The 72,089-nt window shown below is 35.3% G+C and overlaps 3 protein-coding genes across 4 annotated transcripts in view; 1 reads left to right on the plus strand and 2 right to left on the minus strand.

Annotated features, from left to right (window-relative positions):
• The first annotated feature begins 30,647 nt into the window (after positions 1-30,647).
• On the plus strand, positions 30,648-38,489 carry LOC107613026 (O-methyltransferase family protein). The gene is made up of 4 exons (XM_016314852.3): positions 30,648-31,159; positions 31,556-31,892; positions 35,087-35,151; positions 38,008-38,489. The coding sequence occupies exons 1-4, from the start codon at positions 30,788-30,790 to the stop codon at positions 38,305-38,307; spliced, it is 1,074 nt and encodes a 357-aa protein (XP_016170338.1). The 5' UTR covers positions 30,648-30,787; the 3' UTR covers positions 38,308-38,489.
• LOC107613027 (uncharacterized) lies at positions 38,436-45,865 on the minus strand. Of its 2 annotated transcripts, XM_016314853.3 has the most exons (5): positions 45,299-45,846; positions 42,905-43,042; positions 39,437-40,416; positions 39,151-39,285; positions 38,436-39,010 (listed from the first exon to the last, which is right to left on the minus strand). In XM_016314853.3, the coding sequence occupies exons 3-5, from the start codon at positions 39,584-39,586 to the stop codon at positions 38,711-38,713; spliced, it is 585 nt and encodes a 194-aa protein (XP_016170339.1). In that variant the 5' UTR covers positions 39,587-40,416; positions 42,905-43,042; positions 45,299-45,846; the 3' UTR covers positions 38,436-38,710. The 2 variants fall into 2 exon arrangements, with proteins under 2 accessions (XP_016170339.1, XP_088352756.1); XM_088496630.1 differs by lacking the exon at positions 42,905-43,042 and having other exon boundaries at positions 38,436-38,986; positions 45,299-45,865.
• Positions 45,866-71,328: 25,463 nt separating this feature from the next.
• Positions 71,329-72,089, minus strand: part of LOC107612148 (F-box/FBD/LRR-repeat protein At3g14710-like) — a 3,166-nt gene continuing 2,405 nt past the window's right edge. Inside the window, exons 3-4 of the mRNA XM_088497470.1 lie at positions 72,038-72,089; positions 71,329-71,867 (exon numbers count right to left, since the gene is read on the minus strand). The exon at positions 72,038-72,089 is cut by the window's right edge and continues 83 nt beyond it. Of these exons, the coding sequence (XP_088353596.1) occupies positions 71,574-71,867; positions 72,038-72,089 (346 nt within the window). The 3' untranslated portion in view covers positions 71,329-71,573. The remainder of the gene's footprint in view (positions 71,868-72,037) is intronic.

A 72,089-nucleotide genomic window follows, 5' to 3' on the forward strand; every position in this document is an offset into this window, starting at 1 on the left:
TCACTGCATTAATAGAATTCAAAAATGAGAATATCCAAATATGAACACAAAGCAATTAAAGGAAAAAGAGTAATTGAGTTATTGAAAAAAGCAAATTATAGAGATGATGACTTCAATAGAAGGTAGTAGCAGCTCTCTCAATACCCAATCTAAAGCAAAAAAAACTAAGAATGCTCAGAACCCTAGGAGAAGTAGTAATTTTTCTCTCTAGAATTCAAAAATAAAACTAAAACTAAAGTGAAAGTGAAAGTGTGTTCAGTCTCAGCTCTACCCCTGCCTCTAGTCTATGTTTTCGGGCTTGAAACTGGGTCCAAATCAGCAAAAAAATTGCCCCCAGCGAGTTCTGATAAGTGCAGCACGTGACGCTCTATCACGCGTACGCGTCAGTCACGCGTACGCATCGATGTAAAACGCTCCAAATCACACGCACGCGTCAACGATGCGTGCGCGTTGCACCTCGCTTCTCAACTCCTTAGTTTCTTGTTGTTCCGAGGGTTACCTGAAACTGTAGGCCGATCTCGGATGAGATCTTCTGTACTGGTCGGAGATGACGTGTCCGGCTGGCTGGTGGCGGCCGGAGCTGTTGTGTCCGACTTGTTGGACTGGCTGTACTTCTGATCCTTAGTCACCGGAGGGTGAGGGGTACCTGCAAGAGACTCTGATGCTTAAGTTAGCACGGGTATTAAGCAAGTTTATTGTAGAATTAGAGTATAAGTTATACCAGGGTGCTCCAGTGTATTTATAGTGGTTGTAGAGTGACCTTTCTAGATAAGATAAGTTAGTTATCTTATCTTATCTTTATCTTTGAGTTGAGGTCAGCTTATCTTCAAGGGAACCGCCCTTATCTCTATAGGCTCGGACGGCCTTTGGATTTGGGTCGTGTTCCTCTATTTGGGCCCTTTATTAGGCTTTCCTATCGATTTGGCCGACTTCTTTGAGAAGAGGTCGGATAGCCTGACCTGAAGAGGTCGGTCGCTTTGTCACTGAACATCTCGGGTCGAATAGCTCGGCCCAGGGTGTGAACAGTGCCCCTGCTTGAGCTTGCTCTTTCTAGGTCGAGTCTTAGACTTCGATCCTTCTCTAGTGAAGCCGAACTCGAGCATTTGTCGACTTCTTTCTTTTTGTAGAATTTTTTAATGTGGGACGTTTTCCTCTGAAAGCGCGCGCCTTTGTAGTAGAGTTCTGTTCTTGGAAACGTGCGAGGGTTTAATACCTTCATTAATTGGTTTTAATTGCCTCGTTCCCTTGGCTTTTATTTTGAAATTTGCTCACAGAAAACGGTTTCTCTTCTTCATTTTTCTTTGTAACTTCTCTTTTACTCTCTCGCTTTTCTGTTTTCGCCTTTTGTATTTCTTGGGTTGCGGCATCATTTGGTAGTTTTTCTGGGCGATTCCGTCTCTCCGTCTTCAATCCCCTTTGAGGCTTCTTCGCTCAGGTTGGTTTTTCTTCCTTTATCTTTTTCGTGTCACTTTTTCATGTCTGATTTTGAGAAAGTTTTGGTTTTGTTTGGAGAAAGTTTGGATCTTTCTGTTTTTGTTGTGCCTGATTGCTGTTGTAATGTGTGTTCTGGGAGTTTCTTCGCCTTTCGCATGAACCTTTTCGCTTTTCCTCTTGTTTGATGCTTGCATGTTGTTCCGTTTCTGTTTGTGCTTTTGATTTTGAAGCTTTGGAATGATGATTTTGTTTGAATCACAAAAAGGTTGCATCTTTGACGATTTCCGCTTGGCATGTTTGATGTTGGCGATGCTCTTTTGCTGATAGACTGTAGGAAGATAGTAGCTTTTGATGACTTCGTGTTTTCCTTTTTCGAAACGTTTTGTTATTTGAGATCTTCTTTTCTCGTTTTGAGAAATGTCGGGATGTAAGCTGTAGATTTTTCCTGAAATCTTGCTTTGTTACTGCCTCCAAAGGATGCCCCAAGGCTTTGGTTTGAGTCTTGGGGTTTTCCTTTTCTGTTTATTCTTCTGTATCATATTAGTCGAGTTGTTTTGCCCCTCGTCCGAGATGTTTTTTAGTAATCCAATCTTCTTTTCTTATTGTAGTATTAGTTGGCCTCATGTCTTCTAGTCATAACATTATAGAGATGTCTTCTAAAGTTCCCGAGGGGATGTCCGATTGGCTGGACTCCCTTGTCTTAATGTGTGTCTCTGTTGTGCATGCTGAGTTTTGTGTAGAGCTGAGGAAACGTCATAGGGTTTGTGGTGGTGGTGCCCGAGAGAGAGATTATGAGCTTGTGGCGCCCGACTCTGACGAGAGGGTTTGCTTTCCTACTTCTGTCGAGGGGGAGCGTCTCTTTTTCTACGCCTATGAATATTTCTTCAGCCAGTTGGACATTACCTTTCCTTTTACTGCTTTCGAGACCAACTTGTTGTGGTCGTGTAATATTGCCCCATCCCAGCTTCATCCGAATTCCTGGGATTTTATCAAGATTTTTTAGCTGCTTTGCCAAGAGTTAGGCATAACACCTTCTCAGACTCTTTTCCTCTATCTTTTTGTTTCTGCCAAGCCCGAAGGGTGATAAACCACTATTTTATGGTTTGTCTTGTGCTCAATTGAGTGGATTTTATCAATTCTTTACCCACTTATTCATACTATTTGCATGGTTTTACATTTGCCTTCCTAATTATGTGCTTTAATCGAAAACATGCTTCTTTGGCCTTATATTTGCTAATATTAATCCTCTCTTATTACCATTAGATGCCTTGATATGTGTGTTAAGTAATTTCAGAGATCACAGGATAGGAATGGCTCAGAGGATGGAAAGGAAGCATGCAAAAGTGGAAGGAATACAAGAAGTTGGAGAAATTGCTAAGCTGTCCAGCCTGACCTCTTCACACTCAAACGGCTATAACTTTAGCTATAGATGTCCAAACGACGTGGTTCCAGTTGCGTTGGAAAGCTAACGTCTGGGGCTTCAATTTGATATATAATATGCTATAGTTGCCCTGACGCTAGACGACGCGATGGCGTGCTCCTGCGGCCGCGTCGCAGTGACGGAAATCAGCGTGTTTGAATTCTTCTCCAGCGAATTCTGGGCTATTTCTGACCCAGTTCTCGGCCCAGAAAATACATATTAGAGGCTATAAAGTAGAAGGAATATATCCATTCATAAGGAGGCTTTCACATTCACAATTTTAGGAGTAGATGTAGTTTTTAGAGAGAGAGGTTCTCTCCTCTCTCTTAGGATTAGGATTTAGGACTTCTCTTAGTTTTAGGAGTGACTCTCAATCCCAGGTTCAATGTTCTTTTATTTCTTTTCTCAATTTTGTTTATGACTCTCTATGTTTAGATTGATTTTCTATTTAATATATTTTGAGGTATTTCAAACTTATGATTGCTTTCTTTTATTTATATAAATAATTTGGATTTTTCCCTTTTGGCTTCGGTTGAGTCATTGGTAATTCTTGAGTTATCAAACTCATTGTTGATTGAAAATTGGAATTCTTCAAGAATTACTTCGAGATCCAATAACTCTAAATTTTCCCAAGGAAAGACTGGGACTTGAGGATTCGAATTAATTCGTCCACTTAACTTACCTTCATAGTTAGAGGTTAACAAAGTGGGAGAAAAATCCAACTCTCATCACAATCGATAAGGATAACTAGGACAGGACTTCCAGTTCTCATACTTTGCCAAGAGTTTATTTTACAATTATTATTATTTTATTTTACTTGTCATTCAACTAACTTTTTACCTTAATCCAAAACCCCAAAACACACTTTTTCATAACCAATAATAAGAACACCTCCCTGCAATTCCTTGAGAAGACGACCCGAGGTTTAAATACTCGGTTATCAATTTTAAGGGGTTTGTTACTTGTGACAACCAAAACGTTTGTATGAAAGAACTTTTGAAGGTTTAGAAACTATACTTGCAACGAGGATTTATCTGCAAATTTCTAGACCACGCAAAAGTTCCTCTCATCAAAATGGCGCCGTTGCCGGGGAATTGCAAATGTGTGCCTTATTATTAGTTATTGTAAATATTTTATTTTTGCTTGTTTATTTGTTTTTATTTTTGCTTTTTCATAAATTAAGAGGTTATTGGTTTTTATTTAGTTATTAAAAATTTTTCAAAAAAAATTTGTTCTTCGTGTTCATCTTGACCTTCAAGTTGTTCTTAGTCGTTTTCTTCGTTTTGATCTAAAAATTTTAAGTTTGGTGTCATTTTATTGTTTTTCTCTTTCCTCATTTAATTCAAAAATATCTTTTCTCTTTATTTTTATTGAATTTTCGAAATTTCCATTAAAAAAAATTCAGATTTTGATTTTAAAATTTTTATCTTATCTTATCTTAGTTTTAAATTTCAAAATTCAAATCTTTTTCAAAAGTCATATCTTTTTCAAAATCTTATCTTATCTTATTTCAAAAATCAAATCTCAAATTTTAATATTTAAATTCCAAAATTCAAAATCCAAATTAAAATTTTAAATTTTAAATTTTAAAAATCAAACCTTTTCAAAATTTAAATCTTTTTCAATTTCTTATCTTATATTGTTGACTTTTTCAAAATTCAAATTTCAAAATTTAAAAATTTTCAAATTTCAAAATTTCAAAATTCAAATTTCAATTTTCAAAATTCAAATTTCAAATTTCAAATTTCAAATTTCAAATTTCAAAATTCAAATTTCAAAATTTAATTTTCAAATTCAAAAATTTAAATTTCAATAACCTTTTAGTTTAAATTATTTTTATTTTTGTTTTTAATTTTTATTTGCTACTATGAACTCTCACCCCTTTGGCTATGAGTCTGGTTACAATTATAGTGCAGGAAGAGGAAATTACAATGAGAACAGGCATCAAGGTTGGAACAATCAAAGATGGGAGGAGCCACAAGGATTTGATCAACCTTCTTGGCGACAACCACCTCCAATGGACTATCAACAGCCACCACCATATGCCTATGAACCCTTTCCTCAACACAACTTTGAACTACCACACTCACAAGCCAACTACCACCATTCACCTTCATATGATCCTAACCCTCAACCACCATACCAACCACCTTATGAGCCATATGAACCATATATAGAACCACCCCAATTCCAACCCAATTACTCTCAAGAACCACCACTTCAATACTCACCATCTCCATATCCATCAATCCAAGAGCACTATGATCCTACTTATGACAGTCGAGCGCATCAAGAGGCAAAGGATCGGTTCAAGGAAACAGTGGATCGATTTCATGCAACCATTCGTCAATTGGAGCAAGCGATAAATCAATTAGCTTCCCGACGTTCAAACACTCAAGGAACCCCCATAGCTTCATGTGGACAATCTAATGAAGAACGTAGCATGAAGGAGATACTAAAAACTCCAGTGAACAGTACGGAACATGACTTTGTACTGGAACAAGTGGAGGAAGCCGGAATTATTGAAGAAGAAGAAGTGGTTGAAGACTTAGGAGATGCAGAACTTCCATGGGAAAGTCCAGTCATAGAACTCCCTTTTAAGACGTTTGAAATTGATGCTGAGGAGGGTGTACAACCTCCAAGGCATATCACAGTTAAAGACTTGGAGAGGTTGATCAAGAGATGGAGATTCAAGAAGAAGAAGCACAACCTCCCATGCCCTTGGAAAGCAATGAAGAGAAGATTGAATTGGAAGAAAGCTACCAAGAGGAAGAGGTTGAAATTGAAGAAGCTTGCAAAGAGGTGGTAATTATCAGAGAAAAGCACAAGGGAGTGGAACTTGCAATTTCATTAAAAATACCTCCCCCTAAGTTGCCATCATCCTTCACAACATTCAAGTGGGTAAAATTCATATCCCTTAGCTTTCTAATTCCACTTGAATATGGGCTACTGGAGATGGATGGTCAACTTAGAGCTCTTTGTAACATTAAGAGTAAGAGGAAGATGGCCAGTGGTAAGAACTATCCTGCAAGGTTCATTATGGTTGGAAGCTTAAAGTTTAAATGCAAAGGTTGGTGTAAAGCTCAATTGAATGGGTCTAGGAAGTTGTTTGGACGCTTCAGTGAGAATTCTAAAGCTGAACCACCCAGATAGAATCATGATAATCAACTTGAAGACGGGTGCAAAAGCAAGATTTGGGACCCCGGAGGCCATTGGAATCACAAACATTGGTGGAGATTCCTGGATGAATACAAGCATAAGCCACCATAACAGGGAGCTCACCAAATGTCCAACTTAAGGACTCTAACTAAAAGTGCTAGGTGGGACAACCCACCATGGTATGATCATTTCTTTTTCAATTTTATTTCATGTTGTTTGTTTTTATTTTATTTTAATTTTCATTGAACCTGGAAGTTTTCATAGCATTCACATTAAGCATTGCATTCTGCATATTGCATTTAAAAAAAAAAAAAAAGAGAAGCACGCACGCGACGCGGCAGCGTCGCTAACGCGTCCGCGTCATATAGGAAAAATGGCTCCCACGCGGCCACGTGACCTGGAAATCGACGTAAGAAAGGGTGCACGACCGAAAGTTGTGCGAGAGTGGTGCTGGACTGGTGCTGATCACACAAGCCTTACCATGCGGACGCATGGCTCACGCGTCCGCATCATATCCCCATGATGGCAACTCACGCGATCGCGTGAACCACGCGACCACGTCACCCTGGATTTTGGCAAAACTAAGTTTTGAACAGAGAGTTGTGCGAGCGCGAGGCTGCACTCGCGCCAATCGCACAAATCAGGCCACGCGTCCGTGTGCCCCACGCGTCCGCGTCGCCTGACCTTATTGCGCACCACGCGACCGCGTGCCCTACGCGACCGCGTCGCTTGCGCCGCACAGCTTATCCTAATTTGCCAAATATCTTATCTTTTCTCCCCCAATCCTAATTTTTCCTCCCTCCTTTCTTACTTACTTCTTCTTCCCTTCTTTCCCTTCTCATTCTTCTTATCTTTTATTTTATTTTACTTATTTTATTTGCGTATTTCATTCATTGCATTTTAATTTTGTGCATATGTTTATTTTTCTTTTCTAAATTTATTGTTTTACCATTGGTGTTAAAATTTTCCTATTCAACTGTTACATCTTCTCTTGAATTATCCTGGTGCTTCATGACTTCTTTTATTCAGATTGGGTAATATTATTTAAATCAATGCTACTTTTTATAATACTGATATTCCTTTTGCATTGACATGAACTTACATTGTCTTTCATTACCCACTCTCTTCCCTATTGTTGCAAATTTTATACCACTGGTATGCCATGGCTTCTATTGTTTTCTCACATACATGTTGAAGCTTCCATGTAAATGAGACCCTTTTCATTTGGCATTAACCCACCCATACTTCATTTATTTTCTTATCTCTATTACTGGGTTACCTTTCTTCCCTTTTTCTTTCAGGATGGTGATAAACCCCATTTGTAGGGTTTATCTTGTATTGATTTTTGGGGATTTTATCAACTTTTACCCACATTTATTCAATGAAATAGCATGGTTTTATAACTTCTCCCTTAATTGTGCTTAAGAGTGAAAACATGCTTTTTAGGACTTAAAATAGCTAAATTTAATTCACCTTGATTCTATTAGATGCCTTGATATGTTTGTTAAGTGATTTCAGATTTAGGAGGCAAAGATTGGATTAAGGGAATGAAGAAAAAGCATGTAAAGTTTGAGAACTCATGAAGAAATGATGGAACCAAAAAGCTGTCAAGCCTGACCTCTTCGCACTTAATTGACCATAACTTGAGCTACAAAGATCCAAATGATGCGGTTCCAGTTGGGTTGGAAAGCTAACATCCGGGGCTTCGAAACGATATAAGATTTGCCATAGTTGCATCGCGCATAGGGGCGCGCACGCGCGCGGTACGCGGACGCGTCGTTGGTGGCACATGATTCACTTAATGCAACACGTGGCCAGCAATTTTAGAAGCCTTGTGGGCCCAATCCAACTCATTTCTGATGCTATTTAAGCCAAGAATTGAAGAGGAATCGATATACTTTAATCATTAGTCATAGTTTAGTTTTAGAAGTAGTTAGAGTTAGAGAGAGAAGCTCTCTCTTCTCTCTAGAATTAGGATTAGGAATTAGGGTTTGATTAGGATCTCATAGTTCTAGGTTTAATTCAAGTCTCCTTCTACTTCTACCTTCAATTGATGATTGCTACACTTTGGTTCTTCTATCTATCCCTATTCTCTTGTTGTAATTTCTCTTATTTTGTTTCTAGGTTTTGTAATTGAGATACTCTTGTTCTCTTTATTTTCTTTCAATAATGCAATTTGAGGTAATTCATGATAATTGTGATTTCCTTAATTGTTGTTGTTAATTCTTTACATTCAATTGTAGTTAGAATTCACTCTTGTTGTGATTGACTATAATTTTCTTTTGTGCCTTCCAAGTGTTTGATTAAATGCTTGGAAGAATGTTAGACTAGAATTTTATGTTCTTGGCTTGAGAAGGTAACTTAGGATTTCTTGAGTCACTAGTGTCCAATTGATTGATAGTTGATAGCCATTAACTCTAGCCTTCATTAATCCAATTAGTGGAAAGCTAGGACTTATGAACTAGGATTGATATAACTCACTTGACTTTCCTTTGTTAATCGATTTAAGGATGACTAAGTGGGAGTAATCCTTGCAACTACCATACTTGTGGCTAGTGATAATGATGAAGACCCTTGACAACCAAACCTTGCCAAGACCATTTTGTGAATAAAGTTTTCCTACCATTTACTATTCACATTCCTCATCCAAAACCCCAAAATAAACAAGTCCATAACCAATAATAAGAACACTACCCTGCAAGTCATTTGAGAGATGACTCGAGGTTTAAATACTTCGGTTTATAGATTTTAGGGGTTTGTACTTGTGACAAACAAATTTTTGCATGAAAGGATTATTGTTGGTTTAGAGACTATACTTCAACGAGATTTCATTTGTGAAATTCTAAACCGTCAAAAATCCAATCATCAGATGGCCACCCCGAAGGGAAGCGGAAGACGTTTATATGGGGAGACAGACAAGTCCATCTGCACAATCCTTCGAGAAAAGCAACAGTTGAAACAACCCATCCACCTGCAATTCTCAGCATGCACCGAGGACGGTGCAATCTTTAAGTGTGGGGAGGTTGATACCGATCTCCATGGGTTAGTACTTTCTTGTCTCAACACCAATGTTTAAATTTTCTTTGTAGATTAGTTGTTGCATTTGCATGTTTGTTTGATTTTTTTGCATATTTTACCACTTGGTTGAAGTAATATTTTCTTTTTCAAGAAACCGTTTTAAGAACATTTCACTAATAAAATTTTTTGTTACACTTGTTTGAAGAAATATTATATTGGAACATGGTCTAGAGCTCGAACACACGAAACCCGTGAGATTTTTAAGCCTAATTGATTGGTTGCATTTTATTAACCAATAATTTATTTTTTATGTGTGTTTTTCTCTCTAAAATTGTGATCTTTGTCTTGCTTGATTCTATATTTCCATGGTTTGATGTATGCATACACTTACATGATTGAGGCCCTTGTTTCACTGAGCTTACATACCCATATGGCCTTACCTTTTCATTATTCTTTGCAAACCAATGTTGAGCCTATTATACCCCTTTGTTCCTTACTTTAGCACATCATTAACTCTAAGCGGAAAACAATAATGTCCTTAATTTGAATAATTAGTTAGCTTAGACTAGTGAGAGTGCTCATCAATTAAGTATGGGGAAAGTTGAATTTCAAAACATTTGGTTTGAGAATTGGGTGTTATATATCTTTATGAAAATGTGAAAAAATGTTGAGAATATGTTCATGCATTCAATAAATTAATCATATGCATTGAGAAAATATATATATATATATATATATATATATATATATATATATTAAGAAAAAAAAAGAAGAAAAAGAGAAAAAGAAGAGAAAATGAGCAAATAAGTAAAAGGGGACAAAATGCCCCAAAGTAAGTGGTGAAAGCAATGCATATGTACTGTACTTGAAATTAGAATGCATGAATATGTGGAAAACATGGTTAATGGATAGTTAGATGTGGTATTATGATTACATGGATTGTCTAAGTTAGGTAAAAAATTTAAGTTAATTAAGGATTCAGATTTTAGTCCACTTGACCAAATACAATCCTACCTTGACCCTAATCCCATTACAACACTTAAAAGACCTCTTGATTTGTGTATCTGTGCATTAAATTTATGTTGATTGTTAGATGAAGAGCAAGCCTTAGAAAGCAAGGTTAGTGGAGAATTGAGAGAATCGAACCTAAAACACTTGAGTGATTATAGTGCATACACTTCCAGTGAGGGTTCGATGCTCAATTCCTTGTTCCCTGCTTTCATAAGCTATTTTCTTCTTGCAAGTCTATTTGTACTTCATTTTTATGATTTGAATTAGTGAAATCCAGTTCCTATTTCTTCTTGGAAGATTTATTTACTTTTAACTAAGTAGGTAGAAACATTTTGCATGTAGTTGCATTCATTCTTTATAGTTGCATTCATTCTTTATAGGTTGCATTTCATACATTCTATCATTTCTCTTCATTCTTTATAGCTTCTCTTGAGCTTAGCATGAGGACATGCTATTGTTTAAGTGTGGGGAGGTTGATAAACCACTATTTTATGGTTTATCTTGTGCTCAATTGAGTGGATTTTATCAATTCTTTACCCACTTATTCATACTATTTGCATGGTTTTACATTTGCCTTCCTAATTATATGCTTTAATCGAAAACATGCTTCTTTGGCCTTATATTTGATAATATTAATCCTCTCTTATTACCATTAGATTGCTTGATATGTGTGTTAAGTGATTTCAGAGATCACAGGGCAGGAATGGCTCAGAGGATGGAAAGGAAGCATGCAAAAGTGGAAGGAATACAAGAAGTTGGAGAAATTGCTAAGCTGTCCAGCCTGACCTCTTCACACTCAAACGGCTATAACTTTAGCTACAGAGATCCAAATGATGCGATTTTAATTGCGTTGGAAAGCTAACGTCCGGGGCTTCGATTTGATTTATAATATGCTATATTTGCCCTGACGCTAGGTGACGCGACCGCGTGCTCCACGCGGCCGCGTCGCAGTGACAGAAATCAGCGTGTTTGAATTCTTCTCCAGCGAATTCTGGGCTGTTTCTGACCCAGTTCTCGGCCCAGAAAATACAGATTAGAGGCTATAAACTAGAAGGAATGCATCCATTCATAAGGAGGCTTTCACATTCACAATTTTAGGAGTAGATGTAGTTTTTAGAGAGAGAGGTTCTCTCCTCTCTCTTAGGATTAGGATTTAGGACTTCTCTTAGTTTTAGGAGTGACTCTCAATCCCAGGTTCAATGTTCTTTTATTTCTTTTCTCAATTTTATTTATGACTCTCTATGTTTAGATTAATTTTCTATTTAATATATTTTGAGGTATTTCAGACTTATGATTGCTTTCTTTTATTTATATAAATAATTTGGATTTTTCCCTTTTGGCTTTGGTTGAGTCATTGGTAACTCTTGAGTTATCAAACTCATTGTTGATTGAAAATTGGAATTCTTCAAGAATTACTTCGAGATCCAATAACTCTAAATTTTCCCAAGAAAAGATTGGGACTTGAGGATTCGAATTAATTCGTCCACTTAACTTACCTTCATAGTTAGAGGTTAACAAAGTGGGAGAAAAATCCAACTCTCATCACAATCGATAAGGATAACTAGGACAGGACTTCTAGTTCTCATACTTTGCCAAGAGTTTATTTTACAGTTATTATTATTTTATTTTACTTGTCATTCAACTAACTTTTTACCTTAATCCAAAACCCCAAAACACACTTTTTCATAACCAATAATAAAAACACCTCCCTGCAATTCATTGAGAAGTCGACCCGAGGTTTAAATACTCGGTTATCAATTTTAAGGGGTTTGTTACTTGTGACAACCAAAACGTTTGTATGAAAGGACTTTTAAAGGTTTAGAAACTATACTTGCAACGAGGATTTATCCGTAAATTTCTAGACCACGCAAAAGTTCCTCTCATTAGAGGGTCTTCCAAAAAGAAAGCTTCCTGGGTTTCTTTCAGGTCGGCCCAGGGGCATAAAGTTTTTGCCATGTACGATGAGTCTTTTAAAGATTTTAAGAATTATTTCTTCCGAGTCCGTGCTGTTGAGGGGGCCCGCCCCTTTTTTCTTGATGAAAATGATGAGCCTGCCTTTCCTCTAGAGTGGCAAAAGAATGTGAGAGTGTCTCGCTATACCTGGGAGATGCTTGACAAGGTTGAGCGGGCTTTTGTAATTGTTCTTGAAGATTTATGGGGGGAACCACCCCATCTTGATACGAAAAGATTTTTGAGTGATCCATCTTTGATTCGAACTGCTTTGGGTACTATCTGACTTGTTTCTATACTTGCCTTTTAGTTTTGCTTCTTCTTTTTGTGACTGTAACCCATTGCTGTGGTCAATTCTGTATTTTCAGAGATGTCAAAAAATAACAATTCCATGAAGGCCTACAAGAAAGCAAAGAAGGCTGCAGCTGCTCAAAATATCTCAGCCAAGGTGGCGGGAGAAGGATCTTCCCAAGTTCCTGTGAAGCTGCCCGTGCCGAGTTCTCCTGGCCCGAGGAGGATAATTCCCACTCCTAGGGTTCACCTGGCCGAGCCTCCGCAGTCTTCCGCTGCTACTTCTGGTGCTCCTCCCAACAAGAAACAAAAAACAATTGAGCCTTTCAACCTTGATGCCCCTGATTTTGACGCGGTCGAGTTCGTAGATCAGCAGATCGGTCCATACGGTGTCCTCCCTATGGATGATGTATCACTTCTTTGTCATTTGGACTTTATAACTCGGAGTAGTGTAAAAATGGCACATATGGGAGCTGCCTTGTACCGAACGGCTCAAAATCTTCCTCTTCATGCCACCAAAGCCTTCATGGAGGAGGCAAAACAGGAATTCGACCGGATGAAGGGCTTGAAAGAGGAGCTTGAGGTGAAAGTAGCTAAACTGAAGAAGGATCTGGAGAACGAAAAGGCTAGCTCTCTTGCCCTGGCGGCTTCTGTGAGATTAGTCGAGGACATTGCGCTAACGCATAAAGATAGTTATGTCACATCTTATCGGGAGGTGATACGTCTGAGGGAGGAGTTGGAGTCTGCCCGAGTTGACTATTCCGAGCTCCAAGGTCACCTTGTCGGCAGCGTAAATGCTGCTTATGCTAATTTGAAGGAGCAGGTTCAAGTTCTCGCTCCTGAGGTTGATCTTACTCTTTTTAGCTTGGACAACATTGTGAGGGATGGCAAGATTGTCCCCGACGACCAAGATGATGATGATGTTGTACCTCCCTCTGCGCCTGCTACTAAAGTGTCGACCTCTATGGTTCCTCCTACTGGGATTGCTCGTCCAGAATTAGATCCTGATTGTCAAATTCTGAATAGGGACGACGGTACGGTGAATGCAGTGCTTCTCCAAGCTCGCCCTCCTTCACCCCACACTGATACTACCGAGAAGGATCCCGATCTCAGCTGATTTTTCTTGGATGTTTATGTAGATAGCCCGACTTGTGGGCTTTTTAAACTCTTTATTTTGTAGTCTTGAATATTATGCTGACTGTTGATACTCCTTTTGGTTGCTTGTTTAGCAACTTTTGATTTTGAAAAAACAACAAGTAGCTTTCAAGTTTTTTGGGCCTGACCCTAAAGCTTGTTATTTTATATTATGCTTGTTTGCACTTGTCTTAACACCTTTCTGGGTTTTGAGAGTGTTAGAGCCTTGCTGCTCGGCCTCTTTGGATTGCTTTGTACTTATTGCTTGTAGCTTGGATCCTTTGAGGTTGTGGATATGTGAGTCCAACTTGTATTTCGATTTTCTCGCTTTTACTTGTATTTATTTCTAGCACTCCATAACCGATTTCTTTACGTTGATCCGCTCTCCAGTTATTTTTGTAATCCTCTTTCTTGGACCTTTGGCGGGTCTCTTTCCGGGATTACTTTTTATAACTTGTTTTTTTGTAGGAGACCGACTTCGTCAGGTCGATCTCTTCTAAGTTCTTTTGTAATCCTCTTTCTTGGATTTCCGGAAGTAGGTCAAGCTCTTCTCTTTGAAGTTGAGAGTTGGCTTCTTCATTGTAGTGGACTACTCTAGGCGACCTTTCCTCGACCTCTACTGGGATCATTGCCTCCACTCCGTATGCTAGTCGAAATGGTGATTCGTTTGTGGTGGAATGTGGCGTTGTTCGATATGCCTATAGGACTTATGGAAGTTCTTCAGCTCAGGCTCCCTTTGCTTTTTGCAGTCTCCGTTTCAACCCAGCCAATATGACTTTGTTGGCCGCTTCGGCTTGTCCATTGGCTTGGGGATGTTCAACGGAGGTGAACTGGTGTTTTATGTTTAGGTCGGCTACTAACTTTCTGAAGCCTGCATCTGTGAATTGAGTGCCATTGTCTGTGGTGATGGAGTATGGAACCCCGAACCTCGTGGCAATGTTCCTATATAGGAATTTCCGGCTTCTTTGGGCAGTGGCGTTGGCTAGGGGCTCTGCCTCAATCCACTTTGTGAAATAGTCTACTCCGACTATGAGGAATTTGACTTGTCCTGATCCCTGGGGAAAGGATCCGAGAAGATCGAGTCCCCATTTTGCAAATGGCCAGGGCAAAGTTACGCTAATGAGCTCTTCTGGCGGGGCGATGTGAAAGTTGGCATGTTTCTGGCATGGGAGACATGTCTTTACAAATTCTGTAGCTTCTTTTTGTAGAGTTGGCCAGTAAAATCCCGCCCGAAGTACCTTTTTGGTGAGAGCTTGTGCCCCGAGATGATTTCCACAAATGCCACTGTGTACTTCCTCTAAAACTTCCCTTGTGTTGGAGGTCGGCACACATTTTAGTAGTGGTATCGAAATCCCTCTTTTATATAGGGTGTTGTTTATGATTGTATAGTACTGAACCTCCCGTTTTAACCTCTTTACCTCCTTCTCATTTGTGGGGAGTGTTTCTGTTTTGAGGTAATTAATTATGGGGGTCATCCATCCTTGATCCTGACTTGTTATGGCTAGGACTTTTTCCTCTTCCGAGATTGATGGATTCTGTAGCATTTCCTGGATGAGGCTTCTATTGTTGCCCCCTGGTTTGGTGCTGGCTAGTTTTGAGAGTGTGTCAGCTCGGGCATTTTGTTCGCGGGATATGTGGCAGATCTTATATTCCCCGAGTTATCCGAGCTAATCCTTGGTTTTATCCAAATACTTTTTCATGGTGGGATCTTTGGCTTGGTAGCTCCCTGTTATTTGTGAGGTGACTACTTACGAATCGCTGAAGATGTTGAGTTTTTGAGCTCCAACCTCCTTAGCCAGCTTCAAACTAGCTAGTAACGCTTCATATTCTGCCTGGTTGTTTGAGGCCGGAAACCCAAATTTGAGGGAAAGCTCAACTTGGGTTCCTTGGTTACTTTCTATTATCACACCTGCGCCGCTTCCAGTCTTATTCAAGGACCCGTCCACGTAGAGATTCCATTCTGTGGGGGTTTCCAGGGTATCTGTGAATTCTGCAATGAAGTCGGCCAAGTACTGCGATTTGATGGCTGTCCGAGCTTCATATTGGAGGTCGAACTCGGATAACTCGACTGCCCATTGTAAAATTCTGCCTGCTAAATCTATTTTCTGCAATATCCTTTTTATGGGCTGGTCGGTTCGAACCTTAATGATGTGAGCATGGAAGTACGGGCGAAGTCGTTGAGATGTCAGTATGAGAGCATAGGCAAACTTTTCTATTTTTTGGTAGTTCAGCTCGGATCCCTGCAGCACTTTACTAATGAAGTATACAGGTTGTTGCCCTTTGTCGTCCTCTCGAACTAGTGCTGAGGCTACTGCCCGACTTCCTACCGCAAGGTACAATACGAGTGGTTCTTCCTTTCGTGGTCGAGTTAGGATAGGTGGTCGTCCCAGGAAACTTTTGAAATCCTAGAAGGCTTGCTCGCATTCCATTGTCCATTCAAAGTTCTTTCCTTTCCTTAGAGTGGCAAAGAAAGGAAGGGATCTTATCGTTAATCCCGCTAGGAACCTGGATAAGGCTGCCAACCTCCCGTTGAGTTGTTGTACTTCTTTGACACAAGTTGGGCTCTTCATGTTGAGTATGGCCTGGCATTTATCCGGATTTACCTCAATTCCTCTTTGTGTGAGCATAAAACCCAAGAACTTGCCTGCTTCTACTGCAAAAGTGCATTTTGCGGGATTGAGGCGCATGTCATGCTTCCTTATAGTGTCGAACACTTGGGCCAGGTCAGACAATAATGTCTCTTCACTTTGTGTCTTTATTAACATGTCGTCCACGTAGACTTCCATGATTTTTCCGATATGATCTGAAAAGACTTTGTTCATTAGCCTTTGATACGTAGCTCCCGCATTCTTGAGACTGAAAGGCATTACAATGTAACAGTAATTTGCTTTTGGCATTAAAAACGATGTCTTTTCTTGATCTGGTGGATACATGGGGATTTGGTTGTATCCGGAATATGCATCCATAAATGAGAGGTATCTATATCCGGATGAAGCATCTACCAGAGCGTCGATACTTGGGAGTGGGTAAGGATCTTTTGGGCAGGCTTTGTTGAGATCGGTGTAATCGGTGCACATTCGCCATTTCCCATTTGATTTTTTCACCAAGACGACGTTAGCTAGCCATAGTGGGTACTTGACTTCTCTTATGAATCCTGCCTCCAGTAGTGCTTGTACCTGATCTTCCACAACTTGGGATCGTTCTGGCCCGAGTTTTCTTCGTCTCTGCTGTACCGGCCGAGATCCTAGATAGACCGCTAACTTGTGACTCATTAGCTTGGGGTCTATGCCTGGCATGTCTGCGGCTTTCCATGCGAAAAGATCGACATTATCTCGTAAGAACTGTACTAGTAATTCTTTTGCATCTCCCTTCAGGATCGTGCCAATATTAGTTGTTTTGTCCGAGGTATCTCCGATCTGAACTTTCTCTATTTCTCCTTCGGGCTAAGGACGGAGTTCTTCTTGTCTCTGAACTCCACCAAGCTCAATTGTATGGAACTCTTCTCCTCTGCCTCTAAGGTTTAGACTTTCGTTATAACAGCGGCGTGCCATCTTTTGATCTGCTTTTATTGTAGCTATCCCTTTTGTAGTTAGGAATTTCATGCATAGATGTGGAGTTGAGACTATTGCGCCGGGTTGATTTAGTGTTGTCCGACCTATGAGGGCATTGTAGGCTGAACTTACGTCAATCACGATGTAGTCTATCTTGAGTGTTCTGGATTGGTTCCCTTTTCCGAAAGTTGTATGTAGTGACACATATCCCAGCGGTTGTACTGGGGTATCTCCCAGTCCGAACAGGCTGTTAGGGTATGCTCTAAGCTCCTTTTCTTCTAAGCCGAGCTTGTCGAAGGCAGTTTTGAATAAGATGTCGGTGGAGCTCCCTTGGTCTATTAATGTGCGGTGGAGATTGGCGTTTGCCAGTATGATGGTGATGACCATGGGGTCGTCGTGTCCTGAGATGATACCGGATGCATCTTCTTTGGTGAATGTGATTGTAGGGATGTTGGGAGCTTCCTCCTTTCCTTCAACATGATATACTTCTTTGAGATATCTTTTACGGGATGATTTGGAGATTCCTCCTCCTGAAAATCCTCCGTGTATCATATGGACATGTCTTTCTGGCGTACGAGGTGATCGCTCGATTCGTCCGACATCTTCATCCCTTCTTCTCTTTCTTTGATCATCATCTCGGGTGGCCAGAAACCGATCTAGTTTTCCTTCTCTTACTAATTTTTCTATGATGTTTTTTAAGTCGAAGCATTCGTTGGTGGAATGCCCTCGGACTCGGCGATATTCACAGTATTCATTCCGATTTTCTCCTCCTCTTTTGCCTTTGAGTGGTCGAGCTGGGGGTATCTTTTCCATATGGCAGACTTCTTTGTAGACATCTACCAGGGATACCCTAAGAGGGGTGTAATTATGATATTTTTTAATTTTCTCCCCTTGTCGATCTTCCTTCTTTTTAGATTCTTTATCTTTGTCTCGGTAGGAGAATCCGGATTTTGAGGTTTCTCCCAACTGAAAGTTTTCTTCTATGTTGATGTATTTTTCTGCTCGCTCCTGCACCTCATCCAGAGATGTGGGATATTTCTTCGATATAGATTGGCTGAAAGGTCCCTCTCATAGGCCATTGATGAGGCCCATGATGGCGGCCTCTGTTGGCAAGCTTTGTATGTCTAGGCATATTTTGTTGAATCTCTCCATGTAGTTGCGAAGACTTTCCCGATCTCCTTGCCTGATTCCTAGTAGACTAGGGGCGTGCTTGGGCTTGTCTTTTGGATGGAGAATCTGGCCAGGAATTTTTTGGCTAGGTCGTCAAAGCTTGAGATGGACTTAGGAGGTAAGTTGTCGAACCATCTAATTGCTGTCTTCATGAGGGTCATTGGAAAAGCTTTGCAGCGAACAGCGTCCGAGGCGTCGATGAGGTACATTCTGCTTCTGAAGTTGCTGAGGTGATGGTTAGGATCTGTAGTGCCATCATACAGAGTCATATCCGGGAGTTTGAAGTCCTTAGGAATTTTAGTTTTCATGATGTCCCTAGTGAATGGATCTTGATCTTTGCGTGAATTGTCCTCAGAGGTGGTCCGGGTAGCCTTTGCTTTGAACGGCTTCGAGTTGTAGGATTTTATCTTCTAGCTCTCGACGTCGCCTTACCTCTCTTTGTAGATCCTTGCCAACTTCTCGTTGATGCTGGCTTTCTTTTTCAAGTTACTTTAAACGACTTTGAAGTGCTTCTATTACTCCTGGATTTGATGAGTTTTTGTCTCCGTTAGATTCTGGGGTATCTTTTGGTGTAGCGTCCGCATTTTTGTGCGGCGTTCTGTCCTCTAGATCTGAATCGTGGTCGTTGTCATGATCGTCCGCCATGGCGATGGGATGATTTCCAGGTTCCCCGGCAACGGCGCCAATGTTCCAAGGGTTATCTGAAACTGTAAGTCGATCTTGGATGAGATCTTCTGTACTGGTCGGAGATGACGTGTCTGGCTGGCTGGTGACGGTCGGAGCTGTTGTGTCCGACTTGTTGGATTGGCTGCACTTCTGATCCTTGGTCACCGGAGGGTGGGGGGTACCTGCAAGAGACTCCGATGCTTAAGTTAGCACGGGTATTAAGCAGGTTTATTGTAGAATCAGAGTATGAGTTATACCTGGGTGCTCCAGTGTATTTATAGTGGTTGTAGAGTGACCTTTCCAGATAAGATAAGTTAGTTATCTTATCTTATCTTTATCTTTGAGTTGAGGTCAGTTTATCTTCAAGGAAACCGCCCTTATCTCTATAGGCTCGGACGGCCTTTGGATTTGGGTCGTGTTCCTCTATTTGGGCCCTTTATTGGGCTTTCCTGTTGATTTGGCTGACTTCTTTGAGAAGAGGTCGGATAGCCTAACCTGAAGAGGTCGATCGCTTTGTCACTGAACATCTCGGGTCGAATAGCTTGGCCCAGGGTGTGAACACTTGTTTTCCTTCCACTTTAACATGCTTCATCCTCATCCTTTGAGCCATTCGTGCCCTGTAAACCTGAAAACACTTAACAAACACATCACGGCATCGAATGGTAACAGAGAAGAATTAAAAATTAACATTTTTAAGGCTTAGGAAGCAAGTTTTCAATCATAATACAAAATTAGGAAGGAAATAAAAAACATGCAATTTACATGAATAAGTGAATGAATGATTGATAAAATCCACTCCAATTAGTACAAGATAAACCATAAAATAGTGGTTTATCAATCTCCCCACACTTAAACATTAGCATGTCATCATGCTAAGCTCAAGGAAACCAAAAGAGTAAAGGGGAAAAAGGTGAGACTTATGCAACCCAATGTAACTATAGGGATGCAACTATATGCTAAATGCTTCTACCTACTTGGTTAAAAATAAACAAATTCTCCAAGACAAACATAAACCAAATTCTACTAATTCAAATTCAAAAAATAAAGTACAAGTAAACTTGCAAGAAGAAAGCTCATGAAAGCTGGGAACACATAATCGAGCATCGAATCCTCACTGGAAGTGTATACACTCTAATCACTCAAGTGTTTAAGGGTTGATTCTCTCGGTTCTCTACTAATCTTGCTTTCCAAGGCTTGCTTATCTTCAACCAATCAACACAATCTAATGCACAAGTACACATATCAAGAGGGCTTTTCAAGGGTTGTAATGGGGTTAGGGCCAAGGTAGGAATGTATTTAGTTAAGTGGATTAAAATCTGAATCCTTGATTAACCTAAACTTTTCACCTAACTCAATACATTCCATGTTATCACGATGTAAAGCCTATCCATCCATTAACAATTTTTTCCACAAATTCATGCACCTTGATATCTTTTAAGTACAAGTCATATGCATTAGTTCACTTATTAGCCTTGGGGCATTTTGTCCCCTCTTTCTTTATTTGCTCTTTTTCTTTTCTTTTTTTTTTCTCATTATATATATATATATATATATATATATATGTGTGTTTGTGTGTGTGTGTGTGTGTGTGAGTTAATGCATATGATTAATGTGCTAGGTGCATGAACAAGTGCTAAGACTGTTTTCATATTTCCATATATAAAATACCCAATTTCCTAAACATGTATTCCCCAATTTAGTTTCCCCATACTTAATTCATGTACACCTCACTAGTCTAAGCTAATCAAGGATTCAAATTAGGGACATTTATTATTTTTCTCTTAGAGTTAGTGATGTGCTTATATAAAGAATAAATGGGGTAAAATAGGCTCAACATGGGGTTGCAAAGGGAAATGATAGGGTAAGGCCATATGGATATGTGAGTTAAGTGAAACAGGGCCTCAATCATATAAGTGTATGCATATATCAAACCATGGAAATATAAAATTAAGCAAGATATAGATCACAATTTTAGAGAGAACAACACACACCAAAATAAAACATTGGTTGATAAAATGCAACCAATCAAATAGGTTCAAAACTCACTGGTTTTGTATGTTCGAGCTCTAAAACCATGTTCCAAATTAAATATCTTCAAACAAGTTTAACAAAAATTTTAATTCAAATTAGTGAAATACTATAAAATAGTGTCTTGAAAAAGAATTTATCATGTCAACCAAGTAGTACCTAAATGCAAGCAACTACTACTCATGCAAGTTATTCTATCTAACAAAAGAAAAATAAAATATTGCTGTTGAAAGAGAGATGTTACCTTCGGAAGTCAGTTACCGACCTCCCCACACTTAAGGCTTGGCACGGTCCTCCATGCCATCAGTGATGAGCAAAGTGGGGTTGGGAGCATGACTTCCACTGTCCGACTCGTCATGGCTCTCCATGCTGTCATGTGAAGTGGAGTCTAGGGTATCGGTCTCTTTCGGAGGTGGTTGAGTACTAATAACGAGCTCCTTCAAGTAGTTGTATCGGCGCTTGTTGCAGTGCTCTATTTGCTCTATCCACTAGCCTTGCTGGTCTAACTTCTCAAGGATCTCAAGTAGCAACTGATTGGTGGGTGGTGCCTGTGGGGTGGATGATGGTGGAGCGGAAGATGAAGGGGTGTCGAAGGACGGGCCTTCATTCCGACTCGCGGAAGGTATTGGAGGTCTGATATACTTCCCATTCGGGACAAACTCATCATCCCTAGGAATCATGGCCTTCGTATCCCCAGCCCGATAGGAGACTTCTACTGCAGAAACCAAGTCTGTAACCAATGCAGGAAAAGGTACGTTGCCCGCGATCTGCACTCAGCCCATAGCCTGTCGGATGAGTCGTGGTAAGTTGAGAGGTCGCTCTGTGAGAATGCACCAGACGAGAACAGCCATGTCAGGAGTGAAAGTGGACTCATAAGTGTTCGAAAGATATAGTGGGACATGATCTGTGCCCACACGTGAGCCTCCAAGGTGAGTGCTTGGGGGGAGATGCCCTTGGGTCGAGTCCGGTGTTGGCCATAGATCCAGTTACTGTTAGGTTGGGCGATGACTCTAAGGACGCTGTCCCAGTCAAACTGGTATGTCTGGCGCTCAAGCTGGGCCTCTTGATAGGCATCCAACCCCTCCATGCTAGGTAAGAGATCAAGTACTCTCTGAATGGCACCTTCGGAGACAGGGACTTGCCTTTGGCGAATATAGACAGACTGCAATGTAGGCGAGTGATAGTTGGAGTAGAATTCAACTACCCAAGAGAGATTAGCTTCTCGCAGCTGCCTTCTTAAGAATCCCCACTTTCTCCTTTCAATGCGGGGCACCAAAGTCAATGAAATGCGCTGGAAGAATGAGGAGGTGCTCATTATTGTAGTTTCTCTCTGCTAAGACGGGGAACATCCGCTCACAGTAACGGTTAGTGAACCGTGCGGAGTCCCGTGCGGAAAATGCCTTCTCCGCTTCATCAACTCGGAATGTCCTCTTCACACGCTTAGTACGTAGCTTGACCCTTGTGGAGGGTTGCGCCTTAGCTAGTGCTCTTTTAGTTCCCTTGTTCGCCAGTGTCTTGTCAGTAGCCTTCTCTTTTCCTTTCTTGGTGGCCATCTTGAGAAAGGAAGAAAGAGAAGAAATGTCAAATATAGAGAGCTAAACACCAGAAGTAAGAGAGTCTAAGTAATAATAAATGCCAAAGGGAAAGAAAATGTCTTAAATACATGGTAGCTATAACATGCAAGTAAGACATCAAGTAAAATCATGAAGGCATATCATAACAACTAGATGCAAGAGGGATAAAAGCATGCAAGTAACAAGTATGAGAAGAGTAGCTCAAGCATCAATATCAATACTAATAGTCACATGTAACAAAATTATGAGCACTTTTATGATGACAATTAATGAATAATAAACTCAATACACATGGATTGCAAGGGTTGTGAAAAAAGGCATTAAAGTGCAAGAATAAAATAGAAATTAAATCAAAATATCATGAGATCTTTTCCACAAACACTTGGGGTGCGAATTAAAAATAGGAAGTAAGGTAATCAATCCATGTGTATATGAGAGGCAAAATAAAATATCAATTGTCAAATCACACCTCATAATACCCACAAGCTAAGAAATAGGAAAATAATCACCCAAATAAAATTCCAACACCAACATAAAAATGCAAGATGCAAGAATAAAAAAGAAATTACAAATAACAAAGCTAATATAGAATTAAAAATAAATAAAATAATTAAGTGCAAGAAATAAAAGAAGAGTGAAAGAGTAGAAGAGAGAAAGAAAAGAAACCTTAAGAAGAAAATGAAAATAGGGATTTAAATGGGAGTAAGAGTGAGAGAGGAGGGGTAGGATGAGAAGAAGAAAAAGAACGAAAATTATAGCTGCCGGAGTTGGTGTTCGCCGAAGGTGGTGAGAGAAGGGAAGAAAAAATAAGTTAGAAGGAAGAAAGAAAGAAGAAGAATGAAGAGGAAAGAAGAATAATTAGGATTAGAGAGGGAAGAGAAGAATAAGAGAAAAGGGGTCTAGGCGGTGCACTGAGTTAAGTGATGCGGCGCTTATGACGCACACGCGTCACCCACGCGTACGCGTGGTTGAGCAGAAGTTCAAGTGATGCGTAAGCGTCGGTCACGCATACGCGTGACCGCTCGTCGTGCCAGACGCACGGTTCCAGCATCATACCCACATAACTCTCTGTTTAATTCACCCATTTACGCCGATTTTCATACCACGCGTACGCGTCGCTGACGTACACGCATGGATTGACAAAATTGCAAGTGACGCGTACGCGTGGATCATACGTACGCATGGGATGGATTGTGTGCCAGGCACCCCTCCCGCACAGTTCCAGCGTAACTCTCTGTTCATTTTAATAGAGAGCGAACCTCCACATGGCGCGTGCGCGTCATATACACTTTTTTCTTTTTTCTTTTTTTTTCTTTTTTTTTAGAAAAAGCAAAATGAAGGTAAACATGCAGAATTAGAAATTGACACTGACATAAATAAAATAGAACTAATAAAAAAGGAAGATCATACCATGGTGGGTTGCCTCCCACCTAGCACTTTTCTTTAACGTCCTTAAGTTGGACAGTCCATAGCTCAGTCCTCTTACCTTAAAGAATACATGAGTCGAAAAGAGAATTTTAAACAACAAAAGGCAGATATCCAAGAAATGTTAGCAGACATATGCAATTAAGATCAACGAGAACGCATATGAACAAAAGAATAGCGTTAGGAAAAAAATTCAAATTACGTCACAATAAATAAATCTCAATTAAGAACTTCAAGGCAATCCATGAAAGAACAGATACATAACTAATGAGTCCATATTTGTTAGTATATTTTGGTTTGAATTGAGTGGATTTCATCACATAAATCCACATTTATTCATCCAAATAGCATGCTTTTGAGTTTTCTCCCTAAATTGTGCTTAAATGTGAAAACATGCTCTTTTGTGCTTAGTTCTAGTTAATTTTATTCACTTTAATTCCATTTGGTGTCTTGATGTATTTGTTAAGTGATTTCGGATTTCCAAGGCAAGCATGGGTTGGATAAGTGAGGAGAAGAGCATGCAAAAGGGAAGAAACCATGAATAAATGAGATTTGAAAAGCTGTCCATCCTGACCTCTCAGTACTAAATTGGTCATAACTTGAGCTACAAAGGTCCAAATGAGGCGGTTTTAGTGGCATTGGAAAGCTAACGTCCGGGGCTTCGATTTGATATATAATTTGCTATAGTGAACATAAGTCTACCTGTGCGGATGCACACAACTTGTGCGTACGCACAGGTTAGAAAACAGCAAGTGTGCGGACGCACTTCTGCACAGGTCCCTGTACGTGAGCTCATTAATTGGAAACCGCTGAGGGCAATTTCTGGGCCCCCAAAACCCATTCCAACTCAGTTTTTGAAGCTATTTAAGGCCAAAGTGAAGAGGAATGAAGGGGGGCAATTAGGTTTAGTTTTTATTATATTTTCTCTTAGTTTCTAGAGAGAGAAGCTCCCCCCTCTCTCTAGAATTAGGGTTTCTTAGTTTATTTTCTTGTAATTTCTATGTTTAATTCTTGTTTCTATTTACTTTTTCTTGTCATTTATTGTTATTGCTTCTTTACTCTTCTTCATTTCTCTTGTTATTTCATTTATTTTGTCACTTTTATGTTTTATGACACTTTTGTTATTTTAATTCTAATTAATACAAATTTATGTTTCCTTGTCATTTATTGCTTTCTTTAGTTGTTATTTTCACTTTCTTGCTTTGGTAGTTTTAGAATTTATTTTATTACAATTTAATATTATTTTATTCTCATGCACACCAAGTGTTTGATAAAATGCTTGCCTTAGTTTTTACTTAGTTTTTCTCTACTTTTGGCTTGAAATTGTTGTCTTTGGTGATCCTTGAGTCATTGATGTCCATTCTTGTTTGATATATTAGAGTGAGTTAGTTGATTTGGTCTCCCTTGACTCTATGTGACCCCTTAGTGTTGACATAGGACTTAGGGATTGGAATTAACTATGCCTATTTGACTTATCTTCGATGTATGGTTGACTAAGTAGGATTAACTCTTCATAATCATCATATGTTTGTGGTTAATGACTAGGATAGGTAGCCTTAGCCTTCAATTACTTGCCAAGAGGTTTCTTGCATTTTAAGTTTCCTTTCCTTGCATTTAATTGCTTTGACTTTTATTGCTTTGATTTTTATTTGCTTTGATGTTTAATTTCTTGCATATTTAGTTTTCACACTCTTAGTTGAGAAATTGGATGTTTGGGTGGAATTGAATTGTGGATGTCCATTCTGCATTGTGTGAGATTAGTTAATTGGTTTGGTTTTCATTGACGCTAGTCTTTCACTAAGTAATTAGTGAGTTGACTAGGACTTATGGATTGAGATTAATTATGGCTTTTTGACTAATTCTCAAGGAGGATTGATTGATTTGGATTGATTCCACACAATTGCCATGCTTGTGGTCCATAACTAGGATAGGAATCCTAAACTCCCCAATTCTTACCAAGAGTCCTTTAATTGCTTTCCTTTAATTTCTTGCATGATCGTTTACTTCCTTGTTATTTACATTTCTCGCCTTCCTTGCTTTCCATTCAATTTTTTGCTATTTACATTTCTTGCTTGCTCTTGCTTTCATTCCCAATCCCCCATGCTCTCTCTCTCATAATCAATAATTGTACATTTCATTGCAACTCCTAGGAAAGACGACTCAGGAGCTAAATACTCTCAGTTATTTTGTATTGTGACATTTATTATTTGATGTTGAGAATTTGTTGTTGGTTTGGACTATGCTACCAACGAATTGATTCTTGTTTTGATTGATTCCAAACCATACGATAAATGCTCAATATCAGTAACCGAGCAACCTCGAGACACAACTTCTAACGTTTTCCAAATCCCGTGACATTCGTTACCTATTACTCATATTTTGTCTATGATAACTCGTTAATGCTCTCATATACATAAACCATTAGTGTTAAGCTGGCCAAACTTAATACCATGAGGTATGCAATGATAGACTAACGTCATTAATCAATAGACTGTCATATGCATAAAGCTCTAACTCTCGTCATCGAGACAAGACCTACAACATGATAGACACTCAGAGTATGCAACTGAAGCATAGTCAGTCCATTCCTCAAGCTCTACAGGAAAGACTGCTCTGATACTATAATGTAACACCCTTACTATCAGAATGTAATGCTTCCGACTGCACCACTCTAATAGTGAGATGTATTATGACGACTTCATATACTTAATAATAAAATAGGAGCCTTTGACTCGAAACCGTATCGCTGTCTTCTTTGAAAAATAGGAAAAAATACTTTTTCTTGAAAACAAACAAGCATATACATATATACAAAACTTCTTACTCAAGCAACTTATAAATTATTATATACATACAGACAGTTACGACTCCTATCCCTCTTACAAGAATATAATAATATAGGGGAGGGAAATCTATAATATATGTATACAAACAGAAATAGCATCTTTAAGAACTTAGCAAAAACTTTATGAGCTTCCTCGTCCATCCTGAAAATAGAAGTTTGTAGGGGGTGAGAACTTCGTCCTCGCAGGTTCTCAGTAGAAGGTTTTTAAATTTTGGGTAAAACAAAAAATTGCAAAATAATGAAACTCACCTCAACCTCTAGTAATGCCTTACCGTTTTCCACCTACCAATTAACATACAAAAAAACGAACGAAAAATAAAAAATCAATAATATTAACGAATTAAAGAATAAAAAAAACATAAGTGATATGGAAGGAAAAGATGAAAAGGCAAATATGAGATCTTTAATGGTTACAGATTCAGCAAAGAGAAAGTGCATTGGATTTACTTTCATAGAATTTCTCACTTTTTACCACAGAAGCTTTTGAAAATTAAATGCATAAAAATATATCATTTAAAAATTTGACGGTAAACTATTGCAAGTCACCAAAACGTAACGTTTCAACAAGTGGGTTTACCGTTGGATTTTTGTGACAGTAAATCCGACCATAATGGATGCACCAATTTATTTTTGTTTTCCTCCAAATATTACCAGCAAATTTACTGTCAGAAACCAAAATTCGTCGGTAATTACTTAACCTTATAAATTTGACGTTGTTACCGCTGATAAATTCTACGGTAAATTTGTCGCTACTCTGTAATGCTAAATCCGATGGTACTTAGCGTTTTTCTTATAGTGGACATCTGCCTCCAATGTATCATCAGCTTCATCATCATTTCCATTTGGATCAATAACTTCATAGTTATTTTCGAACTCATCGCCATTATCACTATTGTAATATTTTCATTCGATGTTTCGATTGATTTCGGGTTGTTCAAACTCAATGTACAACTCAATAAACGACACTTGTGATCGAGTTTCACAATAGATTGAAAATATCTCTTGCATGCTCGTCTCACAGGTAACATACTTCGTTACCCACCAAACATTATACAGGATGTCGATACAAAATACTCTATACCTCTTTGACATATGTGGATCTATCATTTCACAAATAACACATTTTAGTTCTACAAATAACAATGTAAAAAGAAAAATAATATCACACAAATTTTTACATATAAATCTCACTCCTTCAAGTGTTTGTAATAAAATCTGAACATGATAGTATAATTTTAACATAACTCTATCTTCCATTTTTTTAAAAATAATGTTACTCTTTCTTTACTGGTTCATATTAACAAAATTGAAGAAGAACAAACTAAAAACAAAAAACAACAAAAGAGAAGAAGAAAGTAAGTCGAACCTTTAGAATTGCATTTTCGAATTTTTACATTTTTTAATTTACAATTCTGATCCACTAATTTGGGCTTTCTAAATTTTTTAATTTTTTTATCCACAAAATTGACCCACCAATTTTCTTACATTTAAAATAAATAAAAAAGAGCCCAACAAAAATTGGAGGTTCCGATTTGAGCCTCCCTAAATTTGAATTCTTTGTTCTACAAATCGGACTCTAAGCTTTCTTTGCCAAGCCAAATATGTGCCTCTGATTTGTAATTTGTAATTTAAAAAAAATTCTTCTCCATATCCATAAAAAATACACAATTATCCCATAACTGAACATAACACAAACGGATGCTCCATTACTTAAAAAAAAGAGCCGCATAATAACATCTATGAAATTTGCAAATCAAATCTTATTAATTGAAGAACCATAGAAGAATGACAAAGCATACGAAAGATTGGAAAAGTGTTATTTTTGACACTGTTGTAACCTGACTTCCAGCAGCCGCACCCTCTGGTAGCCAAATCTGGAGTTGAATTCATCCCAAAGAAATGGCGATAAGCTTTCAAAATCAATTTTAACAATAATCAAATAATCAAGCCAGATTATGGTACTAATAACTCCAATAAAAAATTAAATATCTTTCAAAATCATCAAAGTGCCACTAATTACACCACCTAAAATAAGCTCAAAAAGCAACAACCTATTTTCTAACTCAACAAAAAGAAACAATCTCTTGCTTTGCTCTTTGGAACATCCTCTTACCCTTTAAATTCAACAATAAAGAGGTTCAGAACTGTTGTAGTTATAGTTATAATTATGGAGGCATTGTTGTTATTGATGGCTATAGGGTTATCGTAGTGAAAATTTGACTTGTATACTCAGAATCGGGGTGGTGTTCTTCCTCTTTCTAGCAATAATGAGAATGACGGTGAGAAGGAGCTATCAGGGATGCAGAATAGCAATAAAAAAGTGCAATTATTAAGATGAGACAACGGTTGGCAAGAAGATGCAGATTTGGCGGCGACGAAGTTGGCAAGGTGAAGGAGCTATCGGCGGCGTAGAATAGCAATCAAGAAACTCAGTGGTCAAGCCGAGACGACGATGTTGGCGAAAAGGAGTAGATCTGGCAGCGACGAAGCTGGTGGCGAAGAGCTTGGCGGCGATGAAGCTGGCCGTGAAGAGGCTGGCAGCGACGATCTAAGAGATAGAGGTGACCAAAGATAGTGTCACTCGAAGATGAGCTTGCCGCTATAATTGAGTGAGCGAGGCTAAGCAGCGCGAGAGTGTTGACTGGAAAGTAAAGAGGATGAACGAGGTGATTAGGTGAGAGTTTAAGTCAGGTGAGTGTGGAAGAATGAGGAAGGTAAGGGTGAAAGAGGTTGATTTTGGTTCTGAAAAGACTTAGGTTAAAAGGGCTGGGATTAAGTAAAAAAGATAATTTAAAAATTAAAAAAAATTAATAGAATCAACTTAAAATTTAACGAATGAATATTTTTTATAAATAAAATTAATTTTTTATGGGTAAAAATTTAGTTTAATTTTTGTATGATCAATTTTATTAGTGTTCGAATTTTTTGAAATGACTATTATTTTTTTTTTTTTTTGTCAGAAATCACATTGTCATTTTAAAAAAAAGGTAGGCATCAAATTAATATTTTACTCGAAAAAAAAAATAGAGCAATATGGGAAGATCATAGACAAATCTAAAAGGTTATTGACATAAAATAAATATACCAATCTTTTCGTTTCTTTTATTAGCACATAAATGTACAAACTCGTGTAATTTACAAAGGATAGAATACTATTTTATTCTCTAAAATTTGGGACAAATCTTTATTTAATTTGTAACATTTAAAACATTATATTTTAATCTAAAAAATAGATTTAATATTGTTCTATAATTAAATTTGACATAAATAATTAGCATATTTAAAAATAGGACAATATTCAATCCGTTTGAAATATTTTAAACTAAAATAGAATATTTAAAACATTAAAGACCAAACTATAAATTGACTCAAATATTAAAGACCAAAATAATATTTTACCATATAAAAAATTTTAAATGTATACAAAAAATTAAATAAATTATTTATATAAAATATGTTAAACTAAAAAATTAACACTTTCAAAGCGACATTTTTTTCTTTTTTATTTCTAAAATGTGCATTCACTTCTTTTATAAGAGTTAAATAACATGTATTTTAATATATTTGACTAAAATACTCTTTAATAATCATTATAATGGAATATATCAGTAATAATAATATAAAAATTTTACTTATTTTTAATATTTTAATTTGTTATAAATATATTTAATTTAAAAATTTGTGTATATTTCATGATTAATAATAAAATATTAAAAATTTAGTTTATTTTTTTAAATATAAAATATATATTAAAAATATATAAAATATAAAAATATTATTTATACATTAAAATTCATTACTAAAATTAGTTTATATATTTATATATAAATATATGTATTATTTAATTTATTTTAAATATATATTTTATATTTTAATATATATTTTATATTAATAATTAATTTTAATATAAATGTAATATGGTCATATGAAATAACATATATATGTATACATACATAAAAATTAATTTGGTTAATAGGGTCAGTGGACATACACCTTACACTAATACTTTTATGCTTCTATAGTTCTATATACCCCACTATGCAGGAAGATTTCAACTACCCAAAAAGAAAAACAAACGAAAAAAAAAAGGGAGAGAGAAAAAGCAAGAGTGATGGAGGATGAGTCCAGCGAGAACCGGAAACAAGCGAGGCTCACGATTCTTGAGCTCGCAAACATGATAAGCGTTCCGATGTCGCTGAACGCCGTCGTACGCCTCAACGTCGCCGACGCCATCTGGCAGGGCGGCGCCAACAATCCCCTTTCCGCCATCGAGATCCTGAAGCGAGTCCTCCCCGCCGGCAACGGCGACTCCGAAAACCTCCAGCGCGTGCTCCGCATGCTAGCCAGCTACGGCGTCTTCAATGAGCATGCGCCTTCCGGCGCCGGTGGAGAGAGGAAGTACTCGCTAACCGATGTAGGCAAAACGCTTGTGACGGATTCGGAAGGGTTATCTTTTGCGCCGTATGTACTGCAGCACCACCAGGTCATTCATAAAATAATGATAAGTAATTATAATTATAAATCACATTTTTTCCCTTATTATTCTTGTTGTTAGCTACAATTGCCAATAAATTTGAAAATGAAAGAAATGCATATATATCGAATGAACCAAGGAAGTAATTAATTTTTTAACTATTACATGAATATTAAAAAAGTCAGTCAAACAAAGATATATATTTTATATTTATACAAAAAGATTTGATTAATTTAACATAAAAAAAATAAAAATATTTTATACACGTTAAAAATTAGTTATATATATTATTTTATTTATTTTTAATAAATATTTTATATTTTATATTTTAATATATATTTTATATTAAGAGTTGATTTCTAATGTATAACATGGTTAGTAAAAAAATTGTTTTATTTTTTACAGGATGCGTTGATGAGAGCATGGCCGTTGGTGCACGAGGCAGTGGTTGATCCTTCAAAGGAGCCCTTCGAGAGGGCCAACGGGGAGGCAGCATACAGTTACTACCTCAAACAAGGGGATATGAATGAGCTGATGGTCAAGGCCATGTCTGGGGTCTCAGTGCCTTTCATGAGGGCCATGCTTCAGGCCTACGACGGCTTCCGCGGGGTCCAGAGGCTTGTGGATGTTGGTGGCAGCGGCGGCGACTGCCTCCGGATGATCCTCCAGAAACACCCCAATGTCAAGGAAGGCATCAACTTTGACCTGCCTCAAGTGGTGGCCAAAGCATCACAAATTCCAGGTACATAACATATATGCGTACATGTATTTTAAGAAAAATAATAGTGACTAATAATTTATAGAGTTTATTGTCACATTGGTATTTTATCAATTGTTCATATTAGTCAAACTTTTAAATCTGTTAAAATTAACTTAAAACACTCTTATTCAAATGATATTTCGTTACATGAAATAAGCATGTTTAAGCAAGGTTCTGAAAACCGAACCGGTCATCTTCATTAGTTTATAAGTTCAATCAGTTTGACCGTGGTTGAACCGTAAAAATCGTTTTATAATAAAATAATAATTAAAATGTAAATAAGCACATGAAAATATAATTATAATCTAATCTAAACTTTAAAATATCATTCAAATTAAAAGTACTACATAAACCAAATGTTATAATCTCATTCAAATACAAATTCAAAGTTCAAAAGTCCTCAAACAACCAATCAAACCCAACATAGCATCATCAAAATGATCCAAGTTTGTCATCAATCATCAAAATCCAACCCAATAATCTCAACTCTCAATTTCACAATAAATGAACAAACAACATCCAAAATCCAAAATCAGAGTATACAAACAAGTACAACATCTCAGGTTCAATAAAATTCTTTGTTCACAAAATCAGAATTCAGTTCATCAGAGTTCAGTTCATCAGAATCAATGAAATCCCAAAATTATTTCATAACAGTTTCAGAGAGTAGAGACTCAGAGTTCAGTTCATCATAGCACAGTTCATCAGAAATAATGAAATCAAAAAATAAATTCATAACAGTTTACTCAGAGTTCAGTTCATCAGAGCACAGTTCATCAGAATTAATGAAATCAAAAAATAGATTCATAACAGTTTACTCAGAGTTCAGTTCATCAGAGCACAGTTCATCAGAATCAATGAAATCAAAAAATAAATTCAAAACAGTTTCAGAGAGTAGAGACCCAGAGTTCAGTTCATCAGTTCAGTTCATCAGAATCAATGAAATCACAAAATGAACTCATAACAGTTCCAGTTTTTAGAGAGTAGAGACTCAGACTTCAGTTCATCAGAGCACAGTTTTATCAGAATCGGATTGCATCACAAAATCATGTTGATAACCTAATTAAAAATTACCTGGAAATGAGGAAATCTGTTGCTTTCTCTCAGAGCTTGAAGGACAACGCTTCAACGCTTCAACGCTTCTCTACTGCTTTCTCAGAGGCAGAGCTCGACGGAGGTGACATGCGAAGTGGCTGAGGGCGTGAGTGCGACGGCGGTGAGGGCGTGACCGTGCTGAAGGCTGGAGTTGAGGGCGTGAGTGCGACGGCGGTGAGTGCGTTGAGGGCCTCCTGGAGTCTGGAGTTGACAACTGGGTGGTGAGTCCGGTGACTGCGGTGAGTGCGGTGAGTGCGGTGACTGGGTGGTGTTCTGTTCCTTGGAAGGCTGGAGGAACGAGGAAGTGGAGGGCTGGAGGCTGCGAACTTGCGAAGGAGAAAGAAAACTCAAGAATTAGGGTTCCCTCAGCAGCACAAAACGGCGGCGTTTTGCTGCAATGTTAAAAAACCGGCCGGGTCCCGGTTCGGTTCGACCGACCGGTAACTGGCCGATTCGTCGGTTCAAGTTCGGTTTTTAAATACTGCGGTTTTTACTATTGCCCGAACCGCTACAGCCACCGGTTCACGGTTCGACCGGTCCGACCGGCCGGTTCGAACCGGTTTTCAGAACATTGTGTAGTTAATAAAAAATATAGGTAGAAAATGAAAATTCTAAAAGATTTAAAGGATAATTTGAAGGTGTAGTGTATTTTTATTAGGAAGTGCTAGGGGAACAATAAAAATTTTAAACAATATGAACAACCACCAATCAAATAAAAATACACTACACTCTAATTTAATGCTACTAATTAAATTTACTCTTTTAATTTTATTAATTTACATTGTTTACATATTGTTCAAAAATTTTATTAGTTATCTGTACTTTTTTATTTTTATTTTATTTAGTCAATTTTAGAATTCATTGTTTAAATTGTTCACAAAAACTATTATCTACCTGTCCCTCAAGATAATTTACAAAAATTTATTGTTACATGAAAGGGTTACGTTTTTGTATTGACTTGTGCTATACAAAATTAAATAACATTTGTTACGTATTTATTGTTACATGAACGGGTTACGTTTTAATTTTTTTTTTCAGTTGAATAAGAATCAGCCCTATGGAATGTTTAATTTGTAAAATGATCTTATAGACTTGTTGAGATTCAACACCTATGGTTTGTGGTACAGAAAATTAAATTATGAGAAATTTTTTTATTAAAGCATTAGATAGTATAGTTGTATTGATCTGATATTTAAAGTAGTACCGAATGGATCCGATCGATGTAACTATCTTAGTGACTATCAATGGTAAAGCTTGAGGAAATTCTTTGATGAGGCCAAAAGTACGCAAAATATATAATAATAGCAAATTATATTAAAGTTTTGTTAAGAATATCTGTTAGTCTTTTTCGTTTAATAAATACATTTAAACTCAATTTTTAATTTTCTAATAAACAGTTTTTTCTTTAGAAGTATGATAGTTATTAATCAAATTCATCATGTTTTTTTATATATTATAAGATAAAATTTACAAAATAATATTAAAGTGATAAATTAATTGCAAAGGTTAGAAAAAATAGAATATTCAATATTATTTTATATTATTTTAAAATTTACATTAATAAATTAACACAACAGGTATTTTAAAAAATAATTTCTTAAAAGATTATGAAAACTAAGATAAGAGAAAGAGGAGATAAAATTATATTGTTTAAAAAAAAAACTAAAAAAGAGAATGAGAATATAAAATTATATATTTGAAAATTATTGAACCCACAAGCTCCAAAGAAAAAAAAAATTCTAATTTTAGTACGTTAACTAAAGGAAAAGTATAGGTAATTAACCAACCAAATTTTTAAATAATGTATAAATAATATGAATTAATAGAAAATTTTGTTCATGTTGTTCAAAATTTTTATTATTCCAGCACTACCCTTAACTAAATCAACTATAAGGAGTTTTGTACTTTGATTTAAATAGAGTTTTGGAGCGATGGTCCCGCTGTAACATAAAACTTCGCCACTAGAATCAGTCACGACTCACGAGTCACGACTACATGATATGACATTTTGTTTTGTTGACAGTGGTTGATTCATTCTGAACCTGTGTGTATCATAACTAATTAATTATTGTGATTTCTAGGTGTAACCCATGTGGGCGGTGACATGTTCAAATCCATTCCTCAAGGTGATGCGATCTTCATGAAGGTGCGTCATCCCATTATGCCATTTTCTTCTAGTCAGATCTTTGCTTATATATATATATATATTGGAACAATATTATTTTAATATATTTTAAATAGATTAATCTAAAAAAAATATTAATAAAATTTTTTAAAATAATAAATATAAATATATTATTTTTAAATTAGTCTTTATAATTAAATAAAAAATTTAAATTTAAATTAATTTATTCACATTTGACATCTTAAACAATTTTATTAATATATTTTTTAAAAAATTAATATATCAAAAATATAAATTCTCAAAAATTTATTTATTATTTTTTTGTTGGCGATTATTTTTCGGAACATGTTTTGATAAATTGATAAAAGAAAATTACTTCAATAGAATCTTCGATTTTTATTGTATCTTAGGCATTAACGAACATGAAGGAGAAGGAATATAATTTTTGATTGAAAGATATCTTTGCTTGCTTTGTTCTCTCTACTTTTAACAAATCAAGAAACTAAAATGCAATAAAATAAAATAGATAATCTTATCTAGATTAGTAGATTAGGCTAACATATACAGTGCTACAGCTTGTTATGGGGTAATTTGTCTTGTTTTGATGGACGGATATCCCGTGAATGCAAACCATGAAACCAATTCAAAGAAGTCGTTAGAAACACCATGTAATCACATTCTAAAACAAACAAATTATAACTTTTTGTATTCATCATACAACTCAGTATTTCCCGTTGCCTTTGGTTGAGTAGATTATAGGTTTTTTCTTTTTTTTCTTTTTTATTCAATGAAAGGGTAGAATTTCATAGAATCGATTTTAAAAATAAGTAAACACTTAGAATGTTCTTTATTATTTTTTATTTCGGATAAACTAGTTCTCAATTAAAATTAAAGAAGTTGACAAATTAATTTCTAATCTTTTAAAATATTTGACAAGTTAATTCTTAAAGAAAGAAAAAAAAAATCTCTTATCTTTTAAAATTTTAGACACTTTAATATCTTTATCAAAACTATTTTTTACTGAATTAGGGATTAATTTTTCATATATAGAAAAATACTAGAGACCATTATGTCTTTCTTATTTTATTATAAATTAATGTCTGATATTTTAAACAATGTAAAACTTATTTGTCAATTTTATTTAAAAAGATTTGTCCCCAAGTAAATTAAAAATACAATTAACCTAAAAACGTTGACATCACTTAAAATAAAAAATTTCCTCCTCATGGACGAGTAGACATTTCACTTTCATTTGGTGTAATCTCAAAATAAATTGAACTCAGCAGAATTACCTTTCTGGTTTTTCCTTCCATGGAATATATGTCCATATACTGGCCTCAATAGAACCACCTTTAATTTCTGACTTTTTCTTCACTACGAACCAAATTACATAAGTGAATCATGCAAAGTTGTAAACATATCTTATTTGAGAAGTTGTTGCACACATAATATTTTTTTTTTGGTGACACACATAATATAATATAACGAGAGTTCAATTTGAAATATTATCTTTCAATTATGCTAAGTGTAAAAAAAAAATTAGTTATTAATGAGTTATTCGTATAAAATATATAATGAAATATAAAATATACATTGAAGATAAATTATACAACATATATATGTACACAGAAATATATAATAGCTAATTTAGTACTTAAATTTTTGTATGTATATAATATTTTTTTTTATTTGGCTGTTACTTAAAATACACTATTTACAGTATGTTTGGAAACTTTTAATGGTATATAATTAAATTGAATTTTAATGTTTAAAATGAAATAGTAAAATTATAGAGTTGAATTGAATTCCAATATTTGAAATGTTTATGAAATGAATTAAAATTTTATAATAAACAATTTTATCCTTTATTAATATAATATTAAATTTAAATAATAAATGTATTTATTTATTAAATTATATAAAATAATTTAAAAAATTATATTTTTTTACTATTTTTTTCAATTAGAATTTATTCATCTCTTTTAAAAAAGTAAAAATTAAATTAATCTAAAAATATTAAATTTTAAACATTATTATTAATTAAAAAAATAAATAGTTCTTTATGGTTGATTTCAATGACAAATTAATAACAAAAAATACACATAAACTATCAAAAACTAACTTGTTGAGTGGTCTAATAACATAGCAAAAAAAAAAGAAGCTAGTTATTAATGGTAAATTACAGCAACTAATTCATGTTATTAAAATAGAACAAAATTATGTTACTTTTTGCTGGTGTCATAATTGACACAACTTTACTTAAAATATTTAAAGGTATTGGCAAACACTTGGTGTTATTAATCTAAGTTAAACGCATAAAATCTATAGTGAATATTTTTTTTAGATATACATAGTAAGTCTTTCAAAAACAGATGTATATATTATATTGAGTCGAAGGAAAAAGAAGAGAAGAGAACGAAGGTGGTGAAAAAAGAGAAAATTGTGTTGAAATATGGGAGATATTAACAGGAAGTGAGTGAAAAAAAGTTAAGAAGAAATAATTAGATTATAATAACATTTTAGACATTTTAAGTTTTAAATAAAATCTAATGAAATAAAATTTCAAATCGAATATATTTGGATTGAAATTGATTTTGAGAGAAAATAATAGAATTGAATTGAATTCCATCTAAACTAATTTAAATATTGTAAACACTGAAATTTAATTCACTAAGGAATTTTCAAACCGCCTGTTAGAGAAATATAGACAATATTTTAAAATTGTCAAATATATATATGGACAATTTACCAAAGTAGCTAGCAATGAATGATTAAATATTCGCATCATTTTTTTTATACACTAATAGCGAATACAAAAATTGATCATATCTCTATTATATTTATACATCAAAATTTGTTTTATTTTGCAATGTGCAGTGGGTGCTTACAACATGGACAGACGATGAGATCAAGAAGATAATGCAAAACTGCTACAACTCACTCCCAGAAGGAGGGAAGCTTATTGCCTGCGAGCCAGTGCTGCCGGAGAACTCCGACGACAGCCACCGGACAAGGGCATTGCTTGAAGGCGACATATTTGTCATGACGATATACAGAGCCAAAGGGAAGCACAGGACTGAAGAGCAGTTCAGGCAGCTTGCAGTTTCTGTAGGCTTCCCCAGTTTCAGGGCATTCCATGTTGACCACTTCTACACCGTGCTTGAGTTTAAGAAATGAAAAAGCTTAATTGTTTCGCAGTGGTTTTTATGGGGAGCTTGTTAGTGATAATCATTCTACCATGGAATTCGGATACTACTTATTTTGGTAAAATTGACCTATATACAGTAACCCATGTCGGTATGAAATACTTTTCAAACCACTTGATACATATGGTGAAAAATTTGGTTATAGAAAACAAATGTGAAATCTTGAGTAAATAGACAAAAATATAAACCTTGAGTACACCCAAAAGATTAATTTTGATGGACAAAATTTGGTATTTTTTGTGGGTACATTATTTTTTACCATCACCCTTTACATAAAAACTAGAGTCTATTTTATAGGAGAAATGATTCCATGCTTATAGAACAATTTGGTGGGCTTTGCTCATAGAACTTCCTAAAATCTAAACCAAGAATTATCACCAGAAGTTGTAATAATCTTCCTTCACAACCTCAACAATAGTATAAGTCAAACATTTCTTGAGTCCAGATAGTTTCTCTTTAAGTTCTTCAATGGCCTCTGACTTGACAAACAAATGAGAAAGGGAGAAACTCATCCTCTTCAGCACTGAACCCTTTTCCATAAATAATTTAGCAAAACACAACTCATGCTCATCTCCACAAACATCTCTGAATTTCACCACTTGGAGAGTATGTCTCAAACAATCAGGCACATCAGCAGATTTCAAAAGTGCCTTGTAATATTCATATTTTAGTCTCTAGTAATCAACATATCATCAAACAAAATAACAAATTAAAATCCATGTACAAGTTTCTAAATCATAAGTACAAGGGTAACATCTTTAATATGTTATTTTCTCCATAATTGCATTAGAGGCAGAGTTTAACAGTTGCAAACCTCGACAACTAGTGTGTTGAGAATTGGAGTCTTTAAAAGTAAAGCTAACAAAAATTCGCCAGTAATTGAATCAAGTTCAAGATGGCGTAGCATTCCAAATTCAGGTAGAAGAATCACTACTTGTTGTGCCAAAACCTGCATCACAAATAAGAAGCCAATCCAATTTACATAGTATTATGTTACAAGAAGGAACTAATATGCTGATAACAAACTTATGAAGAAAATCATAACATGAAGAAAACTCAACACTATGTGATGTTCAGAAGGGTCTAAAAAGGAAGCTTACATCCAGCCCGCCAAATTTGAGGTATCTAACTTGACTAAATTGCTTGAGAAGCACAAGAGCACCGTATTGCATTGTCGAAGAAACTCTTCTCTCATATGGAGGCAAAATTAGAGTAGCAGAAGCATTCTGAGCAGATGATGGATCTATCATGGTATACCTTGAACGGTAAACATAGTCGCGTAAACAAAATTCTTTCAAGTGCAAAGCACGAAACTTGATCTCACAATTCCCTTCTAGCCTAGAACTGTTAGTGTGTTGTGTTATGTCAATAGTTTCAAGCAGAGGAACATTGAAAGTGACACACCTCACACCTAACCAAATGCAGTTTACTGTCTTGAGCCTTCAAAGCAACGGAAGGCTAAGCTCTGGATCCTTATCAGAGCAACTAAATTCAACTTCATGCAAAGTCAGAAATTTGAGCTGTCCCAAATGAACACGGCTTGTGGGAACTATGATATTAGCAGAACAATAACTCATATATATCTCTAATTCTTGTAAACTCTGAGAAGTGAAGAGGGAATGAGCGGTGGAAAACGAAAAGGAGAGTTTCCTCTCTGACTTAATACAGAGCTTTTTCGGAAACTTATTCAACGCGCCATAAATCCAATCATTAAGGTTAGACATCATGGTGGCCATGGATAGAGAGGGAGAAGTTGTCCAATCTTGGAGAGTTGGTAAGCAGAAGTGATCTATATATAAATCTTTCAAAGCATTCATGTTCAATATGCTTGGTTCTGCCATAAACCATGTCAATGTCATCTAAATGCAAACTAGTGATTGATCTCCAATGGTTTATCCATTCCTTTGACAGCACACTTGTTCGAACTGCTTCTTCGGTTGGGAGAAGAGACAATATCCTACTTATAATACACTCAGGTAGCTCGCTAATTCTGTCTTCTCCTTCATTGTTCTCTTTTTGCCTCTTTACAGGGTCATGCTCATGCGTGCTAGAGCCACTATCCATGATTTGTGATAACTTTCTACAATTCATTCAAGTATTCAGTTATTACCTAATTGTAGTACTGTCCGTCCTTAAGGCAGTGTATAAATTAAGTAGAGAAAAGCTAGATTTTATATAAAATTAGAAGAGTAAATTAAACACATAAAAGCATGAAATAGTAAATCAAAGATTCTAACTACTCTAGAGTCTAGAATGAGTATTTTTGTTTCTAAACAAATATAAAGATAATAAAATAAAAAATTTTTTGGTAATATATACACAAGCATGGGAAAGATATATTCTAACATTTTGTCTTAGAGAAAGAAAATTTATGTAATAAAAATTCTTAGAGAAAGAAAATTTGCATAAAAGTTATTTGTCAATGTTTTTATATAAATATTTATTTCTTATAAACAAAATTATAGCCATATAGATATGGACAATATCATATAGGAAAGGCTAAAAAATAGAAGATTTTTTTAAGGAAGGATCTCAATACATTAATTTATAGTATAGTTCAATAGGAAAAACTAAATACAAACACTATTTTAGACACTACAAAGTACAAACACAAATCAAATAAAACAAATCTACAAGGTTGTGCTTATTTTGAGGTTGCCAGTATTGTGTTTGGAAATTAAGAATGGAAGACTAAAATTCATTATTGTGTTTGATTACCAGACAGTCCAAAAAACAGGGGATACAGGGATTAAAATTTTGACGAAGACTGAAACCTTAATAATATTTCTTTTCTCAAATGCCCTAATTCAACTTTAATCATAACTACGCTAGGATTGGACTTGTATTAATCAGTCCAAATTCGAAAAGAAAATGCTTGAAAATTCAAATTAAGATTCCTATATTGTCATTTCAGTTTATACCAAAAAAGGAGGAGTGTGCTGCATACAAACTGAAACTGGTTTTAATAAATTCATCAATTTCCGCTAACGTTCCAAAATGATTGGGAGAGTCCATTTAGCATTTCAGATTAAAACCAAATATATTGAATAATTTTGTGATTTGGCATTTCACATTCCAAAATCAAACACGTTTTCCTCATGCAATTCTCAACGATGTTAACAATTCAATCAAGGAGAAAATCACACGATTTAGCACAAGGAAGAACAGGGAATGGTGAATGCAAGATGATTTTAACAATTTTTTTTTTTAAAAAAAAAAGAACAAAACCAGCAAATTCGCGAGAAGGAGAGAAGAAAATCTGTAGAAGCAGAAGCAGGACGGCGAATGAAGCGGTTCCGAATGGCAAGGGAGGAGGCAGTGCAAAGAGTGACGGGAACCAGGTGAGGGAGGTACTTGCGAGAGAGGAAGCAGTGCCAGAAGTGAGACCTCGTCTTCGATACAGGGAAGAATGGGAAAGGGGACGGGCTTTTATAGTTGTGATTTACTGATTTTATTTAAGGGTAAATTACACGGTTGGTCTCGGCTTCTATACTTTTAAGTGAAATTGTAAATTAGTCTTTAAACTTTAAAAGTTTATAATTGGCTTTTTAAAGAGAATTAAAATTTGCAATTTAATCTATACCATTCAAAAAGCGTTTGATTTAACAGAATATTCTCAATATATTCTCTATTTTAAACATGTGAGCTGTACATGTTTGACAATAAGAACTAATTTGCAATTTTAGTGAAAGTATGGAGACCAACCGTGTAATTCACCCATTTGAAAATGACCAAAAACTCCCTAGGCTATCAAAACTCACCCCGACCCTCCCCAATTCTCTTACTCTCACTTTCCCACTTTCCAAAATAGCACCCCAACCCAGCGCTCTCTGTCTCTCACCTCAGCTCACCATCGCCGTGCCTCTCACCTCCGTCGTTGCGCCAGATCTACTGATAAATTGAGCTGTTATTTTTATGTTGATTTGTTGCTATTTTCTTCTTAGACATTGAATTGTTCGCTTTGAGCATGTTTGGGATTGAAAATGTTCACTTCTATTTATCAGTGTTCAGTGTTGGAATTGAAAGAGAAGAAAAAGTCGCCAGATGAGAGAGGCGATATGGAGGAAGGAGGCGAGACCCAACTCGTGAGCACAAATACGGTGGATCCGGCGCGGCGATAGTGAACTGAGGTGAGAGACGGAGAGTGTAACGACCCAATTTTCAGGTCCGGAACACTGCCAGTCATTAGGTGTCACTTCCTAGTAATATTATAAAACTCTAGACTCGATAATATCTACATATGAGCCTTTCGTACTAACAAAATCGTATATGTTAGCTATTTTTATCATATGCTTTTCTTAATAAACCTGTTAGCAGCAACTAAAAGCATCATCAGAGATATACAACATAAAATAAATACCAAACTAACAGCAACATTAAATTGGCAACAAGATTACAGAAACTCTCATGCATATATACATCGCAAGTTAGTTCACACAAACTTGACATATATATATAGACGTATTTACAACTGACAACTTCCTAGATACCTGGTTCATATAGAAAAGCTACAAAAGTGAGGGAAAGAAGATTATAAGAAAACAAAGACCGTCTATCCTATATCATACCACTGCTGAAGCGCAAGTCTGCGGAACATCATCTCAGGACTAGTCTCGAGCACCTCCTGTAGGGTTTGGAATCATATGCTCCTCCGGAGCTTCTCTAAATATGACTCCGATTGCGGCAACCAAGTATGGATCTTCCATCTGTGGGGGAAAAAGAAAAGGAAGGGGTGAGAACCTATATGGTTCCCAGTAAGGTGACATCGTGAAAACACATCTCTCTCGTGAAACCTAGAGTTTCGGCTCTATCATAACAACTCGCTCGCTAAGTCTCTCGGCTACTTCCGTACCGCGGCTCTGACATAACTCTATCTTGGCATCTTCCGTTTGGGTTAATGCCGCTCCTTATGCTATTCTCTATGGCTATTATTCCTAGTTTTACTATCTTAATCTAAGTTTTGGAGAAATTGTAATTATACAACTTTGAAACACAAATAAGAATCAGAGAATAGAAAATTAACAAGAAGCAGATAGCATGTAGCAGAAAGAATGAACAGTAAACAATCACAATCAAATGCACAAACAATTTATGATGCATGTCTGTTCCTAGCGCAGGCCATGAGTTCATGCGTCGGTTGTCTACCCGCAACCCGACATTACTAAGAGTGAACCCCGAATATGGTTTCTTGCTGTGTCAGTCAGACACATCAATATTATCATGGACGAACCCATGTCAATTAGGATACATTGGCATCACGGTTACCCATGTCAGTTAGGCCTCTTCATAATAACATTTCAATGTGCATCACAATAAAAAACAGTGCTATCAGTTAGGCGAACATTCCCGCATTAGCAACCTTAGGCTATCAGTTAGGCGAGCACTCTCGCATTAGCAATTTGGTACAAAGGCCCATTCAAACATACAATTCTCATGAATAATTACCCTTTTCATTCCTTAGTTCTCATTTTCTTTCTTTTCATTGTGCCTCCGCATCACCATGTAACTAAACATACCTCCGCATCACCGTTTAACTAAACATACCTCCGCATCACCATGTAACTAAACATACCTCCACTTCACCGCTTAACTTTAAACTTTCTTAGGAATAACTTACATTCTGGTTCATTTCCTGACTTGTTTAGCCTAGTACCATTTTGGCGACCAGTCTTATATCTAATAATTAATATAACAAACAGACTTAGATTCGTGCAAACTTTATGTCCATGCGTTCGTATCAAACTTAAGTTTCTAAAGAAGTAAGAATCATATTTTTCTAAAGAACTTATGCACGGACTATCTCTCTTGGTAAGGTCATTCTAGAGATCCTAATCTTTAATTTGAGTTAGTTTTACTGCATTTAGATTAGAATTGAATTTTATACAAAGTTTTAAAATTCTGCTACTGCACTTATAAGGATTCAGAAAAACAACAAATAGCAGTGTTTTTATAAAATCCATAATAATTTCAATTCTAATCCGTTGCTTCTAAATTTTGGTGAGATTACACTCAACACCCCTAGGTTTCAGAATCAACAAGTTTCAGGTTCATATCACCTTGTTTGGTTAATTAAATGTCAATTGGAAGGGCTGCTCTTTTTCTTTAAATTGGTTCTGAAATTCTTGCAAACAGCCTAGATTCCAAGAGACATAACTAACGCTAAAAAATAGATATGGACATGAAATTTGTACTAATTTAAAAAGCTTACAGATCTTTAAAATTCCTTTAGAAGCAACTTAAAATATTAAGTAAAACAAAAGTTCCGGTGGTTTGAAATTGACACTGCAGAACCAGAAAACCAAAAAAATTCTGCAGTAGCTACTTTTTTCAAAAATTAATATCTTTTAAACCACTTGACCAAATTCCTTGAAATTTTTATGGAACATTCAAGACACACCGAGGTTTCACAGAAAAATAATTTCATCCAAAATGGTGGTCTGGACTGTTCCCAGAATTTATTTTAAGTCACTACCAAATATGCAGAAATTCTGCATCAAGTAATTCCAACAACCTCAAATACCAAATCTTATATTTAAGCCTAAAATTCCTCTAAAACCATAATTCCATCTTTCTTGTGACTAACCAAAGTTGCTAGAGTGATTAGCACGGCCCTAACAATCCAGAGTCAATATTTTCCAAGTTTTCAAGTGCTTATACATAAGTGAACATTCATTTTTCTGCATCATGTTAAAAATAGAATTTTCACATGCATTTTTTATCATTCAATCACATAATAAATCATCATTCATCATCATTCAAGTGGATTTAGTTATAACCAAATCCATCTCAAGCACAACAGCTCATACTACCAACTAATTCAATCATAAAACATGGCCTTTAGCCTTCAAGTAAATTCTGCACATAGCAACATAAAACCTCAAGTAACATTATCAAACCCACAATTCACCAACAGCACCATCAATCAGTCACAAACATATCCTTCTAGACATTCTAACCCTTACCTCTTTTGAAGTTCAAAATTTTATTTCTGCTTCTTCCTTGAATTAGGAACCCTAGACACACGAAAGTGAAGATTCGGTCACTCCTCCCAAGGACAAATGGCTGAATCAGGCTTGAGCAAGAGAAGAGTTCTCACTTCTCCTTTACTTACGGTTATAACTGTACTAGCAGAAATTGAATTTAGAATGGCAGAAATAGAACAAGGGGAAGAATTTCTTTCTTTGAATTTGAAGAAGAAGAAGGGAAAGAGTTGCTGGTTTTCACCCAGCAAGGAGGCTTCGAAGAATCAGAATGATGAAGAATAGTGCTTCTGTCTTCTGGATTCGGTTGGTACCTCTTTTCGCTTGCCCTTTCTTGTTTTTGATAACTCGTTTAGAGAAGATCATCAAAGTGAAGCAACTTCACTTCCCACTCCGTTACTCTCTCTCGGCCAGCTCCCTCTCTTGCATTCTTTCTTTTTGTTTTGCGTTGAAGTGTAGAGAACTAAGAGTAAAGGTCTGATAATTAGAAGAAGAATGGAGTGAGGTGGTGTGAAGATGATACGTTGATTGATATAAGGAGGGAGCAACACATGCTCTGTTAGTGATCATTAGGTATTAACCCAAGGGGTGTAACTATGGTTAAAGCTTAATGGTTTGGTTACAAGAAAATCAGTTCAGTTGAAAAACAAGAAATTGATTCGGTTCAAGGAGAGAAGAAAGGTGCCATCATGTGCTATAATGATGTATCTAAGCTCTTCTTTAATTAATTCAAATGAATAATTAAAGATATGGTAAAAGGAAAAAAAGAAAACCATGGCTTTATAATGGAGGAAGGAAAAATTAGTTTGTTTATGAAAGGGTGGAGTCTGTTTGGTACTGTTTTTAATTTAGGATACGTTTTTATTTTTTATGGCATATTTATTTTTTTTACTTATTAAGCCTAAATCTATTTTATTATTTTATGATGAGATGATTTTCTGATATTTATCGAATTTTATCATCACAGAATTTTTGAGAATAATTCTATGAAAAATTGGGGTGTTATAGAGAGCGCTGGAATTGGGGTGTCGTTTTGGAAATTGAGAAAGTGTGAGTGAGAGAGCTGGAGAAGGGTGGGGTGGGTTCGGATAGCCTAGAAGGTTTCTGGTCATTTTCAAATGGTTAAATTACACTGTTGATTCTCATACTTTCACTAAAATTGCAAATTGCTCCATATTGTCAAATATATGCAGTTCACATGTTTAAAATAAAAAATATGCTAAGAATATTCTGTTAAATCAAATATTTTTTAAATAGCAGAAACTAAATTACAAATTTTAATTCTCCTTAGGAATTTAATTATAAATTTTTAAAGTGTAAAAACTAATTTATAATTTCACTAAAAGTATAAAGACTAACTGTGTAATTTAATCTTTATTTTATTGGCTACAAAAGCAAATTAGGAAATTTCTTTCTTTCTGTATCCATGTTTACCACAAACAAAAGAAAATAGTGAAATATAATTAAATTTATGACAAATTCTGTGGTACTTATAATTTTAATGATAAAATTGTCGAATTTATTTTTTATGGTAAGTTTTAAATATTAAAAAATTATTTATTTTTATATTTTTTAATTTAAATATTAATTTTTATCTCTTTTTAATAAGTTAGGCAAGTATATATAAATAGTATAGTATGTACCTAAATTTATATACACTTTAGGGCACGGATTTGGTGGGCTTGTGGCACCGAAACGCCAAAATTATTTGGCTTGCAGCGTTTTTAATGAGAAACTTTTGGACTTTATATGTTTTTTAATCCAACGATAAATATCCTTATAAATTTAGTTTTATGTGATTGGCTACTTAATGATTTATGCGATTTTTGTGCTAATGGGACAACTTTATAAATAATAATTTTGTGATGGTTATTATTATTAAATTTGAAATATTTTGTAGTATTATATCAAAAAATTAAAAAATCAAATGTTTAAATTAATTCAAAACTGATTAAAAGTTTTTGGACAAGGTATTTTTTTTATGTATTATTTTGCACAGGAGGCAGAGATCGATGAACACCGGAGAAGGGGAGGAGGCATCAGGCCAGAGTGGGGAAGGAACAACAGCGAAATTGGCACGAGTGTAACGCTGCTGGGCAGGATGGCTTCTTTGCGACTATCTTCGTCGCCAATGCGCACGACCCCTCCTCACCAGCACAATCCTTCACCTCCAAGACATACAACCGTAAAAGAAACATAATCTCTTAGAGGACTTTCATCAAACACCATTCTTGCATCACCCAATTCACCAACTTTAGCATACATAGCAATAATTGAGGTGTGCACATGGCGATCAGATTGAAGGCCAAGCTTGATGACTTCCGAGTGGAGCTGTTTCTCTTCACGGGGAGCCTTGGATTTGAACCCCAGAAGCAATAATTTCGGAGAAGTTGTCGAGGGAATGAAGAGGGGAAGGGATATTGTGGTGGTAATGGTGATGAGGGAGATTCAGTATTAGTTTCTAGAAGTCCAGCATGGAAGACGACAGTGGGAGGAGCTGGTAGGAGCGGTGGCGTATCCAAAAATTTGATAAGAGGACCAAATTAAATATAAAATAAATTAAAATATAATATAATAAAAAATTAATAAAATATAATTTATAGTATATAAGTTAAAATTAATAATTATATTATATAAAAATTAATATTTAATTATATACTTTTAAGTTTTAGTATTTTTAAATTTGTTTTGCGATATTTCATATAACTAAAATTATCAATTTTCTATTTAGAATAAATTTTGAAGCATTCTCTTTTTCAATATATACAATCATATAATCTACTAAAAATTTATTTTTTTATTTTATTATAATAATTTTTATTATTTAAAAAGTCTATTCAATTATTATTGTTGTCATAGAAAAAATTAAAATAAATTTTTTTTATAGTTATTAATTTTTTACATTAATCTAAACCTATATATTTCAATAACTTTTCAATTATTTATATATTTATAAATTTTTATTGTTTTTTAAATTTATTTTTTATTTATTATTAATATGTTATAATACACATTATAATTTATACATATTAAATTACTAACATATATTTTTTTAGTGTGTAATATATTAAAATATATTTAATCTATAATTAATATATATATATATAATAATAATAATAAACTAATAATACTACTTTTTTTTTTTTTTAAATAGGGGACCATAATCACCTTAAGCCTCCTTAGATCCGCTATTGGATAGGAGTTAGAGAGCATGGAGACGAAGAAAGTTCTGAGTTAACATGGAATTGGAGACTACAATTAAAGTGAATAAAATAAAAAGATAAAAGATAAAGAAAATTATGAAAACATTCCTCTCTTAAAAATTATAACAAAAAAACCCTATTAAAATAAAATATTTTATTTTACTCAATCTAGCTTACCAGTGAGCAAAATCACTTTTTAGGAGTTTCAGTAACACAGAGATGCGGTTCATCGAATCCGTGTCCTACACCTTAAATCAAACTATATATATTTTAAATTAAACACAATAGTAAGATTTTTTTTTTGTTTTTCAGTCTCTCAATCTCTCTTTTCCAACTGACCAACTCTATAAATGTCATGTTTGGTATTGTCACCCATGACCTATAGAGTCCGTCCTTTGTCACCCTTGCAACTCGCAAAAAATTGGCAGGGTATATAAGGTACACATCACACATTATTAAAGCCATATATGAATCAATAAATAAAAGAAAAATAAAATAAAATAAAATTATAATAAAATTATTTAAATCGTAAAATCATTCTACTTAATAAAATTTTTTAAATTAATTAGTTCATTTAAAATTATAATATAAAAAAAATTTAATATTTAAAATAAAAGTCAAATTACTATAATATAAATATTTTTTATTTTTAAAATTAGAAAATAATAAATTTTTTTAAGTTCTTTCTATTTTTTGAGAGGGCACAACAGTTATTCGACTACATTAAAGAACCGCTACTTTTATATATAAATAAAAAACAAATATTCATTAAAAGAATAGATATAATTAGACAATCAATTATTAAATAAAAAAAAAGAATTACATGAAAAAAGTCTAAAAGAAGGGATGACACTCATCATATAAGAGTAGAAAGAAGGAGTTTTATAAAAAAAATTTGTTTAAATGAAGGAAACAACTTATTTCACCGGATTTCAATAGCTATACAATTCAATCGGTATTCTACTGTTCCTTAGAACGACAAGGAATGAAAATCAAAATTAGTTGTTATTCTCTTTTTTCACAAAGGTAAGAATTTTTTATTAACTGGTTAATAACGACGTGGATCCTCAAAAGGACAACAAAACAAAAAAAAAAAGTGACAAATGCCAAACATATAACATGTAACATCTAAAAGAAAAGAAAGAGAAAACATTGAGATGAGAAGAACCAGGGGAAACTATCTCAGGGCAGCTTGAGAGAGTTCTTCCATGGCGTTAGAAGCAGTTCACACTATTTTTGAACTTGAGGTGTCTTTATTTTCAAAAACTTCAAAGTTCTGGGCTAACCATATTTTTCAGAGTATTGCTTCAATCAAGCTTCTTCAGTGTTGCCACCATTACCAATACCTATTATCTTCGTATTTGAGGTCAGTGGCTTTCAGCAAAGGGTTTAAGAATTGTTAGAAAAACAACCGCAGTAATCAACCGTTCATTATCCAAATTTAAAATTCATATTTTTCTTATAAAAATTTCACGCAAAATAACATTCCACACATTTCACTGCTTACTAAGAAATCAGTTTAACCAAAACTTACCACTGATCCAACCAATCACGGCCTTCGGCCTAAATCAAATCAACTCAGCCTCCAGTCCAAATTCAAAACAAATCACCATCAAAATTCAATCCCAAAACAGAATCAATCACAGGCACAAATAATGCAAGGCAAACACAATCAAAGAGCAATTACAGCAAGTACAACAAATAACAATTAGACAAAAATTATCAGATAGGCAAACTAAAATATTTAAGCACACCCAGACAAAGCAAATAAATGCAGTATGATGCATGCCTGTCCTACTAGCTGTGAACTCACGTGTCAGAACCCAACACATCTGGTAGCTAACCCAGACATTATCTTTAGGTTGCGCATCCTTAGGAGGAACACAAACGAAGGAGAGTGTCTTTCCACCTTCTCCTAGACGAATTACGAAGGAGAGTACATTTTCACATCGAAGGAGTGTATCTTTCCACCTTACAACCAGAGAAAGATGTGGAGGGAAATAATACGAAAGAGAATGTCTTTCCACCTTCCACACATCCATACGACAAGAGAGGGAATCCCTCATCCTCAACTTGCCAAATCCATGAACAGGACAAAACCATCGTCCTCACAACATCTACCATACTCGCATTTCAATCTTAAACACGCAAGCGGGATAAGACCACCGTCCTTGCCAATCACATTTTAATAATGTTCAAAATCATAATCAAACTCAATTCATAATCATTTTATCAAAATTTCTCAATAGTCTCAAAACATAATTCTTTCCTTAAATAAATCAAATTCAAAACATAATACTTTTTCTTAATAAATAAAACTCCAAAACATACTTCATTTCTTTTCTTAATAATTTGAAATCAAATAATATAATTCTTGAATCCAAACTGTTTTTTAAATAACACTTCAAATCAAATCTCCAATTTTTATAGAAATTTCGACAGCATTTCCTCTAAAACTCGAACTTCTGCCAACTTTCAAGGGTCCCAACCAAACCATCTATCAACCTATTCTCAGCCATTTCCAGTATTAAAACATTTTAAAATCACAGCAATTCTAAAATCAAACCGCTTCTGAAATCAAATTATTTTCATATCTCAAATCATTTCCAATAAATCAACAAAACCAAGAAAACCACTTTTCATAATATTCAACCAAATCAATTTTACAAATCAATTTATTATCAACGACCGCACACCAACCCAACCAAATCAATAATTCAATCAAGCAAATAATTTCATTCATCCAAAACAACTCATTTCAATTCTTAAGGCTTACAAAAATCATAAAAAAATATCTTTTGCATTAATATCGACTTGTAACAATTCTTGAAAGTAAAATAAGTTTAAGAAAAGAGTCCCTACCTCAAATAGTCAAACTCATAAAACCAAACGTGTCTAAAAACCTTATTTCTCTTGTCCAGCAATAGCGGCAGAGAGTTTCGGCGACAACGCAACCATTTGTTGTCACACGCAGCAGTGCCACTATCACCTCCACTCTTCCGGTCAGCCTCAAACAGTAACGGCGGCAACTCCTGACGGCTTCGGTAGCTGCAACGGCGGTGAAGGAAACCACCACACCTTCCTCTCTTCTCCATCGCATCCTCTCTCTATCTCGTCTGACTCTTCTTGTGGCAACTCGACGGCGATGCTCCTTACAACTGCGAGTATGGAAGGTTTAGTAGCTCCCTCTGGCGACTTCTCCCGAACAAAAGAGACGTCAACGTGAATAGAGTAGGAAGATATAAACACTCTAATCAGATTAGATTTTTTATTAGAGTTACGGATCACAAGAAATCGAACGCCAAAATTCACGGTTTCATGGAGTTCACCCCCTCCCCCCTCCCTCCTCCCCCCCCAAACAATGAAGCATGCACGACTGATTGGTAATGATGATTAATGGTAAGTGATGATGTGTTTAACGAGGGGTTGGGTGTCACGTGTTAAGGTTGCTGAGTTAGCAATTCAAATTATAAATATCTTAAGAATAGCTACGAAAACTGGATATATTAAAACACAACTAATAATATATATATATATATATATATATATATATATATAATCATTAAATATAAATATAGAATATTCAAAATATTCTATCACATCTTTTTACTAATATATATAAATCCAATCACTAGGATTGGTAACTAGTAATAAGTTAATAAGGAATATATATATATATATATGAGTTACTAATATAAATGACATTAGTAACATAATAATGAAAGATATACAATGAAACATTAGCAAAACTAAGTTCACCGAAGAGTACCGATATTTACTCATATCGACAGATTTTAAACTCGATAATAGTAATAATATTAACTAAACTTCATTTTAATCAAAGCGGGTAAAATAATAATAATAATAATAATAATAATAATAATAATAATAATAATAATTTTATCCTTTTTTGAAGTATCTTATTATAATAAAAATTATATAAAAATCCTGATTAATTTAAACTCTAGTTGTCATAAAATCAATTAAGTAAAATATCTTATTATAAAAAATTATATAATAACTTTAATTTATCCAAATTCAAATGATAATAATAATTATAAAAATAATTTTTATTTTACTGAATTAAATTATTTTTAAGAAATAGTTTAAATTAATGAAATAAATCATAATTAAGTTAAATTTTAATAATCATAAAATCAATTTAATTATTCTTTGTAAATTAGTTTCTAAAAATAAGGAGTTTCAATTAATAAAATAAATTATAACTTATTTATGTTTAGATTTTTTGAAAATGCGGATCGTTATACACGCAACAATGAACAGTATTGTATTCGATTGAATTTTCTGCTTCGCCTTTGAGACATTTCACTTTTCGTGACAATAGTTATCTGCCAAAATGTATTACCTTGATAGATTCATCGTCAGCTCAGAAAGAGAATGGGTTTCTTCCTTTATGATCCATCTTTAAACTTGGAGGAAGAACTAAAGAGAAAGTGTGTTTGATTTTTCGTCTTTAGGAAGATAGATTAAAGAATGCTCGTCTTCTATTGTAGCTTTTATTCAATCATGGTTCAATGTAAATTTTGTAAGTATAGAGTAAATCTGGTTATATTTTGGTGTGATTAAGACCATGTTTTGTAGAGTAAATCTGAATAATGGTGTTAGACAAAATATAATTTTTATAAAAAAATTATAAAAAGAAATAATTAGATATATGGTGATGTCTCTATATATAATATTTATATTTTTTAATTAAATTAGGTCATTTGACAGTTTGATTATTTATTTGATTTTTGAAATTGATATTAAGCAAAAAGTGCGGGAACATTTACGGGGCAATTCAAATTTTTTGCAAGTGGTGTACAAAAGGTAACTGTCAGCTGATATTAGGTTAGTCTATAAATAGAGTTTTAGGAACACATTGTAGGGAGTTCAGTTCTTCTTGAAAAAGACTTAGAAACCTAAAACGCTCTCAACCCCTTGGCATCACAGAGTAAAATTGGGAATCTTAAGTAATTCCTCTAAACTTAAACACTTGTAATTTATTTCTTTCCAGTTTTTATTAATAAAATTTCTCTACTTTTGCTTGTTCTTCTCTTTTACGTTTATGTCTCTTTCTTCTTCTTCTCTTTAATTTCTCGTTTGTTTTAATTTCTGCAATTTACTTTGCCTCCGACACCTTGCGTTTCTTTGTTTATTTCTTACTCTCAATCCTTCTTAATTCTTATTGACGATACAATTGCGACATTGATTTACCCACATTTTCTTTTAAATATTAACAAAAATTTGAGTAAAATAAATTGGCACCCCCAGTGGGACATTGTCAATAGATTGTAGTTTGTTAAAAGAAAAAAATCAGAAGTTTTTAATTTGCATATTGTTACTCAGTGGGAAGATTTTGTTTCCAAAAACCAAGAAATCAACGTCAGTTGACATGTCAAATACATCTGCAGCATCTTCTTCTACTTCCAGCGATGAGACTAGAGAAAATGAGTCCGGAAATTCTCCCGTGATGTCAAACGCAGAGCTTGCCTTGCTGTCAGTGAGGCATGATGGCGTTGGCCATGCCCATCCAGGGTTAAATGCAACTCACATAAATACCGTGGGGTCGCCGCCTTATGGCTTGTCACCGGGGTAGATTGCTTGCGCCTCTCTACTCAACTTTTCAAAATCCTCTTTACCAGAATGCATATGACATGTCAAATGTACCTATTTCTGGGGTGTCAGGTTCATATACGTCACAACAAAATTTTTCACATGCTATTAACACCGGAAATAACAGCACATATAATCCTACTACACCCACTGTTACTAGGGTAGAAAACTCCAGGCATGTGTTTCCTGATATGTCAAAAGCAATGCCTATTAATCAATCTAGTCAAACCATTGGATCTTTAGCAAATATTAGACAACAGATGGATGAAAGCCACCATGATCTAGTAAACATATTAACTCATCAAATGGTGAAAGTTTTAAATTCTCTTTTAGAAAATACAAACACTAGAATTGAGCAATTAAATAGGCAAATCAATAGAATTGCTACTGTGATAAATTTAGAAGAAAATAATAACCATGGTTTAGGGCTTGATATCGTCAACCAAAATGGTAGAGCAATTCCTAATTATGACGTTCATATGCCTAGACATGGTCAAAATGCTGATGATATGTTAGAAAGACTTAGGCAAAACAACTTAGGGGGGCATTATAATCTAGCAAGAAATGTCGAACAAGTTTTAAACCGTTTAGAATTTAATGTTGGTTGCTTAAATAGACTATATTTTATGTCTGCTTTTTCTGAATGTGTTCAACAAGCAGAGCTTCCAAGAGGTTGAAAAATTCCAAAATCCCTTACAAAATTTTTTGGAGAAGAAAATGAGTCTACAGTAAAGTATATTGCACGAATACTGTTGAAATTGGGGAAGCAGCTTCTAATGAATATCTCAAGATGAGATATTTTCCTTCTTCTTTGACAAAAAATGCATTTACATGGTTCTCCAACTTCAGACCAAATTCTGTTCATTCTTGGGAGCAGTTAGAAAGAAATTTTCATGATCAATTTTTTCGAGGTGAATTGAAAGCTAGTCTTATGGATTTATTCTCTGTCAGACGTGCAGAGGAAAAATCCACTGACACTTATTTAGCACGGTTTAGAAACATGAGAAATAAATGTTTTACTCCGATTCCAGAATCTGAAGTTGTAAAAATGGCTACTAATGGGTTAGAATTTGGAGTTAAGAAGAAACTTGTTAATCAACATACTTTAGATCTTTCCCAATTAGCTGAGAGAGTAAGACAAATAGAGCAAATTAAGAAAGAAAAAGAATATTTTAAAAAAGGATCTAAAAAGGTTGCATATGTTGATTGTTTTTCTGATAGTAGTAATTCAGATGAGAAGGAGGTTTATATTGCCAAATTACATGGGGGTCCTCCTTATGTATGCAAATTGTTAAAGCCTGTTAAAGGAAAAGAAAAAGTTTATTCATATTCCAAAATTGAAAATAAGACTTATTCTTTTGATATTTCCAAGGCAGATTAAATATTTGAGGTTTTATTAAAAGATAAGTAGCTTATTTTACCAGAAGGAAAAAAGATGCCTTTAGCTGATGAAATAAAGAATAAGAAATTTTGTAAGTTTCATCAGGCATTTTCACACACCACTAATAATTGCATCTATTTCAGGGATTTGATATAAAAAGCCATTGAAGAAGGAAGGTTGAAGTTTGAGGATAAAACTACTATAAAGATAGACGCCGAATCATTTACTGCTGATTCAAATTATGTTGAGCCATTCAATTTGTCAGTCAACATGGTAGAAATTGACACCACAATGGTTAGTGCGCAAGATGAAAATAAAGGCCTGAGGATTTTTTAGCAAGACAAGAAGCCAGTTTATCCTCATCCTAGTGAGGATCTGTTAGATTTTTTGTTGAGAATTAAAGAATCTGACAGCACCATCGCTATGTGCCCAAAGTGCAGTGCTGTTTTTGACAAGGAAGCTGCAAAAGAATTTGAAAAGTACAAAGTTGAAGAGAAGGAAAAGGCTGAGTTGAGAAAGAAGATTGCTGAAAAAGAAAATGAAACTAACAAGCTAAACTGGAAAATAGTCGAGGGAAAACAAAAGTTGGACAGGCAGGCTCCTTTGAACAAGTGTGTCAACTACACTAGGATACAACCCGTCAACCAGAAGATGAAGACTGTAGTCATGATTGATGAAAAAACTGATGGATTTTCTCAAAAGACAAGAGTTCCTCCCACCAAAATTTCAAATAATAAATGGGTCCAGAATGTGAGAAATATGCAGAATCAACCTACTACTTTTTCAAGAGGAAAAAACAAATGGGTAAAGCCTTGACCTTTTAAGCCTATGAATCTCAGTTATGGAACATGAATCATGCATAAGATGGAGGTAGTATATATATTCTAAAAAATGTGCCTATTCCCTCAAAGCCAATTTATTCTTGTTATAATCCTAACATGCAGCAGGTTCCTAATTATTCTCCTTGGTTAAATTGTCAAAATATTCTAAAGTATTCTCCTTTTACAACTTTTGAGCAAACCATACAAGGGATACCTGAGTATGTTCCTTTGGACCCATACAAGGGATACCTCATTTGCCAACCATGGCCAAGTCTGCAGAAATAGGCAATTCTTCTAATGACCCTAAATGCAATAAAAATTTAAAAAAAAATCTTACTGGAAAGAAGGTAATAGTTGAAAACAAGGGAGAAAATGATGAAGATTTAATTACTGATAATTTTGACACTGGTTTTGATGACAGCTTAGAAGCAATATTTGGTGTTAAGCAACCTATAGCTGTGGTGTCAATACTACCTGAGGAGTATAGTCAAGTCTGGGAAGTGGAATCATTAGAAGGTGATTGCTATGGTGTCTTTCCTGGAAGCGAATGCTTATTGCTAGATGACAATATGTGTGGTGGAGGATTGTTTGAGAAGCCTACTGAAAATGACAAGGAACACTTGCGTCCACTGCATATCAAGGCTTGTGTTGATGGAAGGATAATCAATAAGATTTTGGTCGACGGGGAAGCTGCTGTCAATCTCATGCCTGAAAGAATGATGGGAAGGCTTGAAAATACTAAAAGAGATATGATTAAAAGTAGCATTGGGGTAACAAATTTTAATGGAAGGACTTCTTCTGTTAGAGGTGTGGTTCTGCTGTCAATTGAGGTTGGTTATGTCAATAGGCTAACTCTATTTGTTGTTGTTCCTTCTAAGGCTGGTTTTAACTTGCTTTTGGGACGTGATTGGATTCATGGAATGGGTGTTATTCCATCCACTCTACATCAAAAGTTGATTTTCTGGAATGAAGATGGAGGAGTGGAAGAAGTTCCTGCTGATAATAGTACATGTTACTATGATGAGATGCATGTGGAGTTCAGGATGTATAATCCTGGAGTCAAGCCACTTACGGTTGACATCAAGGCATTTAATCCTAAAAGTATTGGGATGTAAAAAATAGATATGAATGATTTTATTTTGGTCCCTAAGGTCGGGGCGGATATGGCCTCAAGAGAAACTTAGATGATGAGTTTGACAAGCCAACTGGCTTGGCTGTCAGCCTATATGGCAGACAGAGAAGGGTGTATTGACAGTGTACCTTATGATTGTATATATGATGATGGTCCTTTAGGTTTTGAAAAAAATAACATTGACACTGTAAAAAAGATTGAGGTGCAGGATCCCTTGGAGGAAGTAGATATTAGTAATGGTGATTGTCCTAAACCAACATTTGTGAGCAAGATGTTGCCTGATGATTTCAAAAAAGAAATGGTAGAGATTTTGAAGGAATATTGCGACTATTTTGCATGGGATTATGCAGAGATGCCAGGCTTGAATCATGAATTAGTAGAACATCAATTGCCATTAAAAGCCAATATCAAACCTATCAAGCAGCCACCAAGGAGATTTGCTCCTGAAGTCGTGCAGAAGATTAAAGAAGAGATTGAAAGACTTCTTAAGGCTAAGTTTATAAGAACAGCAAGGTATGTCAACTGGATTTCTAATATTGTTCCTGTCATGAAAAAGAATGAAAAATTAAGGATTTGCATTGATTTTAGAGATCTAAATTCTGCAACACGAAAAGATGAATATCCAATGCCTATAGCTGATATGTTGATAGATTCTATTGCTGGTCATGAAATGTTAAGTTTTATGGATGGATATTCATGTTATAATCAAATATACATAGTTGAGGAAGATGTGTCAAAAACTGCATTTAGGTGTCCAGGTGCTTTATGAACTTTTGAATGGGTTGTGATGCCATTTGGGCTCAAAAATGCTGATGCAACTTATCAAAGGGTGATGAATAAAATATTTCATGACTTTATTAGAAAATTTATGGAAATTTATGTTGACGATGTGGTTGTCAAATCAAATGCTAAAAAAGAGCATCTAGAAAATTTTAAAAAAGCATTTGAAAGAATGAAAAAGCATAAATTGAAAATGAATCCCTTAAAATGTGCTTTTGGTGTGAGTGCAGGAAATTTTCTTGGTTTCTTGGTGCAGAAAAGAGGGATTGAAATTGACAAAAATAAGGCAAAGGCTATCTTAGAGGCCCCTCCTCCAGCTAACAAAAAACAACTGCAAGCATTTTTAGGGAAGGTCAATTACCTTAAAAGGTTCATTTCCAATCTGTCAGGAAAAACTAAGGTTTTTGCACCTCTGATCAAGTTGAAAAAAGAGGAAGAGTTCCAATGAAAAACAGAGCATCAAGAAGCTTTTGACAACATCAAGCAGTACTTGACTAATCCTCCTATTATGACACCTCTAGGGTACGGAGCACCTCTAAAACATTACGTGTCAGCTTCTGAAGTAACAATTGGTAGAATGCTGGCTCAAGAAGATGAGAATGGCAACGAAAGAGTGATTTTATTACCTAAGTCGTGTGCTAAATGATGTTGAGAGCCGTTATTCTCCAATTGAGAAACTTTGTTTAGCTTTATATTTTTCTTATTTAAAACTTAAGTACTATTTAATTCCTAGGAATGTTTATGTAATTCCTAAGTTTGATGTTCTTAAATATATGTTGTTTTCTCCAATATTACATGGTAGACTAGGAAAATAGATGTTGGCCTTAACGGAATTTGTTTAACATTTTGTTCCTGCAAGAGCCGTTAAAGGTCAGGTTCTAGCTGATTTTCTGGTTGACCATCCTTGTATTGACATTGATGAGAGTTTACTGGGTTTTGTTGGTTTAGTCCCTTGAAAATTATATTTTGACAGTTCATGCCATAAGGGTGGTGTTGGTATAGGAATTTTGATTATTTCTCCAAGCGGCGAGCCAAGTAAATTCCTCTTTGAATTGAATTATTCATGTTCCAACAATGAGGCAGAGTATAAAGCGTTAATAATGGGACTAGAGTTATTATTAGAAAGTAGAGTTAAAAATGTGAAAATTTTTGGAGATTCACAGCTTGTGGTCCGTCAAGTATCACTTGAGTATAGGTGTGTTAGTGAAAATTTAAGAACGTATTTCAATGTAGCTACAAAGTTGTTGAGCGAGTTTGACAATGTCATTTTAAGGTATGTTCCAAGGGAGTTAAATCAAGAAGCAAATGAATTAGCTCAAATTACTTCAAGATATAAGATCAAGCCCCCAACACTGGAAAAATTGGTAAGGATAAAGGACATATTTATGCCTTTGAGAGAAAGAGAAGTGTTGTCATTAGAAAAACTAGACCCAGAAGATTGGAGAGTACCAATTGTGGAATATCTAGAAAATCCAAGTCTCAGTGTCGATAGAAAACTTAAATATAAAGTTCAAAGTTATCTTCTAATGAATAATATCTTGTTTAAAAAATATGTTGATGGAAACCTCTTAACATGTTTGGGAGATAAAGAAGCGTATTTGGCTCTTGCTGAAATGTACCAGGGAATTTGTGGTACCCATCAGTCAGGAAAAAATGAAATGGGTGATAAATAGGAGAAGATTGTATTGGCCAACTATTCAGAGATTGTATAAATTATGCTATGTCCTGTGAAGGATGCCAAAAACATGGAAGCCTTCAACATATTCCAGCATCAAAATTGCATGTTACAGTTAAGCCATGGTCGTTTAGAGGTTGGGCTTTAGATCTGATCGGTCAAATTCACCCACCTTCTTCTAAAGGTCATAAGTTCATTTTGGTTAGTGTTGATTATTTTTCTAAATGGGTAGAGGCTATCCCTTTAAGGGAGGTGACTCACAATGAAATAATTGATTTTATTGAGGAGCATATTGTGCATAGATTTGGAATCCCTCAGTCTATTACCATTGATCAAGGAACCATGTTTATTAAGAAAAAGGTAATTGAATATGGCAAGTCTAGGGATATAAAAATACTTTCTTCTACATCGTATTATGCCCAAGCCAATGGACAAGTGGAGGCAGCGAATAAAATTTTGATTGCATTAATTAAAAAACACATTGGAAGGAAGTCAATAAATTGGCACCAAACTCTCAGTCGAGTTCTTTGGGCTTACCGAAATTCTCGAAGAGGTTCTACTAGAATCACCCTGTATAAGTTATTTTACGGTCATGATGCGGTGTTGCCAATTGATATTAATCTACAAAGTATAAGGGTGGCTAGACAAGATGAGATACCAGTAGTAGATTATTGGAATTCTTTGTATGATGAGCTCAATGAACTAGATGACGAAAGGTTGAGAGCTTTAGAGAAGGTGATTCGACAAAAAGAGATTATGTCAAAATCATACAACTGCCGTGTTAAAGCAAAGACATTTGCAGTTGGAGATTTAGTATGGAAAATAATTTTGCCTATAGAAAAAAAGTCAAAAACTTATGGTAAGTGGTCTCCAACTTGGGAAGGACCTTATGCAGTTGACAAGATTTATTCTAAAAATGCCTATAAGATTATTGAAATCGGATCAGGAAGAAGAATTTCTTCAATAAATGGCAAATATTTAAAAATATATAGGCCAGGCATACATGAGATAAACATTTCACATATTTAAGGATACGAAAATATCCAATTGAAGTGTCAAAGAAAAAAATAAAGAACTAACTAATATTTACAATTTAGTTTGTAAAAGCTAACATATCCTTGTGATTTCTCTGGATTGCAAGTCCCATTGATAGTGTAAAGCATTAAGATTATGAGACAAATATGTGTCCAAAGCATTAATTTAAAATAAGAGTCAATACATAAAATAACTTATCATTTTGTGAGTGCAGTATAGTACATGCCAACATATAGAATTAAAAGTTTAGTGAATAATAAACCTATATGAAGCTAGAGGCATGTCAATAAATGCATATTTGATTTAATTTGACAGAACTTGAGGCAAATGCACACAAGATGGCATGGACCAGTGCAACCTGACATGGACAAATATGGAGGTCATCCCAAATGAAATACAAAAATGGTAACTGTGATATTAATAATTGGTTTAGTGTGAAGTAATGTAATAACTTCCCAAAAAATAGCAAGTGTTGACCAGTCTCCAAAATAAGGATAGAGTGTATACAAAAGGAAGTAATAAACAAAACTCTAAAAGTTTAAAAAGTAAAGATTGCAGGAACATATTAAAATGACAGAGGTTCACATAAGAAATACAAGACTAAGCTTCAAAGATCTCCTTCAAGCGAGTAACTTCAATTTGGTGAGTGGTTTGGAAGTTCCTGGCTTCTTTTACAGCTTTATGTGAGGAAAGCATCTTCTCTTCAAGTGACTGTAAAGATGCATTGCTATTGTCAAGCATGCTGCTTGCTTTAGTAAATTGACCCTCATTTTTTATCAAAGCAGCATCCAACCTATTTTTTGCTTCTCTCTTGACAGTCAGCTGTTATTCCAAGTATCAAATCTCCTCAGATAACTTACAAGCCCGACTTTTAGCTTTTGCAATATGGGTAGCCAGGGTAGTTTTGGAAATCTCAAAAGAGGACGTGTCTTGTTTCAACTTAGAAAGAGCTTCAGTTGATTGTTGATATGATGAGATAGCTGCTTGAGAATCCGAAAATTTGGCATAAAGTTTCTCATAAACTTTTCGCAAACGAGCCAACAAAGGATCAATAGTCTCAGGATGTGGTGTAATTGAAAAAGTTTGAAGAATATCAGAAAGCTGAGCCTTAAAGCGCGGATTGGTGGCAAGTGTCAAAACAGGTTTGGATAGAACGACACCGAGTTGTTGGGCCAATGGAAGTAGGATGGATTTGTCGGCAGTCTTGGTTGTGGGAGGTGTAGTATGGAGTTGCTCTGTTGGAAGGTGACTTGGGATGGTCGAACAAGACTCAACTATGGCCTTCTGTGTATCCATACTACATGCATATGCTTCATTCAGACTTTCTAAGTCATCCAACAAATCATTCACTACATTAGGGGTCTGAGCATGAATGGAAGTGATTTGTATTTATTTTTCTGACCGCTCACTCGGGGATATTTCAGAATTTTGAAGCTAAACAAAAAACACAAAAGAAGGTTTCAACATATAAAAAAAACAAGAAAGAAATACTAATGATCAGGCTAAATGATGTCATACCTTATTAGCATTAGCTTTAGGTGTAGGCTTGTCAGATATGGCAGCCATCAAATTTTTAGTGCTAGGCACAATCAAAGAAATGTTAGGAGCCACAGTGACCTAATGCAAGAATTGAATTGAGGACAAAGGTAATTATTGAGATTAAAAATTAGCAGGAGAGACATCATCATCATTCAAGTTCTTCCGGATAATGTTATTTTTAATATGGAGGATGTGAGAATATATAGAAATACCTGAGAAGCAAGTTAACCACTGAGGGTAAGGGCATCGATATCATTATCTTCCGAAGAGGATTTACTCACTGCTTTTTCACTAGACGAGTTGCTTTCGTTTTTCTCTTCATTTTTCTGAGAGACTTCCAATCCGTCAAGGTTGCCATCGATTGTATTTGATATGTCATCCTTGTCATTATTATTTGAAGATGTTGACACTGCAATTGGTTCAAGTATTCTCTTTACCCGGCGACTTGAGTAATTAAAATTGGGTTTCTTTTTTCCTACAAGCCTACCAGAAGTCTTTCTTAAAGGAGGATTGGCAGCAAGTGAAGTGGATTTTTTCTCTGTAACAAAAAAAAAATCAAAACATGTGCCATTTTCAGAAGGCATTATACATGAAGAAAATAACATTAATAACAACAACACAGAGAGGAACATAAGTTTTGAAATTAAAATGGGCAAATGATTTAATTTTAATTATCTTTTTTGACGATTGATGCTCTCCTCACTTGTTGCATTACGAAAGCAGTGATCATCTTTTGACAACAGGTACTGAAAATAACTTTAATGGAAGAGTAATAAGTTTTTCACCAAGGAAAGCATGAATATGTGGTCAATAGACAAGGTTTAAAAGGGAATATGTGGAATTTATTTCTCTGCGAAGCATTATCTTTCTGAACGTGCAACAGATCTTCTAGTGAAGTAGCTTTGACGTGCAAAGATTGTGACTCCTGAAGATGGTAAGAAGACGAAATGGCCTGAGCTAACCCAAATTGCCTAGAAACGGCATTTGGCATATAGACCGCTGTTCTTAGGTCATCTTCACCTGGGAATCCAGCAAAAAGTAATTAGAGAGTCAAGAACTATGATCAAATAATGATAATTTTTTTTTGTGTAATCTTGGCTGGGGTAAGAGATCGCGTCAACCATTCAGAACCAGTTTAACAATTAGCAAAAGGAGTCAGATTGATGTTGTGGTCTTTCTCTGGCAAGTAATAGAAAGCACAGAAGAAGTGTTTCATCTTATCATGTGAGGCCATTAACTTATCAGCAAAAATTAAGTTGAGCAGATGGTGTCCTGCAATCACAGAATCTAGAGTGATAAAAAATAGCAGACAGCCGCAATTGAAAAAATCAAATGGGACCATCAACATTAGTGATTCTCTTCTTCTCCCTCATAAGGACCGTGATCCAATCTAGAGTGAGATATAGTCGAGCCAGGAACAATTTGGCTAAACACAGCCTCTTACCTTCAGCTAACATAATGGCCAATGGAAGATAAGTGACTTCAACTTGAATACTCCGGGTATAGAAAACAATGCCGCTCAACCAATAGAGAAGGAAGGCTATATGCTCATTATCAGAAACAGGTTTTCTATCTTGACCTTTGTTATTAAGAATGAAGCTCTGGTAGGTGGTGGAAGAGATATCAATGGCATACTCAACTCCAGTGGTTGACTAGGTAGTAGTTAAAATTTTCTCTCCCAAGGGAGGTAGGCCAGTTATTGCAGCTATATCTAGAAGAGTAGGAGTAATCATACCGTATGGGGTGTAAAAAGTATGAGAAGTCTTATCCCAGAAATACAATGCACCTCCCATTAGTCCTGAATTAACAGTATAAGAGTTTTTATTAAGCTGAATTAGGTCATATATCTCAATCTCTTTTCACAAGGTCATCTTCTCAGTTTCAACCCTACCTAACCAAGCATGGTAACCTTCAATGTTGGTCTTTGGGGGATTTCTGAATAGCCTGTCATTGGAGTCGAAGTATCCAATAGGAATGAAATCTTGAAAAGTAACAGGTTTTCTTCGAGGGTGACCAGGAAAAGAATTTTTTATCTTGTTTACGACTTTGGGAGAGATAATAGGGCCGACGAAAGCTGAGTCTACACCATCAATGGTTAAAGGGAGTAGCACATAAGATTTCCATATTTTTTATTTTGAGGCCTCTGGTTCAAGAGCAAAATCTTTACCGTTTTTGACAACAGACTTATCACAAATGGCCACTTTAGATGAAGAAAGAGGACTTGTTGACAGATGGTGGCTTGAGGTTGCCATAAAAATACAGATTAAAAAGATTCAAGTATTGGGTGCCAAGGTTGTCAACGATTAACAAACAAGCTATAAAGGTAATAAAAATAAAAAAAATCCATAAATAAAATATATGGAAAATTCATTATTTACTATATTGATCATTGCTAAAAGAAAGGAGAATGTGTATATAATCTAAGCAAATCCCTTTGTTTTCTATTGCATTTGTGTAACGTTGCTTCAGAGCATTGCCAGGGATCCGCGAATTGCATTCTTCATTAAAAATCCAATGGCAAAAATGATGCAAAAGCTAAATTATTTCTAATTAATATGGCCACAAGATTGCAATTGTTTCTACTTACATTAGAAAAAGTTTAGTTAAATTAAAATACATCATATTAGTGAAGGGTCAAAACAAGCTCACTTACTATTAGAAAGAAGCTGAAAAATATATACACAAAGAAGTCTGGTAAAGCATCTCCTTCAGCAAGACCTCGAGAATTAGAAGATAGTTGACCCAGCGGAAAGCAAATTTGAAAAAATTCAAGACCTTGATCTTCAATACATCGTGAACAGGTTCTGGGGCCGCACAATTTTTAATTAGGGAATATCAGGTTATATTTGTAGATATAATAATATATATTACCAAGAAAAGGGGGATGAAATTTCAACATGTTTGTGCCAAGAAAATAAACTATCTCTTTTATCCTGTTTTTGAAAGCAAAATTGATAGAAATATTTTTCTTTTTTTTTCCTGTCTCCTTTTTCATACTTGAAAATAGAAAAAAGATAGCAACATAAGAATAAGGGTTCAACAATCAAATCATAATTTGATTCAAAGAATGTAAAAGAATTAAAGAAAATGCTCTTCAGAATAAGATTCTAGTACTCATAGATAACACAAGGAAATTTTTGCATAGGGTTAGGATTCCTCTAAATCAACAATGAAAAAAAGAAAGACAAAAATGAAGTTAATAGTGAAATCTTACTTAAAATATTAGAAGAGTTAGGTATAGTTGAACCCTTGTGGATGGAGAAAATCCACCATAGTAGATGAAATTTGGAAGAATGGAAGATACAGAGTTAAAAAAGAAGCTTTTAGGTAGTCAAACACTAACGTATCCTCTTCCTTACAAGTATTACAAGATAATAAGATATTGGGTGGGCTGCTTTATTTTTGTTTAGTCAAAATAAAAATAATTAAATAAATGGATAAATGAATAAATACAAACAACAATAAAGCCTTGTCCCACTAAGTGGGGTCGGCTACATGAATCAAACGACGCCATTGTGCTCTGTCATGTATCATGTCTACAGAGAGACCGTTTACATGTAGGTCTCGTTTGACCACCTCATGGATGGTCTTCTTAGGTCTTCCTCTGCTTTTTGCCCTTTGTCCATCTTCCATCTCATCCACCCTCCTGACTGGATGTTCTATCGGTCTTCTTCTCACATGTCCAAACCACCTGAGACGCGATTCAACCATCTTTTCCACAATGGGTGCTACTCAAACTCTCTCCCTTATATCTTCATTCCTTATTTTATCCAATCGCGTATGACCACTCATCCATCTCAACATCTTCATCTCTGCCACACTCAGCTTATGTTCGTGCTCCCCTTTAGCCGCCCAACACTCCGTACCATACAGCATAGCCGGTCTTATAGCGGTGCAATAGAATTTACCTTTAAGTTTTAAAGGTATTTTTTTGTCGCATATAAAACCAGATGCACTCCGCCATTTTGACCAACCTGCTTGGATCCTATGATTTACATCCTGTTCAATCTCTCCATTATCCTGTATGATGCACCCAAGATACTTAAAACTTTTAACTTTTCATAGGGTGTTTTCTCCAATCTTCACCTCTATATTGGGGTTTTCCCTTCTCAGACTGAACTTACATTCCATATATTCCGTCTTGCTACGGCTTATGCGCAGACCATACACTTCTAGAGCTTCTCTCCATAACTCCAACTTCTTATTTAGGTCTATCCTTGACTCCCCCATAAGGACGATATCATCAGCAAAAAGCATGCACCATGGCACAGGCTCTTGGATGTGCTCTGTGAGTACTTCCAAGATTAATGTGAAAAGGTATGGACTTAAGGATGATCCCTGGTGTAATCCTATACCAATAGGGAATTCTTCTGTCACACCACCTTGAGTCTTCACACTAGTTGTGGCCCCATCATACATGTCTTTTATTGCCCGAATATATGCTATCTTTACTCTCCTCTTTTCTAAAACCTTCCATAAGACCTCCCTTGGTACCCTATCATACGCTTTTTCTAAATCAATAAACACCATATGTAGATCCCTTTTATTACTACGATACCTCTCCATCATCCTTCTTAATAGGTATATCGCTTCAGTGGTAGATCTTCCTGGCATAAATCCAAATTGGTTCTTTGTTACTTGTGTCTCTTTTCTCAACCTCCATTCTATCACCCTTTCCTATAACTTCATAGTATGACTCATAAGCTTAATCCCTCTATAGTTTCCGCAACTTTGTATATCCCCCTTATTCTTGTAGATAGGTACCAAGGTGCTCTTTCTCCACTCATCAGGCATCTTCTTTGACCTTAAAATCTCATTAAAAAGCTTGGTTAACCAGTTGATGCCTTTTTCTCCAAGACCCTTCCAAACCTCAATTGGGATATTATCAGGTCCTACTGCCCTGCCATTTTTCATCTGCTTTAGAGCCTCTTTTACTTCGAAGTCTCGAATCCTTCGATAATAGTCAAAGTTTTGATCTTCTTCCCTTGTGCATAATCGACCAAGGCTCGGAAGAGTCTTCTGTCCCTCATTAAATAACTCGTAGAAGTAGCTCTTCCACCTTTCATTAATCTTCTCCTCTTGAGCCAACACCTCTCCATCCTTATCCTTTATGCACTTAACCTGATCCAAATCTCTCGTTCTTCTTTTCCGGCTCTTTGCGATTCTATATATACCTTTTTCTCCTTCTTTCGTGCCCAAAGACTGGTAGAGACCCTCATATGCTCTTGTTTTTGCTTCACTTACAGCCACTTTTGTCTCTTTCTTAGCCGCCTTATATTTTTCCCAATTATCTGCATTGCGGCATAAAGACCACTCTTTAAAGCATTCCCTTTTTATATTTATCTTTTCTTGTATACTCGCATTCCACCACCAGGACTCCTTGTCTCTTGGTCCTATTCCTTTAGATTCACCAAAACTTTCTTTTGCTGTTCTTCTAATAACTTCTGCCATCCCCCTCCACATCTCTTCCGCGCTTCCATTCCCATCCCACTTTGCCTCTTCTCCTACCCGTCTTAGGAAGCTTCTTTGTTTCTCACCTTTCATCCGCCACCACCTCGTCCTTGGGTTCTTCGTATGATGTCTTTTCCTCAACTTTTGCTCAACGTGAAAATCCATGACGAGCACCCTATGTTGTGTTGTCAAACTCTCTCCCGGGATAATTTTACAGTTAATGCAAAATTTCCGGTCGACTCTCCTCAACAAGAAGAAGTCGATTTGAGAGCTTGTCATGCCACTCTTATAGGTTATAAGATGTTCGTCTCTCTTTTTAAAACATGTATTTGCGATGAGAAGATCAAAGGTTGAGGAAAAGTCCAAAATAGTTTTACCCTCGGCATTGATCACCCCGAAACCATGGCCTCCGTGAATACTCCCATATCCAGTTACTTCTCTCCCAACATGGCCATTTAAATCTCCTCCTAAGAAAATCTTATCTCCCAAAGGTATGCCTTGAACTAAACTCTCTAGATCCTCCCAAAACATTATCTTGTGTTGTTCGTCCGAACCCACCTGCGGTGCATAGGCGCTAATCACATGGAAAGCACCTCCCTCCACTACAAGTTTGATAGAGATGATCCGGTCTCCCACCCTCTTGACATCCACTACGTCATTCTTCCACTGCTTATCCACAATTATTCCAACCCCATTCCTATTCTTCACCTTTCCTGTATACCAAAGTTTGAAACCAGAAGTATCCAACTCCCTAGCCTTTGCACCAACCCATTTCGTTTCTTGTAGGCACATAATGTTAATCTTCCTCCTTGTCATGGTGTCCACCACCTCCATGAATTTTCCTGTTAGAGTGCCTATGTTCCATGTCCCAAATCTCAACTTTCTGTCACTTCGACCTTTACCTTTTACTTTGTGAACTAGCTTATTTACCCTCGTCCGTTCACGAAAACGCGAGAACCCTTGCTCATTTAACACTACATCCGGGCACCGATGCAGCAGCTCTTGCTTTGACACCGTACTCGAGCCATACGGCGCGTTGCTTCCGGGCAACGACCTAGCTTTAGCGCAATAATGTATTTGATTCATGTCATGGAGGTTCGGCTATAATTTTATGTTGGTTGCCGAAGACCTAACACAACCCTCCTCCTTTATCCGGGCTTGCCGGCTATGTACCACAAGTGTAACATAGGCGGAGTTGGATAAATGAATAAATAAAATAACAAAAAAGAAAAAGAATACGAGTACTCTTGTGTGTTCTCTAGATGACGTTTCAAACTATTGTTATTATTTATATATATACATTTTAAAAGAGAATATATATATAATAATAATAATAATAATAATAATAAAAAAATGAATAAATATACGTTTATATATATTCCTTTTATTATTATAAACAACAAAATTTTTTCACTTTTAATCACTGTATGATTTCAAGTGAAAATTTTTGGGGAGGGCATTATATTAGACAAAATATGATTTTTATAAAAAAATTATAAAAGAAATAATTAGTTACATGGTGATGTCTCCATATATAATATTTATATTTATTTTAATTAAATTAGATCATTTGACAGTTTGGTTATTTATTTGAATTTTGAAATTGACATCAAGCAAGAAGTGCGAAAACAGTTACGGAGCAATTCAAATTTTTCACAAGTGGTGTACAAAAGTAAATGTCAGCTGATATTAGATTAGTCTATAAATAGAACTTTAGAAACATATTGTAGGGAGTTCAGTTTTTCTTGAAAAATATTTAGAAACCCAAAACGCTCTCAGCCTCTTGGCATCACAGCGTAAAATTGGGAATCTTAAGTAATTCCTCTGAATCAAACACTTGTAATTTATTTCTTTTCGGTATTTATTAATAAAATTTCTCGATTTTTGCTTGTTCTTCTCTTTTACGATTATGTCTCTTTCTTTTTCTTCTCTTTAATTTTTCGTTTGTTTTAATTTCTGCGATTTACTTTGTCTCCAACACCTTGCATTTCTTTGTTTATTTCTTACTCTCAATTCTTCTTAATTCTTATTGACGATACAATTGCGACATTGAGTTATCCACATTTTCTTTTGAACATTAACAAAAATTTGAATAAAATAAATGGTTCCTTAAATTCATAAAATTATCTAATTTAGTCTTCGAGGTTCTCATTTCACTATAGTAATTTTCTAAGTTGAGTTTTGAATACTATAATAGTCTTTGGACATGTTTTTAGTGATGACTCAACTATGTCAATGCTGACGTAATCATTGTGTATCCCGCTGGAATGTACGAAAACGATGTCGTTTTGGTTTGGTACCTGTTGTAGACCCAAACGACGTCATGTGTTAAACTTATGCTCAAAAACGGTTTGTGTACAAACACAAACACTCGTCCATCTTCGTCACTTTCACTCTTTTTCTTCTACTTTTCTTCATGAATGACGCCACTCTAGGGTTGAGTTTTTGGAGTTCTTTACTTTGCGACTACCTCATTTACATCGCCGGACTGTGCTAGATCATCTCACCCTCCCGTGGACACTAGCGATTTCGCCATTATCGTCCATAATGAACGTATGTATTTTTTTTCTGAAAAAAAAAAAGTGCAATGAGGTGATAATTCTTCGTTATAATTGCAATGTGAATGTCGCTCGATATTCCATTTTGTTATTGCTGTAGTTGCTAAAGTTTTTTATTTTTCTGGTATGTTGGGATTCAGCCTCTGTTTTTTTTTTAAATAGAACAGGGGTGGGTTAATAGAGTGACATATGGCTGATAAAGATGGTGTCTAGAATTTGGGATGTTGTTATATTTCTTTGTTACTGAATTTTGAAGTAATGTATGCGGTATTTTTTTTATATGGAGGAACTATTGGACATTATGTATCATTATGATAGCAATTTTAAAAAAATGAAGAGGTTAGGGTTCTTGTCTAGTAGCCACTAGATGGTGAGCAGATAGAAGAAGAAGAAGAATGAGAAGAAAGGAGGAAGAACCAGAAGTTAATGTTCATTGGGAGGGGGCAAAGAGGGTTAGGATTAAAAAGAAGGGAGATATCAAATCGGATACAAATTGCACTTTGGTCTGTTAAGTTAGCCGTGCATGCTCCACCGTGGATAGCCAGTTAGCCACATCAGTAGCTGAGTCATCATCAGAAAGATTTCTAAGGACTATTATGGTACTCGGAGTTGATTTTTTGAAAGACTACAATGGTAAAATTCATACATGATAATCTAATTTTAGATTGTCTAGACAATTTATATTATCTTATTTGGCTAAATTAATTTATTTCTGATAATCTAGATTTAACATGTAACTTTGACGTATTAAAAATAATAAAATTTACATTTATAATCTAATAATCTTCAATGGCTTTCAAAAAGAATAAGCACGGAGAAACATAAAAGAAATATTTTTACTAATATTTTGTTAATCATTGTTCAACAAAGTTCAACATAACCAATTCCAGTGAAATACTACTGCTAAATTCTAATAGTTGCCAAATAGTAAAATGGTCTTAATCACACCATTTAAATGAGATATGGTGGACCCAAAAACCCCATTTAGAAATAGCACTAATAACATGTGTGCTTTAATGAAGTACCTTACCATAGAAACTAAACCAAAATGTAGTTACAAACTTATCTAACCTCGAACTCGAAGAGATGAGAATTCAACAAAAGCAAAACTAAAAGGTTTCTTGAAAGAGAATAGCTTCTCTTTAAATTCTTCAATGGCATTAAAATTGCCTAACCAGGAAGGAACAGAGAAACTCATCCTCTTCAGGACCAAACCATTTTCCATCACAAATTTAGCTAACCACAACTCATGCTCAAGTCCATGTACTTCTCCAAATTTCACAACCTCCAAGGTATTTTGCAAACACTCAGGCACATCAGCAGAGCTAAAAAGCTCTTTGTCAAATTTAGATTTTAGTCCCTGATGATGATCAATCATTAAACAAAGTCCAGATGAGAATCAAAGTAAAATTGATAAACCAAACATTTTCTCAAATTGATAAAATCTATTATTTAGGGGCTGCATAATCACTGTGATACTTATATGAGTATAGAATAGTGTCTTTAATTTTAATTAAAATAATTATCAACCTTTAAAATTAAAGTCTTGAGAATTGGTGACTTGAGAAGTATGCCTAACAAA

This window comes from Arachis ipaensis, chromosome B8 (genome assembly GCF_059453495.1).
Source record: "Arachis ipaensis isolate K30076 ecotype BB chromosome B8, ASM5945349v1, whole genome shotgun sequence".
Classification (NCBI taxonomy): domain Eukaryota; kingdom Viridiplantae; phylum Streptophyta; class Magnoliopsida; order Fabales; family Fabaceae; genus Arachis; species Arachis ipaensis.

Bases quoted from the DNA above. Each gene is read 5' to 3' on its own strand.
- LOC107613027 (XM_016314853.3), bottom strand. From the start codon at position 39,586: ATGATAGATCCATCATCTGCTCAGAATGCTTCTGCTACTCTAATTTTG. The intron at 39,286-39,436 runs GTAAGCTTCCTT...TTTGTGATGCAG, and splicing joins TCAAATTTGGCGGGCTGGAT to GTTTTGGCACAACAAGTAGT. The intron at 39,011-39,150 runs GTTTGCAACTGT...GTTGATTACTAG, and splicing joins TCAACACACTAGTTGTCGAG to AGACTAAAATATGAATATTA.
- LOC107613026 (XM_016314852.3), top strand. From the start codon at position 30,788: ATGGAGGATGAGTCCAGCGAGAACCGGAAACAAGCGAGGCTCACGATT. The intron at 31,160-31,555 runs GTCATTCATAAA...TATTTTTTACAG, and splicing joins ATGTACTGCAGCACCACCAG to GATGCGTTGATGAGAGCATG. The intron at 35,152-38,007 runs GTGCGTCATCCC...TGCAATGTGCAG, and splicing joins GTGATGCGATCTTCATGAAG to TGGGTGCTTACAACATGGAC.